This window comes from Periplaneta americana, chromosome 1, assembly GCF_040183065.1.
Source record: "Periplaneta americana isolate PAMFEO1 chromosome 1, P.americana_PAMFEO1_priV1, whole genome shotgun sequence".
NCBI classification, from domain to species: Eukaryota; Metazoa; Arthropoda; class Insecta; order Blattodea; family Blattidae; genus Periplaneta; species Periplaneta americana.
Window position 1 is genome coordinate 86,646,851 of NC_091117.1, and position 54,975 is coordinate 86,701,825.

The 54,975-nt window shown below is 36.0% G+C and overlaps 1 protein-coding gene across 1 annotated transcript; it reads right to left on the reverse strand.

Moving 5' to 3' along the window:
- Positions 1-14,719: 14,719 nt before the first annotated feature.
- Positions 14,720-51,872, reverse strand: LOC138697969 (phospholipase A1-like). Its single transcript, XM_069823599.1, has 10 exons — positions 51,721-51,872; positions 48,073-48,238; positions 42,920-43,082; positions 35,026-35,129; positions 32,358-32,485; positions 25,340-25,483; positions 24,878-24,973; positions 20,137-20,257; positions 17,106-17,254; positions 14,720-14,871 (listed from the first exon to the last, which is right to left on the reverse strand). The coding sequence occupies exons 1-10, from the start codon at positions 51,836-51,838 to the stop codon at positions 14,777-14,779; spliced, it is 1,284 nt and encodes a 427-aa protein (XP_069679700.1). The 5' UTR covers positions 51,839-51,872; the 3' UTR covers positions 14,720-14,776.
- Positions 51,873-54,975: the final 3,103 nt, after the last annotated feature.

The window sequence follows — 54,975 nt, forward strand, 5'->3', positions numbered from 1 at the left end:
ACTCTCCCGAACACATTCTCTCTCTCACTTCCCAAAAACACACGCACGCACACACACAGACTCTCTCACTCTCACACTTAGTCTCTCTCTACACACACATGCACGGACGGACGCACACAACACAACACAACACAACACAACACAACACAACACAACACAACACAACACAACACAACACACACACACTTCTTTACATCTATTATAATTTATAATCCAGCGGTTCCGTGTTCGATTCCCGGTCAGGACGAGTTGCCTGGTTGAGGTTTTTCGGGGTTTTTCCCCCTCACTCCTATGGATGAATATCAGGTAACTTTATCAGGCGATTGGAACCCCACTCATCTTCGCCACTTCCTTTCCTCCTCCATGATCCTTCCCTCATCATCCCGTTTCCGGTTTTTCAGATCACTCTACAGGCGACCTCCCGGAACTACTGACTCTCTCGATCGGCCTCCGTGGAATGTAGCTAAACGACGTTGGATGGCTTCTGCAACGAGCACCCGAGGGGAACCTACTCGGGGGAGGAGTTTGCCTCGGACTGACAGGGGGACCTTGGGGGAAGTTGCTGAAGCAGGAATGGTATATGGATTTCTGTCGGCTGTAGGGACCGGTCGTTAGGGAGTCATGTAGTTGGGTTGGTGCGCGTAGGGGATCTACGGCACGCAACTCATTACATATCGAAGGTTAGCGCAATAGATCTCAACAGGTCGCAGTGCTGGGGCATCCGTGCCCCCCTCACTTAAATTCCGTTTCATTACATTCCAATATTGCTTATAAATTGTCATTGTTATTCAGGCTACCCAACATTCAATTGTCGTCAGAGTATCACTGAATGGTGGAAAGAGTGCAATCTCATTACGAAGTGAGATAAATCAATAAAATAATATAGGCCTACTATAGTCCAATAGATCCTGCATGCCCGGTTGAGACATGTAAAGAAGTAATAATATTCTAGAAGATTTATTTTGTATTAAGTAGAAAATTGTAACTACCGTCCTTCTCACTAAATAAAAACAACACGAAAATTAAATGAGTCATGAAATTTGAACTGCACAGAAATTATAGCTTCATTTTACTCACAAAAGTAGGAGGGCCAGGGTCCGACGGACCCTGCTTGCCTGAATAAGGGTTGAAACACGCAATTTGAAGTAAATTCTACGGCAATGGCTACTTTAGTTATATTTATTTATTTTTAATACAATAAACACAGAGATTTCAGCTTAATTCCGGCTGAGAACACACACAAATAAGGACACGATAACGATCTTGATCTTTCTGTCTCTGCACCCTGCTTTCAGTTGATCAGTCACATAAGTTAAGGCCTGTGAACTATTCTAACTAGCGAGATGCTCTTTTCACTCCATTTTTGTACACCCGAAGAAAAACATAATGATCAGTCTAGTGTACGTAGTCATTGTGACTACCTCAATGAACAGGATGCCTTTTTATCCCTTTTCATTCACTTGAAGGAGAAGATAAGAGTCGATTTGCTATTAAAAAAAGGAACAAATGATCAGTTACATACACCTAGCCTCAACAAGCAGGATATCAATCCTCCTCACGCCACATATTTTTTCATCAGAAGGTGCAAGTAGAGCCAACCTTTGACACGTTGTGAGATCTTTTTTACATTTATCACTAGCAATGAAGAAAGTTCAGCTTACACCTCTACATAATTTATGCTGGTAGCATAATGAGGAAAGGTCTTACTTTAAGGGTACACTGAAGCTATTAAGTTACGCCCATTTTCGGCTTCTTCAAAATTTTCTCGTATTCCTTCTTCAGTGCAACAGCGAAACTCGGAGTGAGACATGTAACCTACAGGGTTAGAGCTCATAATTATGTTCAGTTTTTCTTAGCCCCAATTTCCAATGCACAGACGCGTTTTCGCGTACCTTTTAGTGTTTCTCCTCCTATTTCCCTCTCATTAATTACTTAATTAACTCCATTCATTCAATTATTCAAGTGATATGACTTTTTCACAAAAACAATTTTTTTTTCATTTACTCTAAAAAGTACGAGTATATCAATGCTTACCGATGTTCATAGACTTGCGTCCCGTAGAACAATATTGTTTTGATAGTCATTTTTAAAAGCACTCGCGCTTTAAATCTCTTGCAGTCTCTGCTATTTAAACTTTTTTCTCGGTTACAGTTTTACATTTTTACCAATGTTCAAAACCTATCTCCTTCCACAAATTTTGAGTTAGCTGTACGAAATTTTTTTCCATCAATTTATACTGTATGAACGTTCGGATGAATATCTCAGTAGGATTTCAAATAAAAAATGAAAATTTGTAGAGTATGGAAATTTTTTTCTCATTTTAGCTGCAATGTAAATACATTTTTTTAGAAAAAAACTAACAAGTACACTTAAAATTTCCATGGAAATTATTATTTTAACCATGACTGGTATCTAAACTGGTATTTATTTCATCGTCCTCAGCCACCTAAACAATGGCTTTATTCACAGTAGTGAATTAAAAGTTTTTAATTCACTCTCTCCTCGACAACCACCACATAAGCAAGAATAAAATCCATACATTAATTCTTATATAATTTCTTCACAAACAACGCATTACAAAGAATAGGCCTAAAATTTACAATTAAACTTAGATCCAGTAATGAAATTTAGACACTTGTAATGGATAAAATATTGTATCGCATACGAGAGTAAATACATAGATGTTATGCGCTTGTGGAAATTGTCGCCGTCGCGGATAAAATGTAATAATTTTACTCACGTGTACTATAAATTACTGAAAATGACAGTATGTCGAGCATAATTGTAAATTTTCAAGTTAAAAATAATTTTTGTATGATTTAAGAAACACGTTAAAAATGCACAAAAATTTAACAATTGAACTGAAAATGTGTGTCTATATACACGGGTCATTCAATAATTAGTGGCAACATTTGAATTAACAACAAAGAAAACATGTTTGGAACAGTCACATTGTTGCAGTGCTCAGAAGTAAACTCCTCCAACATGAAGAACCCGCCTCCACAGCTCAGGGAGACGACGGATGTCATCCACAGCGTCTTGTACTAGTCTTCGAACAGACTGCTCTACTGCTGCTATAATTGCCTGTCTGGTTCTAAAGCGAACTCCTCTAAGTGGTAATTTCATTTTCGCGAAAAGGTCGAAATCACATGGGGTCACATTGGGGAGTATGGAGGACGCTCCAGAATGTCCCAGTTCCATCTGCGAAGTAAATCAACGACAGGGCAGCTATGTAAGAGCGAGCACCATCATATAACACAATAGGATGAGAATTCAGGAGATTTGGACGTATATGGCGCACAGCTGGTCGTAAATGATGTTCCAGAAAGTAACTGCAATATGCACAATTCTCATAATTTCCCGCAGGAACTGAATGACAAGGACACCGTCATCGTCAAAATCATAAGCAACAATGGGCATGACTTTAAGTGGAGCCTGTTCTTACCTATAGTTTTTTGGCCGTGGGGAATCATTGTGCCGCCACTCATTTGATTGTCTCTTCAATTTTGGTTGGTAGCATCGAACCCAGGTTTCATATAAAGTTATGATACATCGAAGGAAACGCTCGCCTTCACGTCCATAGCGTTCTAAATGCAATGTCGCTGTTTCCATTCTCTGCCACATGTTATCCTCTTTAAAAGTGTGTGGAACCCACCGAGCACAGATTTTCCCCACCTTTAACTTCTTCTTAAGTATGTAAGAATTGTACCAGAAGCAACTCCAAATTCCCTTGCTAATTCACTACAAGTCCAACAACGGTGTCCTTCCAGCAGTGCTCTTCCAGCGTTCACATGCACATCATCACTTGCCGATTGCGGTCTGCCAGCTCCACGTTTTTGATGAACATCTTCCCTCTCGTTGCGAAATGCATGCGCCCACCTAGCCACGGTACGATATGGTGAAGTCTCTCTACCACAAGCTTCCAGTAATGCTGTATGGCATTGTCGAGCATTCTTGTCTTTTACATTCTGAATTTTAATGAAGCATTTTTGTTCGTATTTTCTAAATATTTTAGAGATTACAGATAACAGTTTACAAATTAAACTCGCCACAAATATCTTATAAATGAGATTATTGTCTTCAGACTCACAGATAAGATACGTCATATGCTCTTCTTTCTCATTGTTATCAGCTTGCATCATTTACCGCTGATAGCGCCACATACAAACGTTGTTGCCACTAATTACTGAATGACCCATGTATAATCAGTATGTAAAATAATGTACGTGCAAATAATGAAAAGTGTAGGCCCTATAATTTAAAATGTTCAAATTTTACTTCGATGTATCCTTAATGAAGACCGAATTGGAAATAAAACATCCCATTAAATATCAATACTTGACGACCAGTGTGTTACTTGAGAATAACAATTTTATACTAAATATCGGCAATGTAAAATTTTTCGTTGAATTCATCGGCATTTTCTATCCACTTTCTTTCTCGATATTCTCACAAGCGTTCTCGCTTGTTCTTTACTATAAGAGTACGACCATTTCGCTTATGAGACGATAATAATATCTTTTCAACTTTAGTTTTGAATTTGAAAAACTTTTCAAAGGATAATTTGAGAAAGTCAGAGGGAATATGATTACTTTGAGTATATACATTCTACGGAGGTTTATATAAACTTCAGCTGCATTAATCATTACTGTGTTGAACTTAATATTATTTTTAATCGGTTATACAGACTTCTTACCGGTTTGGTTTACCGATATACGGCATGGCATGTGAACCGACAGGTGCTAGTCTATCGTCTGCCGTTCACTCTGCTCTCCGATTCCCATTCACGGTGGACGCGCCCATACGTGTTGTGCAACTGTGCGATTGTTGTGAGTGCAATTTCATAGGAGATACCACACAGAATAGTTCGCCATTTGACTCTAGAAGAAATTGTGTTTGTGTGTAAGACATACTCGTATTATAAGTATGAATCGGCTAGCCGGGTTTGTATGGAGTCTGTTGCAAAATTTCAGAACACTAGACTGCCGGGACAGGCAGTACGTAAGTTAGTGAATAAATTTGAGATGACGGTGTCGATGTTAAACAAAAAAAGTCCTTGAAACAGACCTGTTTTAACATTATATTATAGTATATTATATTATATTATATTGATGCTGTTCTCGAATGTTCACCGCAAAAGTCGCTAAAAGAATTACCTCACAATTACTAAAATTTCGGTGGAAAAACTGGCGGAATGAACGACAAAATAATATTTAAGCGTGTGGTTCAAGAGATTCGGCATTTTCAGCATCAATTATAAGGTATGTATGCTGTTTGCGCTGTTACCGTACTAATTCTGACGGCTGCAACAGCAGTCTTCTCCGAGCATTCGCGTGACGGTACATCGGTAAACCAAACCGATAACAATTCTGTATATTGACGTTTCATCAATTAAGGTTATTATCTAGCATCCTTGGAATTGGTGATATTGAAATACTATGTTGTTGGTCCGAGTATTCGCCATGGAACTACCTGAAAAACATCCTACTGTTTGGAAAAACCTAGGGAAAAGTGACACTAGTTTATATGCGGGATTCGAAATGATTCCCGGTCGCAGCCTCGGAGCTACGATTCCATCTCGTTAGCTAACCTACTGTTGCTCGTATAAGAAGTAAAGCGTACCTTCTTACGGAACCTTTGCGTTTCTAATTAAATCATTACTTCCCTATATAAGTATTTTGTTAAACATTTAAACAAGTACTACATAAAAAGCGTTAAATGCATGTGTACATTTGTTCAAAATAGTAATGAAATAACAAGCTTATCCTTGTTAAAGTTCTTATTTAGCGATCACCTCTCTTTCCTGCTATACAGATCCGGAAAATAAGATATAAAGACATTTGTAATTTAAATTTGACACCACTGAAAATTGAAACAATCAAGTTTACAAGAAACAGACCATACAGATTAATACCACCTGACAGTCATTTATTCTATCTATTCATAATGGTCAGATTCACTGCTGGGGACTAACCTTCTCAATAAGAACTTCTATTTCCTTCATCTCCAATTCATTTTCTTAATTTAACACCAAAATTCTATAATGCATCTATTTGTATAACATCCTAGTAATGTTTTCTTGGTCTTCCTGTTGAAAATATTTAGCAAGGTCTTTCCTCGAAAATCTTCCTCAATCTGGCCTACGAAAAGTTTGTGTTCGTAATTAAAGCACGATTTAGAAGTATTTCGTTAAACATCTAAGCAAGTATACAAAAAGCGATGAATGTATATCGATGGTGTTTAGGTGAAAGGGCTTATCCTACAAAAAGAAAAAAATTTCAGGAACAACAAAAAATTAAATTTTAACACATTAACACACAGTTACTTTATATGAATGTATGTAACTATAACTGTCAGAATTTTTTTATTTATTTTAACTAACTAGCTAGCGAGTACAAATTAAATTCATAAAACAAAAATGTTCCTAGCCACTACTGTAAGAGCCAGGCTCGTGTACGATGTGGTCTTAGCCATTAATATAACATAAAATTTACAAGGACAGTTTACTAAATACAGTAAGTACCTTAATTCAAGTCAATAAATAACACACAAGAGCAAAAAAAGAGAAAAACACATTTAATATAAATTGACAATCAGACAGGAGCCAGTGATATTCAATAAAAACATGAATATAGTAGAGAGAAGTAAAAAGGTAAAAAAATACACTACTGTTAATATTATACTCTTATATCATGAATAATTTTATAAATTCCTTTTTTAAAAGCTTCAATTTTAAATACCGGTATTTCAAATTTGGAAAATGGTTTGTGATTTTATTATAAAGTCTTGGGCCGAAACTAGCACCGTGTGTAAGTGGTGCACTTGTATGACATTTAGGCTCGGTGAATGGGAAAGTAGACTTTTGTCTTCGAGTACGATATTCATGTAGATTAGATTTTAGTAAGTTAGTAAACTATATTTATAAATTTCTTCAATAGTTAATACTTTAAATTCCGTATAAATTAAATTTGCTGGGTAATCCATATTTTTGGTTAGACAAATTATTATTAATTTTCTGTTTAATAAAATTAATGGATTAAGTACAGATGATGCTACTCAACTCCAATTTATTATACCATATTGTATTAATGATTGTACTAAAGCTAAAAATATTATTAAATATTATTAAAATATTATTAAAAATATTGTTATTATAGAAACACATCTTCACGTTTTTTAATTAAATTTTCAGTAATGACATTAATTACAGCAGAAACGTCACATTTAACAAAATGAGGGTTAAGATCTTTTATCTAAACACGATCGATATGTATATTTGTTCAAATTTTAATGAGAGAAACGAGCTGTTAAATTTCTTATTTAGCGATCACCTTTCTACATTGGAATACAAATCCGGAAAATATGAAGAAATATATAGAGGAACTTCAAGTAATGTCATTAATTTTAGGAGCTTATTCTTTGAGATATTTCAAACAAAAAATTTAACACAAAATTATGCTCGTTTTTTCTTCCTTTTCGGCATAAAATTATTTTATATGAAATTTTCATAGCATGTTTTGAGAAAGCCATAGATTTAAATCCCAATATGCTTAGTCAATTTAAAAGAGCAGTGTATTGCCTTAATAAATTTTTTTTTTAAATTTTAGTAGGTTATTTTACGACGCTTTATCAACATCTTAGGTTATTTAGCGTCTGAATGAGAGGAAGGTGATACTGCCGGCGAAATGAGTCCGTGGCCCAGCACGTAAAGTTACCCAGCATTTGCTCATATTGGGTTGAGGGAAAACCCCGGAAAAAACCTCAACCAGGTAACTTGCCCCGACCGGGAATCGAACCCGGGCCATCTGGTTTCGCGACCAGACGCGCTAGCCGTTACTCCACAGATGTGGGCGCCTTAATAAATGACTGCAAGAATTTTAGTTTTGCCCTTTAATTATACAGAAATTTGATCCGAACAAATCGGTGTAACTTTTCGTTCTCAAAGGGAATTTTAAATGTTACAACATGAATTTCAAATTTGACACCGCTGAAAATTCAAACAATCAAGTTTACAAAACACAGGACAAACTGATTAATAGAAACTTAATTGTTTTATTTGATAACCATGTATTCTGTCCATTCATAATGGTCAGATTCTCTACTGCGAACTACATTCTCAACAAGAACCTCTGTTTATTTCATCATCAATCCATCTTCTTGAAACTCGCATTCCAGAATTCTGTAATGTATCTTTTTGCATAACATCCTACCAATTTTATCTTTATCTTCCTATTGAAAATCTTTCCTCCTAAATCTTCCTAGGCAATCCTTCTGTTTCTATTCATTTGATAAGCTCTACTCACTTGTATTCTGATCTTGATATATTTAATACATATTTTTACAGCCTCATATAAACTACTACATAATTGACGTTGCAGTAATGTGCGCAGGTGTCATCCATACTTTAAGTAATGTCCAGGTATTGGAGATTGATTCATTTTTTAAGATGAACGTGTGTGTTATTTATTACAAGCTGCTATTTTGAGAACGCTCTATAAATTGTGCAAAAACATTTAGACAAATTTACATTCTTCAAGAAATAAACAAAGCAATGAGGTTTAAAAATACACAACCTTCGAGAAGATAAATATTTCGTAAACATATGTGAAAAGGTTAATGCTGTTGTGTGAAGGAAGAAGTGATTTACTGTTGCTGATGTAAAGAAGGAATTCTACAACATTTCTATCAAAATACTGCAGACAATAGTGATAAACTTAAGTAATTCATCGAACAAGAACAGTATTTTATATGCATATCATTATTTAACTTATGAATTGAGTTTCTGGTTACAAACTCAATAAACTAGAGTTCAATTATCGAGAGGAAAGTAGAAAGGCATTTCCACCGGGACCACAGTCGCATTGTCTGTAATGAGGCGATAGTAACGATCCCAGTGGTTAGCAACTATCTATGAATACATATTTACTACGTATTGAGCTTCGTGATTGTAGCCTATATACTAGACTGTGCTGGGACTGTGTGATTTCTTTGTTTTCTCTTTGTCCTGTGTTCTCATAAGCAGCGGTTTCGCACGGTGTTGATTATATGACCATGTCTGCGAATACTTGTAATAATTGTAAATATTTTCTTTCTCCAGACTTGTAACATTTATTATTATTATTATTAATTAATTAATTAATTTATTTATTTATTTCTGCACCTCACGTGACAGATTGGTGAGACCTTCAGTCTGTCACACAGGCGCTCCGGGTTCGAGGCCCGATCAGGCCTGGAATTTTTAATTGAAAAGACCATAGGCTAGTGACACTTGTGGCGGACTACTTGGATTTTTCTCAGGGTTCCCGTTTCTCCATATTAGACACCTAGGGGAAAGGTGGGTAGCGCCGGACACTTAAGAATTATTACTTCTACAGTAACTAATTAACATTTATTAAACTTAGACATTAATTTAATACACTTTGCATGATATAAGGACAATGTTTATTGACGTTACTAAATAATAGAACACACTGGAATACATATTATTATTAAAATTTGGAAGTTACATTTCTAACCTTTAGTGGAAAATGTAGGGTACCCCCGGACACTTCAAATCCATCCACAACTTCACGTTTTCTGCTGAAGGCAGCGATCACAGTGAAATGAAACATCATCTGGCTCAACCCCAGCACATTCTTCATGTGCCCACCCTTTGCATGTGCAGCATTGGATCCAGTTTTCTTCAAATATTTCTCCACATATTATGCAAACCGTTTTCTCGGGCACTCCAGTTCTCTTTCGAGAAACACCCTTAGAAATTGACTGAATCTCAGATGTAGGGCGAAATAAAACCTTTCTCTGTGATTTTCCTTGTGCTGTACTGGATCTGCTTGATTTTTGAATGCTCTTTTCTTCAAGGACATTCTTGAATGGAGATGATGTTAAAATTTCGCTTCTCTGAGCTTTCCTTTTCCGAGTTTCGCTCCTTCTCTTACTGGCATCTGGGAGAGGTGAAAGCTTCTTCAAAATATTAACAACTGGCATAGCCTTGTTCTTGTCCACCTCGAATGAGGTTTTAGGGCTTTCATCTGGAGGGCTGGAGCTTCTGTTTGATGGTGTGGTGTGGCTTTCAAAAACATGTGGAGTTGATCTGGAATTTGAGAGAAAATTTCGTTCTTCTGAGGCTTGTACAGCGGTTTGTTCTTCTACAGCTGGTCTAGATGTGTTGTCAGCAGGTAGTTCGTCTAGGGGTGGTTCGGCTGTGCCCTCCTGAGCCTCTGGGATGTCTGTGAGGAGTGGTGGCAGGAAATCATTTTCTGTAAAAACTCCGGGATTTAAGGGATGGATTCCTGTGCATGAAAACCCATTTCTTGCTATATCCAGGCGACAAGATTTGGCGTACGCGGTTAAAACTAACCCAGAGATTTCATTCTCAGTTATTCGAAGCCCAGCATTTTGCCTCATCCACATAGCAGTAGCTTCTGCATACTCTGCCTTGAACGGTTTCATAAACGTCCTGTCTAAAGGTTGGAGTTTATGGGTTGTGTGAGGAGGAGTGCTGATCATGTGCACATTACTTTCTCGTGCACAGTTGATCACTGTGAGCTCCTTGTGGCTACTGTACCAAAATCAGGAGCACAGGATTCTGAAGTGTAGGCTTTGTATGCTTAATGAAATGTTTGAGCCAGATTAGAAAGGTATCTGCACTCATCCAGCCATTTGGTTGTGCAGCAGCAATTGACTCGTCCAGTGATCCAATCGTGAGTCTCGGGTTCATCCTCTTCCGTGGGAAAACAAAGATTGGAGGAATGAAGTGACCAAGAGGATTCATACAAAACATCACAGTCACATTACGACCTCTCTCTGCTGATGTAAGTTTTTCCCACCTGTTTTTTTCCCTTGCAAGACAAAACTTTAGGATTCTGGTGAACCGTTGAAACACCAGTCTCGTCAGCATTATAAATTCTTGATGCAGCAAAGTGATATTTGTCCATCAGGAAAGACAATTTTTCAAAGAAAAAGTTCACTTGAGGTTTATTAAACCCAACACACCGCATCAAACTTGTTGATTCTGGAGAACGGAGGCTCAAGCTCAGGAAATCTCGACATGAACGATTTATAAAAATCCATCCCCGCAGACTTTTTCTCCTTATTGAACCTATGTTCGATACGGAGGTTTTCTGCCAGGTCAAACGCGAGCTTGAGAAATTCTTTTTTACTTAGTCCCATCAGTCTGTCATCAAGATCTTTGATGTGCTGGGCAAGCTGGCTTTCATAACTATTATTAAATGTAGTCTCAAAACGTCCAAGTTTTGGTTGAAAATTATATTCTTTTCCGCCTTTTATTCCAGTAACTTTATCCTGTAGTGAGCTTTTTGGCAATTGAAAGTAGTGTGCTGCCCTTCTAATAGACATTTTCCCACTCAAGACCTGCTCAACCGCATTTCTCATAGATTCTTCCGACCAGGAACCCCAGTTAGTGCACCTTCCCTTAAAATTCGGCATTATTATCTGCAGAACTGCAAGGAACAAAAAAGCTCTTGTGATAGAGACAATAAACATTATATTACACTGACCACCAAAGAAAGTGTAACACTATTTTCGTGTTTACTCTGAACATACAGTATTTCTGAGAGTGGAGTGCCAGGAATCGAACCCGAATTCTCTGGATCTATAGTCAGACATTCTAACCTCATGACTATGTAGGCGGTCATTATTATTATTATTATTATTATTATTATTATTAGTAGTAGTAGTAGTAGTAGTAGTATGACTACTAGGCCTAATAATATACATGCCTGTTTATAATACAAGCTGTCCGCGGCTACCCACTGCGCATATAACTTTCTATAAATTAATAGAACCAAAACCATACGAGCTTTAACGCTGTAAGATGCAATACATGTAAAACACATTCCTAACAACACACCGGATGTATAATAATAAAGATCAACTTACTTGTGTAATCGGTATCAGGTCTTCAAATTTAATCTCGCTGCAGAAGTCTAAACAATTACTCACAAGAATTATATTACAAGCACACCAGTCGACGCAACTCAATCAACTGATAACATTCATGGTCCAACAAAGCGGGAAGTCATATGCAAGTAAAACAGGATTACCAACTTTTGTTAGTTTAGAGAAAACCCTAGTGTTCGGGGCTACCCACCGTTCCCCTACATCTTTTCGTGAACATTTCTCCATTTCGTCATGGCGACGTACGGAGGGGGCTGGCCTAGGAACGAGTGGGGTTGCCTGCTCGAAATCTGGGTACGCAGCGAACCATAGATGGGAACGGTACCAACCGTTGTCGCGAAGAGCATGCAGTCCGAGATGTTATTTGAAAGTACGCAAGGACGAATGTAGAATCACAGAGTTCTAGATGCAATGGATGGGAAATAAAAAACACAAAAATTCAAACAGAAAATTATGCATATACACTGCACCTATTTAGACAAAACGAAAAAAATATGCAGGTATGTATTATATTGAATTGAATTTAACGGAGGGAGGCACTATGGCCCAGCACTGCGACCTTGTTCAGATCTATTGATAATGATAATGAAATGGAGAAATGGTGGCGTAATGATGTAAACGCCTAATTTGGGGGAAAACGGGAGAACCCTGGGAAAAACCCCAACTGCGATCCTGTTTGCCAAAAGTGTCACTATGGATTTTTTCAATGAATAAATCTCAGATCTGACCGGGATCGAACCCGGGCCGCCTGCGTGACAGTCTGCCACCGCAGAGGTCTGCAGGTATGTAAGTAAACAAAGATCCAAGTACTAGCAGCTTTCACATTGAGCACATTTCATGAATGCAAGTTCCTTGCAATCGTCTCTACAACATTCTTGAACGGGACTTTATTCAAAGCCAGGGATGTCGAACAGCGCTCTCGAGCTGTGAACTGCAGAGCCTTCACTCCTCCCTTACCGTGCAAAGGTTGAACACAGGTAGCAGGCAGACCGGCCGAATGATCGTAAACAAAAGCGAAACTGCGGCGGCTGGTACTTTGATAACTTTTATACATCTTACCAATTTATTAGGAACTCAATTTGTATTTGCACTTGATGAACTCCGATAAACAAAGAATGTAGCCTACATGACGATGAATTATGATGATGATGATGATGATGATGATGATGATGATGATGATAATAATAATAATAATAATAATAATAATAATAATAATAATAATAATAATAACAGTTTTATCTACTTGGTCATTCTATGAATGTTGTTCGTTAGTGACGGAAATAAATCATAATAATGTTGTTAATATCATTTTTAAAATATCAACTTTGTGTGTATGTGTTTTAGCAGTGCAACTTCAAGTTCAGAAACGTAAACTGTTTTGATGTATAAAATTAATTACTTTTACCGTGACTTGAAATTTGTTCATAGTTTTTGTTACAGATTCAAAAATAGCTCCTCCTCGAATTCGATCCTTTAGTGAAATGACACCTACAAGATCTCCATGAACATTGAAATCTGAATCGACATCCCTTATTAATATACTGTAGCTAGCTGCGCCGTATCTTTCCGGTCGGTACTTTCATCAAGAGCTATAGTGAGCAATAAGTGAAAGTTTTCATTCTTGCAATCAGTTGTTCCTCCAAGTTATCTCCCATTTATGATACGCGCTCTGCAACAATATTACGAGATAAACATATAGATTTAAAATCATTAACGTATTCCGGACTTATCCCTTTTGCAACAGCTATGAGACAGCCTTTCACAAATTCTCCGTCAGTAAATAGCTTTGAAGTCGTTGCAATAATTTCACAAATTTTTGTAGCTAGTATGAATCAAGCTTATTCTACTAATACCCGATGATGATGGAAGGTTTTCTGAATTCAATCTTGATTTTAATTCTTCTACAGCCTTTTCACGAGTGAAATCGGATAACTTTTCGGTCCATAAGATTCAGCATGACGTGTAGAATTAAAATGACTTAATATTATGATGGCTAATGTATCCAAGTTCTTTTCTACATATTAAGCAATGTGCCTTTCCGTCCTTTAAGATAAATAAATATTTATCTGTCCAATCACTATTGAATCGTCGTTCCATATCCATAGTTGATAAACACACTGCGTACAAAACACTGCTACTGCGAGCTGACTGACTGTCGTTTCAGCTCAGCTACGGTAGGAAACACTATTAATCGTTTCACAGCTTGAGAGCGCTGTTCGACATCCCTGTTCAAAGCAATATTGTAGAGATGTTTGGAAGTATCCAGAATGAGTATTTATAATCACATTCATCACATCGAAAGAATGCTGTTTAGATGAGATTGTTAAATCGAGATGCTGGAAATTGGTAATGAACAAATGACTGTAAAAGGGGAATGTGGTCTCTGTGTAAAAGCTAATGTCACCACCACAGTACAGTGTTCGTTATGAATTTCACCATATTCTCAAAGCGAGAGAAGAAGTACACATCTGCCAGCTGTACGAGTCCAGCACATTTTGCCGGCATCAACATCTTTCAGAAATCGATCCCGTCAGAAAGAGTAGAGGTGTAATCATCATCCCTGATCGCAGTCCAGGAGTCCACTAATAGGAGAACGTGCTTCCTTCCTGTGAGGTCTGGCCATAACAAGTCTTTCAAGAAGACTTTAAGAGCTTGTTTGGGCATGTTTGCTGACTTGGCAAGACGTAAATAAACCCAAAGAACGACAGTAATTTCGACATAACAGATAGAATTACATACCAATATGACTGATTTCACATAAGACATAATATAATGTATTGTAGTAACTAACATCGGCTACAACTTTTGCACTAAAAATATTTTTATTTTTATTATACAAAGTAATGAATAATTTTATTTATCAAGATTGACTTTTGCTGACGTCACTTACAGTTCCTTCAGTTTTATAACTCTTCAGCATATCATTCATGAGATCGTCCACTTTTTCTTCATGAACTGGAAGAAAATCAAAATACGTAGTCAGTATGCAAGTCTACCTTCAACTTCTAGTGGTTGTAAGCAGTGCTGTCATGGAGGACATACGGGGCCATACCACAATCTAATATAAGCCTATACAGTCACGAAGCTCAATATGTAGTAAATATGCATTCCTAGATAGTTGCTAATCACTAGGATCGCCTCATCACAGGCAATGCGAAATAGTACATGCACAGTCTATTGTTCCTGGTACCCTCAGTGACTGTATATACTAGACATTGTATGCGAATCTAGAATATTTTGATGAACCTATGGGGAAGAGGAATTTTTGCCTATATGGAGCCATACAGCGTATGGGTGCCTAAGTTTTGTACATGGAGCCTATGTTTTTACATGGAGATCTGTACTGATCTTAAATCATCTCTTGCAGTTTTAATATAACTTCTTTGATATTCATAAACAAAAGCTGTCCACCTCTACAGCGCTGCAATCTAGAACCAAATATATAAAAGATGGTATTTTTCCAGAAAAGCTATACCAAAGGAGGCAGTTTTCTTTTGTTTCATTGGTTTCTGTGACATTGTTTATGTTTACTCTTACCGGTGACATTCAAACAGTTAGTAAAGTAGCAACATTAGCAATACAAAACAAGAAAGTTGACCCTAATATCTTGAAAATTATTTCATGTACAAAAATACATTACGTGTATCAGATGTCTCCTTCGATATAATTTAACTTGCAATTGTCGGTTTGTGTAGGTCTATATCTGAAATATTTCAAACGCTATCGGAGGTGAAAGTGTTAAGTGGGCCGTTTTGTATAATTTTTTAAGTACCGGTAACAATTATCTGTTTTTATGTCTTGTGTGTGAATTTTATATAATACGTCTTTGTTTTATTTGTTGAATATGCATTTGTATATAACAAGTCTAATTCATGTCATATCCATGTATTTGTACCATATATATATATATATATATATATATATATATATATGTGTGTGTGTGTGTGTGTGTGTGTGTGTGTGTTTTTTTGTCATATACGTTCTTAAAAGTAATATGTATGTTTCTATGAAATGCTTACTTTTTTATGTAACAAGTCTCTGTGGGTTATGTCCTGGGAAAGTATTTTATGTAATATGTCTGTTCCATATATTGTGTATCTATTTCTATACTGTGTATCATGTATGTTTTATCTCATATCTATATATTTCTATATACTGTAACTCTGATTTTTATTATGTCATACATATTTAATGTAATATGTGTTTTATGTCGTATGTATATATTTCATGTAAGTATTTGTACATGGTATAATTTGTATGATTTAATTATAGCCATAATATACCTTCAGGTAAAATAGGGTTCAATAAATTTGGAACTTCAATAATAATAATAATAATAATAAATACTGTTACAACAAAAATGGTTCGATTCAACAGATACGAAACTAACTTACCCGATAGGCACGGTAATAATTATTACTGCAGTGTACGATTACGAACTCTAACGTACTGTCGTCTGTTTAAGCGCCCTCTTGATACAAATACAAACAAAGGTATGCTGTGTAATACACAGTGACAGATGGCTGCATTATGTCTCCTCATTTGTTTCTTGCCAAAGAGCTCATAGTGGAAGATATGCTGCTCTTACAATGATGGTAAACATTTGCTCATTACTCAGAAGAAATTAACTTTAGGACCCATGTTTATAGGACTTTTATTTCTTGTTTTGATGCATACTACCGCTTCTCTAAATAATAATAATAATAATAATAATAATAATAATAATAATAATAATAATAATAATAATAATAATAATAATAATAATAATAATAATAATCCGTGGCGGTACAGCTCACGAAGAACCAAGACCGACCAGCCGGCTGCTGGCCTCACGTCCACATGCCGAAGCACAGATGGACGATCATCCAACCAGAATGGAAGTATCGTGTGGTTAGCACGATGAGCCCCTCAGCCGTTATAGCTAGTTTGCGTAACCGTATTTCGCTACCTATCGTAGCTCCCCAAGTGCATTACGTTTGCTGGGTGGGCACCGGACCCATACACTGACCGAAATTTCATGAGAAAATTTCTTCCCCCATGAGGACTCGAACCAGCGCGCATTCCGTAGTCCTATGCAGGATGACTTAGACCACGACGCCACGGCGCGGGACTCTTCTCTAAATATTGGAACCTTTTTTCAGAACACTCTGTATACAAGGTTGTAGAAAAATGTTTATGATACGACTTACTACAGAATGGAGAACTACTGGACGTTTCCACTTCGAATGACCCTCTTGCGGGAAAATCGATGGATTTCAAACCAAATGGAAGACACGAGTTGATGGTACATTTATCTTCACCTACAAGTTCCTTCGTCAGTCTTCCACCACTTACTATACTGAAGAGAGAGAAAGAACAATAAAATAATATTTTCAATGAAAACCAGAGTACTTCTATCAAGAACAATATTATACGTCAGGAAATAGTTTATAAAGAATTCACGATACGGAAAAACAAGTCAATTTTATTCTATTCAACTATGAATGTAAGAGTTCTGTACTGTATATTTTCAACCATTGAGTTAACAGCAATTACACATTTTTATAAAATCAAAATTATATGTTAATTTTTTCGCATTAAGTTAACAACATTTAGAGATATAAAAAATAATGGCATATTAATCCAAAGACACATAAGCTATCACTGGAAATAATAATTAAAAACACAGTTGTTACTTACAATTTAACAAGAATGCTGTATGTATCAATAAAACTAACTGACCTAAACTAGAGAAATGTTTTTGTGATATTCAACAGGTACTTCAAGGAAAACGCGCTAATTCATTAGTTGACTTCAGAAGGCAAAAAACATTGACCCATATTGCTATCAGCCTAATCTTGCTTAAATATTGCAATTATCGAAAAACATGCTCGTTCGATACACTGCTAATACAGGATTTATCACGTACGACGCAACCGCCTGCTCACATCTCCCTAGCATAGTAAGTTGACGCGTCACAGGCCGGCTTGTCTCCCCTGATTTGTGCGTAAACTAAGAAGGAATGCAACTAGATTAAGCTTACCTTTATTTACAGAAGGTGCTCAAAATGACGTCTCTCTGCTGCTAGAGAAGCCTAGCGCCTTTTGATCACGTTATTAAACACATGACGAATTGCGGCTGCCGAAATTGTTGAAATCAAAATCACTGAAATTCTAAACGAGGCAACAATCTTCCCGGACCTCTTTCTAAAGCCGCTTCTATCTCGTCTAATTTTTCCTCGGTTAGAATGCTTGGTTTTCTTTATGTTTAATACGCATCTAATCTCTCTCAATTTTTCTAGTAATCTGCCTATCTGGATTTATTGGAAACATGTACGCCGAAAAATTTCGGTATAAAAGCAAGCTGACATTCAACATACGACTATGTTCTTGCATAGTTTAACACAATAAACAGTCTTGCTCCCTAGTGTATAACAGAGTGAACTAAACTACACACAATAAGAATGAAGAAACGTGTACTCAATCACACAGCAAACGGAAGTGAACGAGGCTGAATAACATGCACTTTTTACAGTTAAGGCGCCTGCAAGACTAATCTTGTTACGAGAAACGGGGAAGCCGCCAGCTGCGCAATCGGTGAGTGCTGCCTTCCTGCCGAGCAAATGCTTTCCGATCAACGCCGGAGACCTCGAGTTGCGTCGTACATGAGAAACCCGTTATTATTGGACAAATCGTTAGAGTAAGGAAATAGTTGCAAAAGTATTTTCAATTAGTAAGTTACCTATACATTTTTTCTTCATCTGTTAAAATATTTGCGTACATTTCCCTAACTTTTTGTACGTCCAGAACTCAATAAAAATAATTATTAATAAAATTGTTTTGTAAATAGCTGGTCCCCGGACTCATTTCACCGGCATTATCACCTTCATCTCATTCAGACGCTAAATAACCTAAGATGTTGATAAAGCATCGTAAGTAACCTAGTAAAAAAAATACATAGTGGTAATAACATAAGGCCCACAAGTCTATTTTAGCTGCACAGATTTCAGTTCTTTCTTTTAGGTTGTCCACACCTATGAAGTAACGGTTAGCGCGTCTGGCCGCGAAACCAGGTGGCCCGAGTTCGATTCCCGGTCGGGGCAAGTTATCTGAGGTTTTTCCGGGGTTTTCCCTCAACCCTTTATGAGCAAATGCTGGGTAATTATCGGTGCTGGACCCCGGACTCATTTCACCGGCATTATCACCTTCATCTCATTCAGACGCTAAATAACCTAGGATGTTGATAAAGCATCGTAAAATTACCTACAAAAAACACATCGTGGTAATAACATAAGGCCCACAAGTCTATTTTAACTTCACAAATTTCAGATCTTTCTTTTAGGTTGTCCACAGCTATGGAGCAACGGTTAGCGCGTTATAAAATAACCTACTAAAAAAATCTTTTAGGTTGTATGTCACTGTAAAAAGAGTTTATCTTTTCGATAACATTCCTACACAACTAATATTGTCTTTAGTACAGGGTGCGTCAGAAAGAACGGATGGATTTCAAACTATCAATACGCAGCGAGGGGAGGGATAGAGTGAGGGGGACCACGACTGTTGGATCAGCGAGAGAATGCAGTTTCAGTTGAGAACGTGGTGTTGGTCTGGTGTACAACGTGCTTTCATCGCAGAGACATTTTTGAAAAATGAAGAGTCTGTGATCGTCACTCAGGACTCATTTCGACATCGGACGTCACGCTAGGATTCCAACTCGGGCGGCTTCATTTCGTACCACAGGTTCAACATTAAAGAAGAAATCACCTGGACGAACACGGAGCGCGTGTACTCCTGGAAATGTGGAGACAGACAGTAGGTTGTCCTGCCACCTCAACCATCAGCCCGCAAACATGCTATTGCACTGAGATTGTCGAGGTTACGATAAGATCTCGCGCCCTGCGAGTTCTTTCTTTGGGACCACTTGAAGGCGTAAGTAACCACATACACTGGACGAACTGAAGACGGCGATTCGTGAAGAAATTGCGGCAATCCCACCAACTATGACTCTGAAAGTTACGGCGAACTTCAGAAAACGCCTCGATGCCTGTATCGAAAGCCAAGGACATCATATGGATGATGTTGTATACCGTAAATAAACTGCATGTATTGGTGAATCTGTTGATAACAATAAATTTTTTATTTGATGAATCCTTACAATTTTCTTGCCCTGTGAAATCCATCCGTTCTTTCTGACGCACCCTTTACAACAATGCTAAACACGAAATGCAATTAGCTGATTTACCTGAGAGCAGAATCAACCACAGTCCTCTGTCGGCCCCAGAACGTGCAGTTCTGGTTACTAATTGCCTCTGTGTAGTACATGTACGCACGAAGGTGATCGCATGGCACTGAGTCAAACATTTCTGTAAATTGAAACAAAAAGTAAACGAACTGTACCTCGCCGACTAGTCGTGGGAACAAGTTACATTTTACTCACTTTCTGTCTATATTGAAAACCACACTAACAAGACTTCGGCAAGTTTCAACCTCTGAATAATGGTATGTGCAAGTCTAATAATTTTTGTGCTTGACAGAAATCTGAAAAATTTCGCTTTGACAAATTTTCGTAGACTGCTCCTCATATACACAATATAACAAAACACAAGTTTCCCTTCTGGAGATACACTTATATGCGCGAGTGTAAAGGGGGAAAATATGGATGTCCATCCACATACATTAATTCATTCATAGTGTCCTGCCCAAGGGGAGGTCTTTCATTGCAAATCCAGCTTTCTCCAATCTTTCCTATTTTCTGCATTCTTCTTTGTCTCATCATATGATCAATACAGAGTGAAAAGTAATTAAACCGACAAACTCCGGGAAGTTGTATGGGACACCAATACAAACACTTTTCTTTAAAGTCATATTGTGCTGTGAGACACTATTTCGCGAGAATACCAGATCTTAATGTAACACAAACCATTTCCATACTTTATTGCTTGAATCTCTTATAAAACACATCAAAATCACTGCAAATGATGTTCAAAAACATTTACACACTAAAATCACTGTAAAAAATGTTCAAAAATACCTCCATTGACCTGTACACACATATTACATCGGCAGGACATGGATTGTCTAACGCGGTGAAAGACTTCAGGATGATCGTTTATTTCCCCTGCTACAGCAAATATCCCAGCCACCAGACCAGTTTAACAAAACACTGCACTGTGTCAAGACGTACAACAAAATGTGAATTTGTAGAGTCGTCATGAACCGAAGAACGCGTACGCATTCTGCCGGTTTAATAAAGCCTCTGAGGAAAATATGACATTAGAGAAAACCGTTTGTTTTGATGTCCCATACAACCTCCTGGAGTTTGTCGGTTTAATTACTTTTCATTCTGTATATTTTAATGTATACCTATAATCTGATATATTTTTCGGCCACGAACTCTTCTCCCGTTCACTATTCCTTCCAGTGCATCCTTCAGTAGGCAGTTTCTTCTCAACCAATAACCCATCCTGTTCAGTTTCAGCATCATTCTTTGTTTACTCACTCTTTCCAACACAGCACACATTCTGTAAAGAGGAGTCCATTAAGCGTACAACCACCCAAAGGTAGAGATAAGCGAGTGAACTATCCATGGAAATGCCACGAAAACGGTACACATTTTCCTAACGGCCAGCAGATAACACGGACCACTTCTCTAACACCAGAAGCGTGCCATTTGGCTGACATAGCAAGGAACGTCGTTCAGTACCTCTCGTTTAACAGGCACTATCTACTTAAATGAATCAGTCTAGCGAGGGACTCATTCGTGTACGTTGCACGACATCAATAAATGACTCGGCTTCTCCATTAGGCATCATCGAAATTCATACATCTTACCCTGAGACCATAGTATTTATGAAATGAAAAAATATTAAAGGAATAGGAGTAGGCCTATGTATGTGTACTATGATTGTTTTAATGCATTAAATGGATTTTTATTCATATTAATTATTATTTACAAGCAAATTCATTCATTTTTATAGCATTCCTTGAAATGAATTATGAAATTAAAAAGGTGAACGTTGAAGATTATGTTCCAAATTCGTCAATATGAATCGGACACGTGCGAATAACACTAAATGCAGATACAGTATATATCACGTATTTGGAAGATAAAATGTTTCTCTACTCTCATCATTTCTTAATGACATCGTCAATGTATAAAATAACAGAGTCTATGATAGTAAACTTTCTAACATCCTGTGGTTGTAGAGTTGTAGTTTTCTTTTTCAGACGCTATACTGCGTTAACGTATAACAGGCGACGTAAACATTTCCGGCAGAGGTAGGAAAAAGGATTATTGCTACCTATTCAACAAACGACAGAGGTCACATTCCAGGCTTGTTTGGAAGTTGGGCGATCTGAAGCGTTCTATCTTTGACAAAGGTAGGTGGTTATTGTAACTTGCAATATCAATCTATGCGCTTGACAGGGACTATGAATATCCTACTCTGCCGGCAAACAACGAGCTTCCAGTCGTCACGCGTGACCGTACACTTACGGATGAACGTCTATTTAAAGACTCTGTATATTCGCTACTTCTTTCTGCATGAAATATGTGCATCGTTTCCTATAATCATTTTTCCAACATATCATGAGCGTGTTTTTTTTTTTTTTTTTTTTTTTTTTTTTACTGTTCCCCGTCTAACAGTTTTCATGTTGTCAGTAAATCACAACACATTTACGAGAAATCTGACTGCCTAAACCTGACTAATAGAGAAAATATAACATGTAACATTTGAATATATTGCTGCCCATATGTATTTAAGACTTCGTTATACCTGCGTAAATAGTTTTTCACATCTCTATCCGATTATTCAGTTGTTTCACCAGGCTATAAGTATTGCCTTAGAAAATACTGTCCTACGTTTACCGATAACCTCCCGGAGTTTGTTGGTTTAATTACTTTTCAGCCTGTATTTATCATATGAGGATAAAAAGAGGACAGCAGAAAATAGGAAAGATTGGAGAAAGCTGGGTTTTCAGTGAAAGACCTGCCCTTGGGCAGAACATTATGAATGAATGTGGATGGACATCCATATATTTCCTCTTTACACTTGCATATAGAATAATTACATATTCAAATGCCATGTGTATTGCTCTAAACGGAAAACACGTTAATACATTAACACGAGCGCTGAAGTGTATACAGATAGTGTATTTCATCCAACTGGCAATATGAATTACAAAAATGCACACTGAACGAAAGCGCAGTCCAGTATCGCAGTTTCACATTCCGACTGCGCGACAACTATTGGCAGCGGGAAAACAAAAGTAACAACACCATTGTGTATTTTGTATTTTTAGCTACGTATTACATCCTATAAAATTCCATATACAGAAGGTGCCGAAAAAATGTATACACACTTTTACAGGAGATATCTATTTAATCTTATTTCAAAGTTGGACCGAAAAACAACAGTAATGTGTAGTATGATATCCTGTAAACACATGGGACTCACATACGTAATGCTAGCGTTGCTGTGCGACAGGTCAATCAACAACAACAAAATGGAGCCAAGATTATCGTTTGAACAGCGGAAAGCAATGTTGAAGTGGTATTGGAGAACCGAGAATGTTGTTGAAGTTCAACGGCAATGGAGACGTGAGTACAGAACAGAACCACCAACGCGATTAACAATTGCACGCATTCGTGACAAATTTGAGACTCATGGTACCGTATGCGATGTTTACAAGGGCAGATCTGGGAGACCTCGCACATCAACAAGCCCCGCGTCCTCGGCTATGGTTTTGGAACGTTTTGAGCACTTACCGCAGAAATCTACAAAGCAATGTGCACGTGAGACTGGGATTAGCAGAACCAGCGTACGTCGTATTATTAAAGCAGTAAAGTTAAAAGTTTTCATCCAAAGACTTTTCTATGCATTAAATGAAGATGATCCTGATCGGAGAATGCAGTCCTTTGAGTGGTTTCGGAACACGGTGCAAGAGGATGAGATCTTCGTAGGGAAAGTTGTTTGGTCCGATGAGGCACAATTTAAGTTGAACGGAACTGTTAACCGGCATAACTGTGTCTACTGGTATGCAAACAATCCACATGTTTTTGTGGAAAAGGCTGTTAATTTACCTGGAATTAATGTTTGGTGTAGGTTGTTATCTAGGGGTCTAATTGGACCATTCTTTTTTGATGAAACAGTAGACCTAATTGGCCAAGTGTACCTGAACATGTTACACACATCCGTTTTACCCGCCATTCGTACACTCTATGGAAATGAGGAACTGTACTTCCAACAGGATGGTGCACCACCACATTACCACCGAGATGTACGTGCGTACCTTGATGACAATCTTCCAGGGCACTGGATAGGACGAAGAGGTCCGATTGAGTTTCACCGCGTTCTCCGGATCTAACTCAGTTGCACTTTTATCTATGGGGGACTCTTAAGCATGTTGTATACCGTAGAAAACCACCTGCACTGGCAGCACTTCGGGAAGAAATTGAAACGGCATGTGTTGCAATCGCTGAGGACACTTTCGCAAACATTATTCAAACAGTAGTTCAACGTACTTAGAAGTGTGCCAACGCCCACGGTGGGCATTTTGAGCAACTGTTGTACTGTCCAAATTTCACGAGAGGATACCTACGAGGGGAGCACGGTCCTTGTGGGGTAAGAGGAGAGAGTAACCCACTAACTCGGCGTTCTTGAAGGAGCAGGTGGATGGGGTGATGTCATTGGCCGACTGGGACAAACAAGACTCAGTCAATGGCCGACCGGTTCTGTGTTGGGGGTAGGTTATAAGAGTGGGGGAAAAGCTCGCATTCCTTGCTCGGGTCTTCTCGTAAAATGCGGACAGTAATTGTAAAAGTCTAAGATGATTAGTGTTCATCATTTTCTCTTTGTGTGAATTCAGCTTTGTTATGTTAACATAGTATTTTCTTTGCGTTGCTTCTTTTTGGCACCCTCTGTATTATGAGCAGATTGTTTAAGGGATGAGAAAACGTTAAAATACGTACATGAAGTACTAACCTTTAACAGATTTGAAGCCACCAGTTTCAGTTGAGGGAGCTGTAATCTCACAACCAGGTTGTGCCCATCCGCCGTTCATGTAGAAATCAACGTCACCTGAATCGTAATTAATTTGTGTCATGATAACAAATAAACAGTACAATGGTTAGCACTTGCGGGCTTTTGGGCTATATCTGTTACCAAGATTTCTGTAACGTACAACATTAAGAGAGTGCATTATCTTAGCTTTCATAGTAAATAACTTTAGAAATAAATGTCATAGCTTGATTCGGAAGACAGGCTTATTTAGAAAAGTAAAAGATTAACACATTCTTCCTACAAAATTTAAATAAATAAGGTAAGCTCATATACATGATTTTCTATTACTGCTACTTTTTTCGTTTGCACTGCGATTTCCTATAGCCTAACTGAGCTATCTCTTTACTGAACTCCAAAAACATCCATTGGATATGACATTATTACCCAAGGCCCGAAAAATTCCGACTCCCAGCAGAGGGAAGGCGGGTTTGGCGTCCGTATGAACCACTTCGACGAACACAGCGTCCGCGGAATCCAGTCGGATGGTGGGATCCTCGGTGTCAAACAGGGGCTGGGCTGGATCGAGTCCTGAAGTCAAAAGGGCGTAGTTAATGCAGTATTACCATTATGCAGTGTGTTTCAGAAAGACTTTTCATAAATTTAAAGGGTACTAGAGGATGGTATCGAGAATATTTTGTGTTAGGAAACCCATGGTCGGTAAAGAAAAATGGCGGCTTTGCAGCCCTAGATATATGAGGTCATGTTATTGTTAATCACTTATATAATGTAATTGGTAGTCGTCACTTCAAATATTTATTGCAAAAGTGAAAGGTAATAAAGTTTCTCATACCTGAATTTAATCGCTCATTTTAAAATTCCTACTGATTAGCAATAACATGACCTCCTGCACAGCCATAATTGCTTCTTAAATTTATGAAAAATCATTCAGAAACACCATGTATTTTAAATTTCATCAAAATAATACTTCATCATAGTTTAGGTAAACGTAGTCCATCATACAAAATTTCATTTTTCCATTGCCCTTCTTTTCTAATTGTCAACAATAAATTAGCAATAGAAAATAAACAAGGAAAATCTCTATGTCTCGAATGATGTAGCAAAGTGAATTATCAATTGTATCTGTGAGGGAGGAATTGGTGGTGCTGAAATTTATGGATGATGTCCAGCACAGTTCAGATAAACTCCTTATCTCGTTCAGTAGTCTTCGAGTGGTGCAAATCATTAAGGGTGCCATGCATAGACATTTCGCTAGCCCGCGCTACGAGCATGCTAAACTAGCCCCGGCTATCGAGTGATTACTTGTACAGGATTCATATCATATCGCTAACACTAGTTTATGAATACGAAAAACGTTAGTTCGATTATCATCCACCGGAAGCCCGCGCTAAGAATGTCTATGAATATGGCCCTAAAACATTGCCAATTATAATTTAAAATGTGCATATGCACTTCTCGTCATTAATGTCAACTGTCGAAAAATTCAGAGCGCTGAAGAATTTATTCTGGATAACCGACGAATACATATCTGTCAATTGATCTATAAAATGAGTGTTAGAAGTGATAGCATCGAGCAAATTATTAATTGGCACCTAAATATTCAAATATATAGGCTATGAAAGGTGGGTGCCTAGAAATCTGACTAGAGAAAATAAAGGAAGACGAGTCGAACTTTATTCTCAATAACTCCAGTTCTAAAACCAACAGAGTCACGAGTTTATGGTTACAAAATATGTGACAACAAATGAGACTTCTGTATTTTCTACGACATAATTGATTCCTCGCCCTCATAAAAGAACGACAAGATGATAGCAGAAGAGCTACATTTACAAACAAACATTCTCATGGCGGGGGGGGGGGGTTAGATAAAAAAAGTTATTTCTTTTTTCCACCATGCTAATAATGTCAAAATAAATGCTTATACAAATTCTAATCACACGAACGCAATTACGAGCGCCGTCCAGAAATTACTTACTTACTCACTTACAAATGGCTTTTAAGGAACCCGTAGGGTCATTGCTGTCCTCACATAAGCCGCCATCGGTCCCTATCCTGAGCAAGATTAATCCAGTCTCTATCATCATATCCCACCTCCCCCAAATCCATTTTAATATTATCCTCCCATCTACGTCTCGGCTTCCCCAAAGATCTTCTTCCTTACGGTTTTCCAACTAACACTCTATATGCATTTCTGGATTCGCTCATACGTGTTACATGGCCTGCCCGTCTCAAACGTCTAGATTTAATGTCCCTAATTACGTCAGGTGAAGAATACAGTGCGTGCAGTTCTGTGTTGTGTAATTTTCTCCATTCTCCTGTAACTTCATCACCCTTAGCCCCAAATATTTTCCTAAGCACCTTATTCTCAAACAGCCTTAACCTATGTTCCTCTCTCAAAGTGACAGTCCAAGTTTCACAACCATAAAGAACCGGTAATATAACTGTTTTATAAATTCTAACTTTCAGATTTTTTGACAGCAGACTGGATGATAAAAGCTTCTCAACCGATTAATAACAGGCATTTCCCACATTTATTCTGTGTTTAATTTCCTCCCGAGTGTCATTTATATTTGTTACTGTTGCTCCCAGGTATTTGAATTTTTCCACCTCTTCAAAGGACAAATTTCCAATTTTTATATTTCCATTTCGTACATTATTCTCGTCACGAGACATACTCATATACATAGTCTTTTCGGGATTTGCTTCCAAACCTATCGCTTTACTTGCTTCAAGTAAAATTCCCGTGTTTTCCCTATTCGTTTGTGGATTTTCTCCCAACATATTCACGTCATCCGCATAGACAAGAAGCTGATGTAACCCGTTCAATTCCAAACCCTGTCTGTTATCCTGAACTTTCCTACTGACATATTCTAGAGCAAAGTTAAAAAGTAAAGGTGATAATGCATCTCCTTGCTTTAGCCCACAGTGAATTGGACAAGCATCAGACAGAAAGTGGCCTATACAGACTCTGCTGTAAGTTTCACTGAGACACACTTTAATTAATCGTACTAGTTTCTTGGGAATACTAAATTCAATAAGAATATTATATAAAACTTCTCTCTTAACCGAGTCATATGCCTTTTTGAAAACTATGAATAATTGATGTACTGTACTTTTATACTCCCATTTTTTCTCCAATATCTGTCGAATACAAAAATGTGATCAATAGTCGATCTATTATGCCTAAAACCGCACTGATGATCCCCAATAATTTCATCTACGTACGGAGTTAATCTTTTCGTAAGAATGTTGGACAAAATTTTCCCTGGAGCCGTTTATAGAAATAAAACACAATTTCATGAAAAGATTCATTGGAACAGATACAGCAATAGTTTAGCTATTTTTCACCATATTCCCCACCGAAATTGGGGCATTTGTCGTACCATGGGAGCAACTTTTGTGTCCCTATGTCGTGGGAAGTCTGCCTCCTGGTATCGGAATCAGTGTGTGACAGCCGTCTGCACCTCTCTGTTGATCCAGGGTATGAAAAATGTCTCATTTCCGGTGGGAAATACATTGAAAATAGCTCAATAATTACTGTATCTGTTCCAATAAACCTTTACATTAAATTGTGTTTTCTTTCTGTAAGCAGTCCCAGGGAAAGTTTATTCCTGGACGGCCCTCGTAATTGTGCTCAAGTGGCCTAAATTTGTATAAGCATTTTTTTGACATTATTAACATAGTGGAAAAAAAAAAAACTTTTTTTATCTGCCCCTCATGAGAACGTTTAATTTACTTATTAGTTGTCTACAATGAGCAAAAGTCCAATATACTGTTGAAATGTGTTGATATGTACGTAGAAAATGAACTTTATCAATAAATCATTTGTCTTTACTTCTTACCATTGGTATGGTTTGTTTTAACATTCAAGAATCTATATCTTCAAACTCATGGAAAATTTAACACGTGCTTATATGAACTTTGTTAGTCAGAATAGTCCATATTACAGTCCCCCTAAAATATTTATTATTTCTCCTGAAACATTCTTTATTTCTTGTGTTAAATTTATAAAATATAGATACTCCACATTGATAATGATTTTGGTATTGACTGAATTTGTTTATTATACAAAATAAAGTATCATCATCACCATCACCACTTCCACCACCATAATAATTTACAGTTTTATATGAAAAATAAAGAGCATGAGACTGAATATTATGCAGAAATCTATATTTATATTGAGAGTGGGTTTGTTTTCAAGGACAATGAATAAAATATTGGCCTAGTCGTCTAGTATTTGAGAGCGTATGACATTCAAACGAGTTACTCTTCTGGCACAATCGAATTATCTGATGAACAGGTACAGGTAACAGGTAACACGAACAAGATACATTCATTAGAATAAATGGTACAGCTGCTTCTATGCTAATCCTGCCAGTGAGTCTTAAACAGGCTTAGGATCCGGAACACTTTAGCAACCAATGTACGTACAACTTGACTATAGAGTTCCTTGAACATAGTAGACAGACATAGCTTACTGTGAATGTAAACAACGACGTCAATGTGATGCGTTATAGTCTACTGTTAATAGTACAATCTCGTGACGGTGGAAAATGAAGTAGGCTACATATCTCATAAGTTTTCATGTCCCTCGGCGACGTTGAAGGCGTTAGCGTTGCAATGAACAACCATGTACTGTACATACTTGCAACGGGCAGGGCATAATTGCGCCCCACGGTCAGATAAAATGCAGCAGATAAAAAAGGGTCCCTGTTTTGTGGGCATAGTTGCGCCCCGTTCCCTTCAGGTAGAGAAAAGGGCATGGTATAGTTGCGCCCCGAAGGAATCAGGTAGCAGAAGGGACATGGCATAGTTGCGCCCCGATAAAATAGGTAGATTAAAAGACATTACGGAAACTCGAGCCTCGTAATCAACCAACCTTATTGATTTCTTATTCGATTTAATATTTATTATCGATACCGTAAAAATGAACACCATGAAGTTGGCAGTACTTTATTAACTGTTTTTCTACTGTTTATGCAGTGATTATCAATAGCCTACCGTTAAAATGAACACCATAAAGTTGGCAGTATTTTATTAACCGACATATTCAAATGAGTGAGCCGTTGGCATTTTATTAGTGATTTTCACACCGTGTGTGGAGTATAGTGAGAATAATTTAAAATGAATGTTAAGTTTAGTGAAAAGGGTAAAGAGTTAATAATTCACAATGGTTCTAAGTTTCAATATTCGAAACCCTGTACCGCAAGTTAAGATATCGATGTACAAACAAAAAATGCAGTTCATTATTGTGTGATCTATGAAAAAGTGTTATTTTAAATAGCAAAATTGATCATATGCTAGGCCTTCCTGATTTCAATGCAGTTATCACTGTAATATTTTTAAGTAATTTGTTTATATTATGACAATCACTTTCGTGTGTACTATGCCCATCGGGGCGCAACTATGCCACGTCCCTTCTGCTACCTGATTTCTTCGGGGCGCAACTATGCCATGTCCCTTCTGCTACCTGATTTCTTCGGGGCGCAATTATGCCATGCCTAGGCCTCTCAATTGACCGCGGGGCGCAACTATGCCATACCGCTTGCAACTAGTTCGAAAAACCTGTTCATTGAATTGAAAATGCACTGTGATGGCCTGAGTTCGTTTCGTAGGGAGAGACGGAAGAATACTGTACCTCTGATCACGAACCGGATTGTGCACTAACGTACGGGTAAACAAAACTCAACCCGCCACCTCACTCCATCTATACTCCGTTGCACTGTAACTTCATTCTTAAGTTGACTGGGATCCTAAGCCTGGTCATAAGTTATGTAAAGATGTTTCTGTTACATACGAATATATCTACGTATGTGTGCCTGATAATCTTTACACACTTTTCCGCCACCCGGACTGTCATTCTGTACAGTGAACGTAACCATAGCGATAGTACTGCTGTTATCAGTGATAATCACGTCCCACTTTTCCCACACTTGGAAGTGGCAATCAACTAGTACAAATAGTAGTTGGTTGATGTGATTATTATTATTATTTTTTTTATTTTTTTTCATATTTTGTGATTAAAAAAACTGTCTGGTAAAAACATTTTCTCATTTCAAGACCGTCCAGGAAACTGGTAAACTCTTACATTATTTTAAGATATAGGAAGGAACTTGAAAGAAACTGATTTGACAAATTGAAACCTTGTGATAACTTGATTCGATATGTCATTTTTCCTTCAAACATCCTTCCTTCTCATCGATTACTGTTTATTTTACACTTGCCACTCAGTGAAACTTTTGTTTCACTGGATGTCCTTCACTGGATGGATAAAAGTATGCATATTCGGAAGGTTCCTATAAACGAGAATGGAAAGACTCACAGCTGTTGGTGGTTCTGTTAGTTGTGGTTGTGAAACGTGCCCAAAGAGATGGTAAAAATAGCATATCTGGTGCTATGTATTTCTCAAAGACGTAATCATGGCGTATTATGAACAAAAGCAACTATTAACTTTCAAATATTTCACAGAACAATAACAGCATAATAAATCAAAGGCAGGTGGATGTGAACCTATTATATTAATTCACAGAGGTAATAGATCAAGTCAATGCGAACAAGTTTTGTAAAAAAAATCGTTGCTACGTCCAATAGCTTTGAGAATACGAAATGTAACGTGTTGCAACACTGCAAAAAGCAGCAGTGCTCCTTGGTCATTGCTCCGCAGTGGGAGAAAATGTAACTCAATCATCCACTCCGCAAGACTTGCGCGAGAAGAATGTAAACAAAAACGTCTCATCAGATACGTTTCCTAAAAATTACTGCACATAGGCAACACTTAACACAATACTTAACATTACTGTAAACTTAATTTCTTTTCAAAATTAATTAATTTGTAATTTTTTCAAAGACAATAACAAATGGAGATTGAGTTACATCAAATGCAAAGTTTTATTTAATGGAGATAGTTGTGTTTAATAAAAATGTACATTCTTTACTATTTTCTAATTACGTAAAAAGCAAATAAATCAACAGATAGTCTACTGCGAATGTTAAATAGCCTACGTTGCATGATATTAAATTTAGAGGTTATAGCATACTAAAGAATATTAAAAACCAAACAATTTGAGTAAATATTTCTTGGAATGCTTTATATTTAGTAATTTGATCGAAATGTATCTGATGAGACGTTTTTGTTTACATTCTCCTCTCGCGAGTCTTGCGGAGTGGATGATTGGAGTTACACTCACCCCCACTACGGAACAATGACCTCAAAGTGCACTGCTAATCTTTTTAGAGTTACAACGCGTTACATTTCGTATTCTAAAACAGGTATCACTGGGATTCAATTCACCTATACATTTGTAATTCCAGGGATTCAATTTACCTATATGGGGGTAAGCAAACAACTACTTGGGAATCAGATTACCTAGTCTCGAAAAGACGTTAAGGTCACCACATATTTTACAATTTATAGTAGACAAGAAAATCTTGCGAATTATACCTGTTACTCTACCGATGTCTGGAGTTTTCTTCGCCATGAATCCAGCTACGTGGGCTCCAAGACTATGGCCTATTACATGGAACCTGGCTGGTGAAGCACCCAGCTTGTCGATCAGATATTGACCGAGTCTGAAATACAATGATAACACTGAGATTGTCATATATTCAACAATGTGTATGTCCCTGTTTGAATGTTTTTCCAGAAATAAAATATTTTGGAATAATTGAATACTTCGAGGGTAACAAATAATAACCCACATAAACAAACTGTGTACATCTTAATTTTTACTGCAAACACAAGAGGAATGTCATATTTTTCAAGCAGCATAATCCAATCTTTAACACATTTACGTAATTATTTAACAAAATCAAAGTTAATGTGACTTATAGGCTGTTAACAACCGGAAAACTGTCAATCTAAATTTTGAGGGTTATCACTATTTACCCCCGAGGTATTCAATTATTGAGCAATGGGATAAACACACTAACTGTTTGTGTAACAGATTACGAAAATGTTTTCAAATGATTTTTTTTTTTTTTTGATGGCGGGTACTTAGCTGTTCGTTATTCACCCATATGAAACCAGTTGTGTAGGACAATTTAAAGACAGAGTTGCTGCCCGGGAGCGCCATTGGAGGCTGCTCTACGCTAAATCCGCGACGAAATTAAATTCTAGACATTTTGGGATGCCACAGGAAAACCAGAGCTCCCGGAGAAAACCCCTATGTTACCCGGAAAACGGACTTGCCCAACACAAGTTATAAATCGGGGGTGCGCCGAGGATCGAACCCGGGTCCGCAGAATTATAAGTCCAGCTCTCTAGCCACTAGAACACCGAGCGTATGAACGTATTACATTCTGTTTACTTAGCTGTGCTTATAATTTGTAATAATTCAATGTGGCATAGTTGGTTGGGAAGGCATTTCGTTGTGTAATCTCACTCTACTATTTTTACTTCAAAACGTGTTATTAAGATTTTCTTAATGAAACGTTTGGATTATCCTTCTAAACTCTTTTCGGGTTTTGATTTATTAGAACTTATAAATTTAATTTATTGATTTAAACTTCACCAACAGAAGCAAGCTTTCAATTATAGGTGACTTTCATTGATACCATTTATATTATACAAAATACGTTATAGTGTAAAAACAAAACAAGCAACAGAAACGAAAGAAAGAAAGAAAGCAATTATGTAGAAATATGTAGCCTATTTTCTATCACAAAGATCAACTTAATTATAAGCCTCGTCCTTATCCTTACAACACAACACGAAATGCCTCATCCCTTTACAAGAAACAATGTACTCGTATTATACATTTGGGTCAAATCACAGTTTTTGTTGTGGAGAAAGACTGTATAATATATATTACAAAGATTACTTCGTTGTTTATCCTGCACTTTCTTTATTATTTTTATTCTTTACTAAATTATAATTAGTAATTAATAAGAGATTCTAAATTTTGTCTTCACTACATATTTTTTTAAACAAAATCATCGATTTTTGTAGCCTTTGTAAATGTTTGCATCTATTGAACTAACTCTCGAACACGACAAATGCACTGTATTTTAATATGTGCATTTTTATTAGAATAAACTATTATTATTATTATTATTATTATTATTATTAATCGTAATCACAAAATTTACAGTGAAAGTGTTTAAAAGATTTGGACTCAAACTTAGTATGCTGCAAGATATTGGTCGTCAAATTATATGTGATTCGTTGCTTATTCTGCATAATCATTTGTATAGCCCGACTTAAATGGAAAATAAAATATAGCCTATGTTTATATGAGGATAGCTGCCATATCCATATACAAGTACATGTTAATTATTCTTAGAGTATTCTAATGATTATTCTTTATAATGGACTAAATAGTAGGCTGAATCATTTTGGTAACCCTTTACTGGCAGCAATTCTCAAATTGGATTTTCTCTCTATTAAGTTATTTCACTTCTTTTGAGACCGTTTATCTGCTCATACGTATGAAAATAAAGTAAAAGTATCCCCATCCGCCGTTGTGAAGTAACGGTTAGCGCGTCTGGCCGTGAAACGAGCGGGTCGGTTTCAATTTTGGTTGGGACAAATTACCTGGTTGGAATTTTTTCGGGGTTTTCCCTTAACCAATTGAAGCAGAATTGCTGAGTAACTTTCGGCGTTGGACTTCGGACTCATTTCGCCATCATTGATTCACATATAATCATCGTCATCATCATCATCCATACAATAGCCCAGGTTAAATTCATGGTGCGGCGTGCTGTACTTGTACAAGGGCGCGACCGTTCGGCTACCCAATCATTCACAGAATAGGAGCAATAAGCGATAGGTGTTTGACACGTATTGGTTAGAAGATGTACAAGGTTAGATATATAATTGAAAGTAAGGTTATAAGACAGCAAATGGAAATATACACACTTAACGACAAAATTAATCAACACAGACAAGAATTGTTGTGAATGGATAACGAAAGTCAAACGAAGAACAACACGGTATAATTAAATAGGAAAGAGAAATGTGGGTGAACACTTTCAGGCACTTCGAATTTTACATCACTTTATATGCCAATTCTGCTTGATGGAAGTAAACCAATCCCTAATAGTTCAGAGATAGTTCTTAATTTTTTAATACTTCCTTTTCTCCTCTTTCGCGACAATGAGTGTGATCTCACCTGGTCATTTCGGCGCCAACGACTCTAGTGTTGGATGCGGCTTGTGCGTAGTTCTGCGAAATGGAACCCGGGGCCCAGTCCACCAGGAACACGTTAGCATCCACCTAATACGACGAGACCATAGTTAACATATTTATTTACGAATAACACATGTTCAGTAATTAAATTCTGTAGCACAAGTACTAAAATTAAGGTACAAAATAAAAGTTTTTAAACATAAATTAATACATAGCCACAGTTCAATATAAAATCGAAACATATCGATTTTCGGATAAAATGACTCAGAACGATACTTAAATGGCCTGTCCATCATGATCACCTTTCTTACTATTCCTCATCTTCAACACAATTCTATTTATTTCGTCTGATCTGAGCTTCATTGTCCCGGCTACTGAGACGACGTTTGATCTTCTTAATGCTAACTTCCAGGTTTTAATTAAATATTATTTTGACTAATTTACTTTGTTCAGCATAGCGCTATCAGTCCGGAAATGCTTTTGAAGTCTATCAGTAATAAGAATTTCTCCTGACGTACTACAAGTATTGCTCAGAATAGGCTACATCATAGTGAGGCTATCACTTTCCTACTTCTAAGTTTGCAGATAGCTTTCGTTGCATTATCATTCCCTAAATGCAAGGTATGCAAAAGTAGTGTCCAATAAAAGAAAAGTTAATAAATGAATATTTAAATGTAAAGGATGTATCATAATATGTGGACCTACATCAACAGCAGATATAGGGACATCATTTTATTTTTACTAACATTTCTAATATTAACCTGGCTATACCTTTGGAACTGTAAACACCATTTGCTACCCCTCTCCACGACTGGAGTTCGATGATAGTAGCGTAAAATACAAACAAACCATTTTACTAGGTACAGGAGGGAAGAAAAGTAGTTCATCCATTTACGTAAACTAGAAAATATCGCGATTTGAATTTGATAATTTTAATTAGGTTTTCTTTAATTAAAACACATTACTGTATTAATCCCAAGGACAAAGTGATACATATCCTAATATGTTAATTTAGTGCGAATTAAACGTAAACCAATGAGTAGGAACTGAAATCACCTGTATGACAAAACCTAAATATTCTAATGTGATAACTAACGTGCAGAACAGACTAACAGCAATGAGTACAATCCTAAATGACAAAAGTGTTGAATATCTTAGTTATAATTAAGAAATAAAGTGTTAATATTTAGTCATAATTGTCTATGAGTAGTACACAACTCCGCCCACGTGGACTAGCTCGACACGTGAGCAAAACGGAGCCAGAGCTTTCCCTCTTGACAGGAGGCCTTAGCCCTTCTAAGGGACACTAATAGGCTATTTCATTCATTCATTCATTGTATTAACAATAAGTGTTTTTACTCATGAACTGAGCTATCCATTCAGACGCATTCATTATGCAGTGTATATTATATTGTCTACAGCACATTAGCATACAATATAGAGAATGAAATTAAATTGAAAAAAAAAATCATAATATGGATATTTAAACACAATTTTGAAAATGATGGCCGTTCATTTCGATACAGGCTTCAGTTCTTTTTTGGATATTATCGCACTACAGACTATTGTACCTAATTCCAATTACCAGTTTCGTCCTTCGTACTAGTAACTCATGTTGAAATAATTCTGTACCTGCTCTATAAAAGATTACCTTACGTACTGTAAATTCAATCTTCACTTCTGCCCGATCTGAAAAGATAAAATTACTCAGACATGCTATCTACTGTCCGTCCAAGTAGTTTTGTCGCGGTGTCGTATAAAGGAGGAAAATTACGTGGCAATTAATTAACGAGGTTCTTTTATTTAAGTTATTTTAAACAGTTATATAATATTACGTAGACGTCCAATTCCTAGCAGAAATTAATGTTTTCAGAAAAGAGCTAAGACAGCCTAGCCACTAGCCTTTACAGAGGGGCAAGCAGAAGCGGGTGGGGGAAACCGGGATGTGACATAGACAAACGGACGACGGTACCTGTGCGAGAATATGATTCAATATTGAAAGGTCTTTCGTCATTGGAAAACGCGAACATATTTCTGGAACGTACTATACTCACTATTTCAGTACTGTTTGTGTTTACTACGACAGTAAGGCGACTTTGTATATGCGGCCTTGGCTCTGTGTGGAGAACGGTTGGAAGATTACTAGTAGAGGGAGTGGGAGTGAAGTACATTCAAAGACTCAGGTACAATAAAAATTGAAGTGAAAATAATATGATATTCCTGTAGGAGATAGAAAAAGAAGAAACTCTATAGGAACATGCGTCCCATTACATCGCGTTTCCGAGTTATCGTTCCAGTTCTATTTCAGTAATGGTAGAGATATTTAGAATTTCGCACTCTTTCAAACGTGCGAGGTGTCTTTCGGATTCGTTGGCAGCCATCTTATATCTGCTGACGAAGTATATCAATGGTGGGAATTGGTTCTGATTCCTTTACAAATGGCCCCAATAATAAAAATCCATTGGATTTAAGTCTGGGGAACGCAGAGGCCATATGTTAAGAAATGGTATATTCGGCGAGTCCATGGATCAAATACATGTCTGCCATTTTCTACTTGAATAATTCATCTTGTCGTGTCTGGTGCGCAATACAGTACCAACTGCTCTTGTTGAGCGTACAATCTGGTATGACATACATTATACCTAGTCAACAGTTCACGTGATAAGGGTTATGGTGTGTTGGATGTGCACAGACAGCAGTGAACTTCTAACAGTGCCCGCTTGCGTGCTCCGCCTTACAGCAAACCTCGTCTCCCCGCCACTTGCCAACATCCAGTAGTACAATCATCTGACGATAATTCGGAAATGAGGTACAATGGGACGTTTATTCTTACAGAGTTTTCTCTTTGTTTTGATGTCTCCCATCCGCTGGTGACGTGGATTTATTTTTTATTTTACGACGCTGTATCAACATCTAGATTATTTAGCGTCTGAATGATATGAAGATGATAATGCCGGTGAAATGAGTCCGGCGTCCAGCACCGAAAGTTACCCAGCATTTGCTCGTATTGGGTTGAGGGAAAACCCCAGAAAAAACCTCAACCAGGTAATTTGCCCCTACCGGGATTCGAACCCGGGCCACCTGGTTTCGCGGCCAGACGCGCTGACCGTTACTCCACAGGTGTGGACTGGTGACGTGGATCCCACATATTACGCTACACTGTGTATATTCAAAAATAGTGAAAAATTGAACTTAAAGACAGATATAGAAATTTCTATTACAACAATAACATTGTAGAGGATGAACAAATTCAGTTGTAAAACGACATTGCAAATAATGGCAAAAATTCAACAAAAATTGATTGTATTTTATGACTTACCTACTATACTTACAAATAAATTTTAGAGAAGCCGGAGGTTCATTGCCCCCCTCACATAGGTCCGCCATCGATCCTTATCCTGAGCAATATCAATCCAGTCCCTAGCATCATATCCCACCTCTCTCAAATACATTTTAATGTTATTCTTCCATCTACATCTCGGCCTCAACAAAGGTCTTTTTCCACAGGTCACTCAACAAATACTCTATTAAGCATGCACTGCTCATCTCAAAAGTCTGGATTTAATGTTCCTAATTATCATCATCATCTTCCTAACAAGTATTAGGCCAAGTGGCCTGTTACGGTCTCAAACTAGAAGTTTCAGTCCATCTCTTCTTTGGACGGCCTAGAGAGTTCCTAATTATGTCAGGTGAAAAATACAAACGTGAAGTTCTGCGTTGTGTAACTTTCTCTATTCTCTTGTAACTTCATCCCTCTTAGCCCAAATATTTTCCTAATAACCTTATTCTCGAACACCCTTAACCTCTATCCCTCTCTCAAAGTGAGAATTCAAGTTTCATAACCATACAAAACAACCGGTAATATAATTATTTTATAAATTCTAACTTTCAGTTTTTTGAAAGCAGACTAGATGACAAAAACTTCTCAACCGAATAATAACAGGCATTTCCCATATTTATTCTGCATTTAATTTATTTAATTTCGTATCGAGTGTCATTTAGATTTGTGACTGTTGCGCCAATGCACTTGAATTTTTCTACTTTTTCAAAGGATAAATTTCTAATTTTTATATTTCCATTTCGTACTATGTTCTGCTCACGAGACATAATCATATACTTTGTCTTTTCGGAATCTATCTTCTTATTCTCTTCAAGTAAAATTCTCATCCCTAATAGTTTGTGGATTTCCTCCTAACATATTCACGTTATACGCATAAACAAGCAGCTGATGTAACTCGTTCAATTCCAAACCCTCTGTTATTTAATAAAATGAAATGACGAAATGAAATGATTAGCCTAAAAATGTCCCGTTGAGGGCAAAAGCCTCCTCCTATAGAGCTCTATTTGTCTCACGCGGTGAACTACGCCTCATAAGAGATGTTTCCATGCTTGGAATTGTTTACTTGTTTCACATTCTTCACTGTTTTAATATTGTTCGCGTAACTTGTTTCTGTCGCACTGGTTTTAGTCACTATTTTCTTGTCTTCTTAGGTTTTTCCAGTCTACACTTTTGGACCAATCCATACATATTCACTTTTTTGCCGTCTATGAAAATATGCAAGTGCTGCAAGTACGTCTATACTCAACACAATATATGGTGAGATATCAAAGATCAAAGATGACCGACACTTAAATGTTACGAATCTTGATCCTAAAACACCAATGTTAATGAGTATTCATGGCTTAGAACATTTAACTTCACATACAACTCGCTATACAAGCTGGAAGGAAACCTAGCCTATTACATTAACTCACAGAGGTACTAGATCAAGTCAATGCTAACAACTTTTGTCAAACAAGTTTTTTTGAAACGTGCAATAGTTTTGAGAATGCAAAATGTACTGTGGTGGAACGCTGTAAAGAATACTTGAGGTGTCATCGCTCCGCACAGAATGAGTGTAACTGCAATCATTCACTCTACAAGATTTGCGAGAGGAGAATGTAAACAAAAACGTCTTATCAGAAACGTTTCGATCAAATTACTGTAGATGAAAACATATTCAATGAATTCATTATGCAAACCGTTTGGTTTTTTTTTAGTACGCTGTAATCTTTTTAAGTCTAAATTTAATGCCATGAAATTTGTTTAACATTTACAATATCTGTTGATTTCTTTGCATTTTACGTAATTACAAAATAGTAAAGAATGTAGACCACATTCTTACAAAACAAAATTATTTCCATTAAAGATTCCTTTACATTTGATTTAAACTCAAAATAGCATTGTTACCAATACACATTCTGTAACTCAATTTTCTTTTAAGTTATTATCTTTGAAAGCATTAAAAATCAATATAAATGATGTGTTAGAGCCTATGTGTTATAAATGTATAGTAATTTGATCGAAACGTATCTAATGAGACGTTTTTGATTACATTCTTTGCAGAGTAGTTACACTCACCCCCACGCGGAACAATGACCTCAAGGGGCACTGGTACTCTTTGCAGTGTTGCAACACTTAACATTTGATATTCTCAAAACTATTGGACGTATCCAAAAACCTATTTGAGAAAACTTGTTCGCATTTACTTCATTTATTACCTGTGTGAATTAATGCAATAGATTCCCTTCCACTTTGTATAAATGAATAATATTTATATTTTCGCAATATATTAAGTTATGTTACAATCGCGATATAAAACATAAGCCTCCATACAACATTGTGAATTTCAGTTAGACTTTATACTTTTATCAATAATTTGAAAATGATCAATCTTAATGGCTTAACACGAAGGGAATATACAAACAAGTTACATTATAACTGTTTTAAATTATATTTACGTAATATTTATATGTCTTTTGTTACAAGTGCAAACGTTTTCACCTTCTTGGGACAATGACAATATTGAGTATCAAAATCAAAAGTTGAAAATAAAATTAAATATGTGATTACAATATGTGTTATATAATTACATTTATGGAGAAGATGGAATGTGTTTCATGCTAAACATATCTGCATAATACTCGTAGAAACAAACACTATATTATTTGTGAGAACTTATGTTCTACAGTTGTAAATGAGAACGTCAATGAAGGAATATTAAAACCATTGAATATAACACTTAATGCAGGTCAACGTATTGACGAACTATCTAAAAAGGCTATTGGTTGTTATTTTATTACACAATATGAAAAAGATGGAAAGTACTTCTATTGGAATATCTTTTTTAAACCTTGTATTATGTGTAAGAACCTTGTGTTCTACAACTATGAATAAAATGTCAGTATATAAATATTAAAACATTGAAAAAATGCCTAGAATAGCTATTGGATATCATCTTATATACCCATACATAATGTGAAGCAGATAGAAATGTAGGCCTACTTTTTGTTGGAGTGTCTACTTTAAACATTGTATTGTGTGCAATGAACCTTGTGTTCTATAATTATGCATAAAACAGCAGTGCATAGGCCTATAATATTAAAACATGGTGTTAAAACTTGATTTAAATATTAAAGTGAATAACAAAATGCTGTTGAATGTTATTTATACACACGACGCGAATGTATCGTATAGTTAAATGTAGAGTCCACTCTTTTGACTAAGTCAAATGTTACATTCGATGAGAAGATGGGCTCTTTTTGTGGTATAGTAATCTCATAACTCAAATTTAGAGATTTGTAACAGATATTATGTATTGTAGTAAATGAAATGGCTACATTTTGAATTCGGTTATGTTTTAGCTATACTTACATATTAACGAACGGGACTATGATGTGTAGATGTTTGCTCGCGTGTGTATGTACAACAGACTAAATATTACGTGCTGCACTCTACTCTCGCGTTTGCGTATTGATATTAATTGTGTTGAGATGAGGAACTATGTTTTAAGTGGGTCAGAGTGTGTATAAAGGATTATTATTATTATTATTATTATTATTATTATTATTATTATTATTATTATTATTGATCAGGTTCTCATTTATTATTGCATCATATTGTAAATACTGTTTTGTTATGTACAATTCTTCGGAACTATTTATTATTTTATTATTGTGGCATGATTTTATGATTTTAAAGGTGTCAGTGCTATGTCCCAATTCATGACCTGTTTCTATTAAATAATAAAAGACATGTTAATGTTACGTAAATATATTTTGAAACAATTATAATGTAACTTGTCTATATATTTACTTCGTGTTAAGCCATTAATATTGATCATTTTCAAATTATTAATAAAAGTATATAGCAATTGGCTTGTCTGAACATCAACATGAATTGTACAATTTTCAGTTAGACTTGCTTGTCTCGCCTCATAAATAGCCTATCTCAAATTGTGCCAACTTAACAGTTACAAAATGACTAACTATCGTGATATCTGTAACATGCGTGTATTAAAGGAAGTATTGTCAGTAGTGAAATGGACCTAACAGCTATAAAAAAAATTTAAATTATGATTTATTTAATGACGCTCGCAACTGCTGAGGTGATACTCGTATCAGCGTCGCCGGCGGTGTGCCGGAATTTTGTCCCCAAGGAATTCTTTTACATGCCAGTGAATCTACTGACATGAGCCTGTAGCATTTAAGCACACTTAAATGCCATCGATCTGGGCCGGGATCGAACCCGTAACCTCGAGCACAGAAGGCCAGCGCTAAACCAACTGTGCTACCCAGGCCGACTCTAACAGCTATAAAATTACAGATTTAAGCAGGTGATCAAGTAATGGGGCAGAAATGTTGAAGTTGCAGTTTAGTTCCTCACGATACGTTGTACCAACTAGGCTATAATTATCGTTCTTCCTGCATTTGTAGAACCTTTCTCTCCAATACCCCAGATGAGTATTCCCCATTTATTCACGACACTCATTCTTCGACAAACTCTAATCTCTTCGCTACAGTTACCCGACATGTAAGTGTATTGTAAGTGTACTTACTGTTTGCAACATGGCGTTCTTCATGTCTCTCAACCATGCTGCAGTGGCTGAAGACTGGTAGCCATGCACTATGAAAACTGTGGTTCTCTTCTCATCGAAACCGGAGCCAGTCATATCTATATCCGGCCATGTTACCACGACGTAAGGTTGACGTACGTTGCTTCTATACCATGTAATAGTAATTTAATAATCATTTATTACAGAACATTACAAGCTAAGAAAACTTTTGGCTACTGAGTTCACATAATCGAAAATTATAAATTTATGATCGCCCGGAACATAAATGTAATACATGATTTATCACGGTATATCAGTCGTCCCAAAAGAAAAAAGAACCTAAATCCACAAAAATGCGAAAATGAATTATCACGGGAAAAAAATGCCATTTTTGATATACACATCCTTTACATTCAAGGGGTCTATGTTCTACTAAATTTAACGATGGTGTGAGTTTGCCAGTCAAAGAGATGTCAAAGGACTTCGGGTCTTTCTCTCCGTTTTGTAATTTGGCATTCCACTTTGAGCACTATTATTGCGTAGAAGAGAATGATGTAAATCATACTACGGCTTTTTCTATTTGTTTTTCAGGTGTTTATTGCGTATTTTAATGCCTTTTAACTGGTTAATTTATTATTCAGTATACAACTCCTTTAATGAAAACAGAGAGAAAAGTACTAACAAAGAACGCTCACCAAGTGATAATGGATTTTCACAACGATTGTTCACCCATACGTTCCATTTGAAATAAAAAAATTCCCTGTAAGTTTCTACATCAGGAGATGGCCTAGCTTTCGAGATAGGCCTATGATTTTTCAAAATAATCGCTTGGCACTCATATGTACTTATACCTCCATTGTCATCGTGAAGAAAATGTTCAAGATTCCAAATGTTTATGCATTATCCTCAGAATAAGAAAGGCTTATGAAAACTCACCTCTTCAAGTGGTTTCAAGAAATATACTATCTAGCTGTCAGTGATCACAGCATTCTTTGGGCCATTTACTGAGATAGACAAACTATAGAAAGAATAACTCCAGAAGATAAAATGGTGGAAGTGTTGACATTCCAAAGCACACAGCTCCGATTGTTCATCCTCTTGACGTTTATAGCTTTAAGCCTTGGAAAAATTTCACTCGGTAGTTCTCTGATAGTGTTTTGTTACTTGGCACGAATATTATCTATACTAATAATAAATCTGTAGCCGAAATTTTTCTGGTAATTTTCGATTTTCCAAAAATAATTGGTCCTAACATATATAATTAATCACCCTGAAACCGAAAATCGCTTCTTTGAAATTTTTGTTTGTATGTCTGTCTGTCTGTCTGTCTGTATGTTTGTTACCTTTTCACGCGATAATGGCTGAACGGATTTCGATGAAAATTGGAATATAAATTAAGTTCTTTGTAACTTAGATTTTAGGCTATATGGCATTCAAAATACATTATTTAAAAGGAGGGTTATAAGGGGGCCTGAATTAAATAAATCGAAATATATCGCGTATTATTGATTTTTGTGAAAAATGTTACATAACAAAAGTTTCTTTAAACATCATTTGCGATAAGTTTTATTCTTTGAAAAATTTTGATAGGACTGATATTTAATGAGATAAATGAGTTTTAAAATTAAAATAACTGTCATCTAAGGCCGTGTAACGAAATAAAAAACAAATGACTTCGTCTATAAGGGGCCTTGGACAGCAACAATCAAAAGCTATGAAAGATAGCCTACAGTGAAGTTTCTGTGTTTGTATGAAGTAATATCGGAAGCTAAATTAACCGATTTGTATAATTAATTATTATTTCACTATTGGAAAGTGTAGTTTCTCTAGATGGACATAATGCTATAATGTTATTACAGTAACTTCTGAGTGAATTGAGGACAGGTAAGATTAAAATAGCTTCTTATGCACAGAAAACTTGATAGGCATTCGTTTCCTGTACTTCCTAAAATAATTTTTATGACCAAATGAGTGGTCTCTGGATCAAAATGATTGCATTTTAATTTTTTAATACAATATAAATTAAGTAACATAATAAACGATTTATCCTTCTATCAAACACGAATGTTCCCTGGATCAAATTTCCTATTTTAATTATGTAATTACTAGCCTACATATTTATTTCTAACTGGTGCAGCGGAGCGCACGGGTACGGCTAGTATTGCATAAGAGGGATAATGTGATAAAATTGCAGTTCTTAACACATAATCAGTTTACATCTCCTAGATGTATTTAAATATGGCTGGCATAAAGCCAGGTACTTTGACAACTAAACTGATAAATTTGTCACTCCTGTAGAATTATGTTTTCACGTTGGTTTAGGCCTATAGAACTGCTCTAAAGCTGACTATTGTTGTTTAGTCAGTTGTCCGAAGACAGGTGATACTAATAACTATGAGGCAACTAAGCCAGGAGAAACTCACTACTTTCTTTAAATGTTCGTGGTACAACGTTCCACTGTGTTTTGAGCATTTTACAACGACTTCCACTACTGTGATCAATACAGTGCATAATTTCAGTTATACTTACATTTCCTTATTTATTCATAGACTGTTCTATAGTCAATGTCATGAATGTTATGTATCTCATGTGTCATTTTCACAAGTTGTATTATTTAAAAAGATTTTGACAGCTAGATGAGATTTATTGCCTGATTTATCTAGCACATTGCACTGTTTGCATTGGCTGTTAAAGCTCTGGATTAAAGATTTTGAGAAAAAGTCATACCTCGAAAACTAGGCCCTTTCCGGATGTAGAAATTTATAGCGAGGTTTCTTATTTCACATGGAACGTATAGGGTAAAAATCGTGAAAGTCTATTATCACTTGTTAACTTTCCTTTTAAGTCCAGAATTTATTTAAACTTTTTCAAGCAGTACGAACGGATTTAGGAAATAACTTAGCCATGAGAAAGTTTACCATTTTTACTACGAATAGGCGTAATAATAGTTTATTATTATTATTATTATTATTATTATTATTATTATTATTATTTGTATTATATTAATTATTATTATTGCATTATATTGCTATTTTAATAGGTATATTTATTATTATTATCATTATTATTATTATCATTATTATTATTATTATCATCGTCATCATCATCATCATCATCATCATTATTAATATCCACCACTGTGGAGTAACGGTTAGCATGCCTGACCGTGTAACGAACGGGCCCGAGTTCAAATTCTGGTTGGGACGAGTTACCTGGTTGAGTTTTTCCCGGGGTTTTCCCTCAACCCATTAAGAGCAAATGCTGGGTGACTTCCGGCGCTGAATCCTAGGCTCATTTCACTGCATAATCATCATTTCGCTCCGACGCTATACAACCATTTCAGTTGATAAAACTCTTAAACATTTTATTACTATTATTATTATTATTATTATTATCATTATTATTATTATTATTATTATTATTATTAATGTCCACCACTGTGGAGTAACGGTTAGCATGCCCGACAGTGAAACGAGTGGGTCCGAGTTCGAAATTCTGGTTGGGACGAGTTACCTGGTTGAGTTTTTCCCGGGGTTTTCCCTCAACCCATTAAGAGCAAATTCTGGGTAACTTCCGGTGCTGAATCCTAGGCTCATTTCAGTGCATAATCATCATTTCGCTCCGACGCTATACAACCACTTCAGTTGATAAAAATCTTAAAAATTTTATTATTATTATTGTTATTATTATTAATGTCCACCACTGTGGAGTAACGGTTAGCATGCCCGACAGTGGAACGAGTGGGCCCGAGTTCGAAATTCTGGTTGGGGCGAGTTACCTGGTTGAGTTTTCCCGGTGTTTTCCCTCAACCCATTAAGAGCAAATTCTGGGTAACTTCCGGTGCTGAATCCTAGGCTCATTTCAGTGCATAATCATCATTTCGCTCCGACGCTATACAACCACTTCAGTTGATAAAAATCTTAAAAATTTTATTATTATTATTATTATTATTATTATTATTATTATTAATGTCCACCACTGTGGAGTAACGGTTAGCATGCCCGACAGTGGAACGAATGGGCCCGAGTTCGAAATTCTGGTTGGGACGAGTTACCTGGTTGAGTTTTCCCGGTGTTTTCCCTCAACCCATTAAGAGCAAATTCTGGGTAACTTCCGGCGCTGAATCCTAGGCTCATTTCGCTGCATAATCATCATTTCGCTCCGAAGCTATAAAACCATCTCAGTTAATAAAAATCTTAAAATTATTATTATTATTATTATTATTACTATTATTATTATTATTATTATTATTATTATTATTATTATTATTATTATTATTATTATTATTATATAATTTGTTGGGGAAGAAGTGCCAAATCACATCTAATTCCGTCGTCTTTGCTCCAAAAGAAATAATTAAAATTTGTTTGTCAAAACCTGTTGATTACCCAACACATTTGATTATTTCTTCCAAGTTTTGTGTTCATAACAATGTGAACAAATTTACAATTTAACTCGAAATTGTGTAATGGAAAGCGTTGTAAGTATACATTCACAATGCTATGCGAAATACGTTACCTCTTTGACATGAACCAAAATACCATACAAAATGTGGGTAAATTCATTCTTCATATAAGTTCTTAGATTATAAAATCACTTTATTAAAATAAATCCAAAATTAAGTAACCTTAACAGCAACATTTTCAACAACGGAATTAACTTAATAGTCTAATATTTCTTTATGTTGAAACTGTCAATTATATAACATTTTTCATATTGATATTTTCTTTTCTTTTTCGACTAGTGTTCTTTTTCAGGTTTCTATTTACAATCATTTTAATTATGCCACTCATATTCTAGTATTTTGTTATGTAAATGGAACTGCCCTAAGCATGAGCATTTGTTCTTTTGGTTGAAAACTATATATTTTAAATATGTATCATGCAATTTGTAATTCCAATTTCAATAAATTCAATCAATTGAAATATTATTTTTGTTTCAAATTATATTAACTAGATATTGTTCCGCAAATCGCAAACAAGAATACAAATGAGCACATACGTTTCTACTAAATCGTGTGGAATTTGATTTACATTAAAGACAGAATCTTAAAACATAAACCACGGGCATGTGGAAATCTTGAATAAAACACACTGAGCTAAAGCTACACATTGGTAGCCTAGTTCCTTGTTCCGGAGTTTACAAAAAATGACGACCTTGTGAAGAGGAAGAATGTTACAGGTGCGTCATTCGGATCCTCAGGTGGAGGCAGAGGTCGAGTGAACGTAACCCAAGGCGCTTTGGTGGAGAAGCAGCCCAGCTGATCAAAGCAAACATCATCCTCATCTGCAGAGCGGATCCAGCTGCTGACGGCAGCACATTCTGGTACAAAGAAACACAAAATCACCAGAAGTGTATGTTGTAAACTCAGGAAATTTACTGATTATAATCTTGAATTATAAGAGAAACTAGTGGTAGCTGATAAAAAAAGGAAGATTTTCTACGAGTGATTTATATTAGATTTTTATGGCACTGAAAGGAAGAGTGTTTAAAACAAAGAAGGAAGTTAAAATTTGTGGAATCAAGTTCAGAAAGTAGGCGAAGGTTATCTTTCTCAACTTTACACCTCAATTGTACTATGGAATTTTATTTAATTTTTTCTGCCACAGAGATAACTGATTACAAGTATAGGCCTAATCTTCGTTATTGACTGTTAACATTGTAATAAATATTCTGGTGATTACATTTTATAATAAAATTGGAAGATCCGTTAGGATAACTTTTGAACACATTTATAAATGCTAGAGCATTAATTAGTAGCTTTTGGGAGAAAAACTTTGTTGTATTGTATTTTATATTTATTAACATTCCATGGTATTCATACATGCTTACAGCTGGAATATGGAACAAGTCAAAAAACTTAATACTATTATAAAATCTTAATTTATAGTCACAGTCTAGATGAAATATATACAGAAGAGATTTACAATATAGTCTACTAGTACAACACAAAGTTTTAGTATCAATTTCATGAAGTGTTATTGAATGTCATGAATTCACCTACAGAATAGAAGGCGTGAGAAATTAGGTACTTCTTTAATTTGGCCCTAAATAATTTTATGTTTTGAGTTTCATTTTTTATATCGATAGGGAGTATATTAAAAATTTTTACTGCCATATAACGCACTCCTTTTTGATACCACGATAGACTTGCCAATGGAGTATGAAAGTCATTTTTATGACTTGTTCATGAAGGAAAACGATTACCTTCATAAAAAGAAGAGAGATTTTCAGGGACTTGGAAATGGACTAAAATAGCATGTGACACAAAGTTTCGCTGACTTCCAAATAATTTAAAATATAAACTAGAACGATTATTTTTTTTATTATTAGGTGGCGTTACATAACCTACATACAATACAGTAATAACCAATTAATATTACTTCATATAATTTATTTTCACAATTACAGATAAAGGAATTATTAAAATCTTTAAAAAATATTCTCAGTCTAACCCGCTTTATCTTTTTCTTATAACCTAAATCAATTTTATCCCAGATTGTAAATTTTCTAGATTCGTGATGAAATGGAATAAGTATTTTCAATATTTCTTAAGTTCTTATATAGCCTATATTAATGTTGAACAAATAAGTAACAGGAGCGCCTAACATTTGAAACTTTCACTCGAACAACGTTGTAGCCAACAAAAAGTAAATTTTACAGGAGAGTAAAAAAAGTGTAAAAGTTATAACGTTGTTCTAATAAACAGTAATTTCTAAATATCTGTAATGGTGCCAACTGTTGACTTAGGCAAAAACAAAGTTTCCCATCGGATGCAGGAGGACAGAAATTACAGGATAGTTCTATCTTGAACACATATTCAACAGAAGTGTTGGTTACAGCGTTAACGTTCTTAGGCACATAGAAGATAGAGTCCATTTTTTTGGACCTGATATGCTGTAATTCTTAGACCTAAACTGAAATTTATTTCATACTACGAATGAAAAACCCAAAAAATGAATCCCATGATAACGACAATTACAGCCTTACATATCGAATATTAGCTATAAGATTAAAAAAGAACGACAAAATTATTGTATCTCACAGAATTAAAATTAACTATATATATATATATTTACATATAAATTCATATATATATATATATATATATATATACATACATACTTCTCAGACCAGTGCCGGATTTAAGCTTAGGTAACCTAGGCAGTTGCCTAGAGCGGCAATTTCCAAGGAGCGGCAATCTCTCTCTTTCTCCTCCTTTTTTTTTTCCTCCTTTTTTTCCATTTTCATTTTACGGTGAAATTTGTTTTTAACAACTTGTTGATAAATCTTTCTGAAGTTTGTTCTCGAACATCTTGTAGAAGTCGCATTGTCGCGGTCGCGGCGAGAGTAAAAGAAAAGTGTGCAGCTGCATAATTATTTTGTAATATCGGTATCACGTTATCATACTATGAAACTGCTGAAATTTAACTGCTTGTATAAATAAGAATGCAGTGTTGTAAATCAAATTGAATGTGTGTTCATTAACTTATTTATCGCTATGAATAGTAACCACAACACTCAGTTATATTTGCTATATGTATATATATATATATATTCATTTATTTATGTATTTATATATATTTATTTATTTGTGTCTATAACAGGGCAAAGCCCCAATTATAATAGACAGTACAGATGTTTGCTTTGAATATAAAATTGGAGATAACATGAAGAAAGAGATAAAACAGATACAAATGTAAATACAAATCAAAAATGAAAACATAAAACAGACAAATGCATACTACGAAAATAAAAGACAGATATAGATATCAATGAAAAAAAAAAAACAAAATAAATAAACGAAAAATATATAAATATAGATATCATAACTAAAAGATGTAAAATGTAGCTACAAATGGCAAATTACAGAGTAAGAAATAGATAGCAATATTATTTAAAATCAAATTCTGAAATCTAGATCCCATGTTTACATATTTTATTGACTTTTTAACATATTTTTAACACTGGTGAATTTTTATGTGCTGAAGTGTTTGGTTTTTTATAATATAATAATAGACGACTTCTTGAAGTAATGTTCTAGCGTTAAGCTGGATATGTGATAATATTTCGTTATTATCCAGTAGACCGTTGGATATTTTATACAATAAAAGTTGCTCAGCAAGTAATCTATATAATTCGATATGAAAGGTTTATTCCGGAAAGAGTTGGAGTTTATTTTTCAAGTTACTATCGAAGTAAGAAATACTCAAAATAACATTAAACTACCAACAAAACAAATTCTTAAAAGTAAACAACGACCTGGATTTCACAAATCAATTTTGTTTTAACAATGAATAAGTTTGAATAATATGTTTCCTTGCATCGAGTCTGATGTGCTTCGTCAGATCGACTTTGACGACATCAATGCTTTTTCTGTGAAGAAATTGCGAAGGAAATTTTTACAATTCTCATGCAAGATGCATGTCTTTTGATTTGAGTAATTTATTGTTTTCTGAATTATTGTAACATTTCATTTAAAACTGATCTAGACTAAACTAAACATGAGCAGTATAATAGCCGTTTAAAATTGTTTGTGGGAGTTAGGGAACGGAAAATTTTAGCACTGCCTAGGGGTAGCACTATACCTAAATCCGACCCTGTCTCAGATCCGATGTTCATTGTACAGTTTGCTCCTGCAGCTTTTCCTGTGACAGCAGCTTTGAAAGTTGCCGTTCAAAATTACAGCAGGAGGTGTCCAGTAGAATACACCCATATTTACTTAATAATACAATAAAATACGACAAAATGAAAATATAAAGAAAGACACATATCAGAATAGATGAAATTGCTTGCTAACTTACCGCTCATATAATTGATGAAATAAATCAGCAGTGCTGCGAGACGGAACTTCTTCTGTGTAGCTGCCATGACGCACTGACTGAAATCCTCTGGACGTGTTTTTCTTTCATATTTCAACATCGTATTCTCCAGTACGTAATGTGAAGTACCTCGTTGACGTAGATGTTAATGGCGTGACATTGATAGGGTACAAAGAGTATCCGTAAACAAACACATTCAATTTTAACATAATATATTCGTGGAATTACTAATCTACACACGATGACAAGTATAGATGCTATCACTTGAAATCTATGAAATACAAGACACTATCATTATATATAGTTAAGTCTATAAATTATCTAAACCTAGTTTTCGCAAACCATGCATTCGCGAAATTTGATTTTTTTTTCTGACAAAAGCAAAGACATTATGTTTCAAGCCATTTCGGGTCAAAATATCGTAAGTTTAAACTCGCGAAATCACAAAATTTTATTTAAGTTGTACACGTAATTTTTTTAGCACGAATTTATTCGAAATTATTGTTTTCCAAGAGAAATTATAATTTTTCAAGGGGAGACTTCACTGAAAATCACGAATATTTTGTAAAAAAAAATAAATATTGGCTATTTCACTTCTTTAGACCAGCGATGCCCAACCCCTTCTCATAAGAGCTAATGACGTCACAGCGTGGCTTTACCCCACCTCCTTCGTTTGGAGGCATGACCGTGGATGAACCACTTCCCCTACTTTTATTCACTCAGGGGCGGCTACTGTAATGGCAGGTTCCAAGGCAACCAAACATACCATTTTCCAGAAAGAGTGGGAGGAAGAATATTTTTGTGTTGCAGAGGAAACGACTGTCAAGTGTCTTATTTGCAAAACTCATTTATCGTGGGTTTCACGATATAATATTAAACGGCACTTCGAAAAATACCATCATACTGATTATGGCAAACATATTCTATCTGGAAAGCAATCATTGACATCACTTGCTATTAGAGTTTGAATATATTTGCTGAGTTTTAAATTGACTATCTAATTAATAAATTTCACTTGCAGGTGAAGCAAGATTACAGAAACTAAACAATATGAAAGCACCAACTCCTGACGGCTTTAGTACTGGCAATGTTGTTAGAGTTTCTTATAGAATTGCTGAACACATTGCAAAGAATATGAAGTCTTTTAACGAAGGGGAGTTCATAAAAGATTGTTTAATTATAGCAGCCGAAGTTTGTCCTAATGTAATACCCGCTTTTCAGTTACTAAGTCTGTCTCGAAATACCGTGACAAGACGTGTGGAACAATTGGGATGTGATATAGAGAGACAGTTACAGGACAAAATAAAATCATTAACATGTTTTTCTCTAGCGTTGGATGAAAGCACGGACAGAACTAATGAAGCTCAATTGGCTGTGTTTTTGAGGGGGGTTACTAGAGAATTTAGTATTATTGAAGAGCTTCTATACGTAGTTTCTCTTAAAACACACACGTGTGGTGAAGATATTTTCAATGCTGTGCGAGATGTTGGTTGCAGATTAGAACTTCCTTGGGCAAAACTAGTTAGTGTTGCGACCGATGGGGCCCCGTCGATGAAAGGGGATGAAAATGGTTTTATTGGCAGACTCAGGAAGTTTCTAAGGAATATGGATATGCCCTCTGATTTTTTGTCTATACACTGCATAATTCTTAGGGAGGCTTTATGTGCAAAATCAGTTGCTTTAAATAATGTTATGTCCGTTGTTGTGAACTGCGTGAATTTTATTAAATCAAGCTCCCTTCGCAATAGACAATTTAAAGAGTTGCTAGAAGAGCTAGGATCTCATTATGAAAATGTGCCATATTATTGTCATGTCAGGTGGCTCAGTAGAGGTGCCCTGTTAAGACGTTTCTTCCAGCTACGATGTGAGATAAATAACTTCATGAAAAAACAAGTAAGCATAAAAATGTAAAATACTCATATTTAGTATCCATTATAACGTACCCCTAAATTATAATTGGTTTGTTATAATTTATAATATTTATTATTTGTAGGGCCATGAAGTTCCAGAACTAACTCAAGAAGAATGGCTGTGTGACCTGGCTTTTTCGACCGATCTATTTCATCACCTTGATATCCTAAATATGAGTTTGCAGGGGAAAGATAAAAACGTAATTAGTTTATCTGACGCAGTGAATACATTTATGACAAAATTAACACTATGGCAAAGTCAACTGGAAACTGGCGACTTATATCATTTTCATTCCATGGAATCAATTTTTACAATAAATGTCACTCTGTTAGAAAAATATGTAACAATTATAAAGGAACTATATGACATTTTCGAGTCCAAATTTCGAGACTTGAAAACAATAGAGGCGAAAATTAGTCTTTTTAACAACCCGTTCAATTTTGCTTGCAAAGATGCTCCGCATGATCTGCAAATGGAACTAGTTGCTTTGCAGAATTCTACAGCCACGAAATGTTCTCAGAAAGAAGGTTGGGATTTGTTTAAATCTTTACCCAGGGAAACATTTCCCAGATTGCGAATGTTTGCTGCGAATTTAATGACAATCTTTGGTTCTACATATATCTGCGAGCAGATGTTCTCGAGAATGAATCAAATAAAAAGCCAATCTCGTAATAGAGTAGGGCACGAACATTTGGTCCACCTTTTAAGACTCTGTTGTTCATCCTTTCCGGCAAACATTGACGAGCTGGTTGGAAGTAAACAGTGCCTACAAAGCCACTAACAGAAAAGGTGTTCAAGATGCTTATTTGAATTTCCTTCCATCACAAAATAATGACATTGAAATTAACTGAAGCCGCCACTGTAATAAGAGAAGTTTGTGACGTCATGAGTACATGAATGCGTAGTAGCTTCGTAAAGAGAGGGTGGAGGTAAATCCGCCGACTCCTCTTGCGGTTAAGGTTGGGCATCGCTGCTTTAGATTGTATATTTTCATACCCCAAATGGAAATCAGTGATTTGGGAGGTAGGCCTATATGAACTCTGTAGGACTTACTTTCAGCATGTTGTGGTTGTTTTATTTACTTTAGTTTGTGTTACATTGTACGGTTTGGATTCAGGTATAGTATGTTCAAAATATTAATATTTAAAATAAAATTAACATACCTTACATATAAGTTATGTTACGCCCATAGGCGGAGATAGAATGATTCCCTTCGGGGGGGGGGGGTACAATAGGATGATGAAATACGCTAATTCATAAATACGTATGAACATACGAATGCGTCCATAAGCATACAAATACATAGGCCTACCTACATACATACAT

Bases quoted from the DNA above. Each gene is read 5' to 3' on its own strand.
- LOC138697969 (XM_069823599.1), bottom strand. From the start codon at position 51,838: ATGTTGAAATATGAAAGAAAAACACGTCCAGAGGATTTCAGTCAGTGC. The intron at 25,484-32,357 runs GTATAATTCGCA...TTTTGACTTCAG, and splicing joins AGACATCGGTAGAGTAACAG to GACTCGATCCAGCCCAGCCC. The intron at 17,255-20,136 runs GTAAATCAGCTA...CTCTCTCTTCAG, and splicing joins GTGGTTGATTCTGCTCTCAG to TATAGTAAGTGGTGGAAGAC.